Source organism: Rissa tridactyla, chromosome 2, assembly GCF_028500815.1.
Source record: "Rissa tridactyla isolate bRisTri1 chromosome 2, bRisTri1.patW.cur.20221130, whole genome shotgun sequence".
Lineage (NCBI taxonomy): Eukaryota > Metazoa > Chordata > Aves > Charadriiformes > Laridae > Rissa > Rissa tridactyla.
In genome coordinates, this window is record NC_071467.1 from 132,355,321 (window position 1) to 132,427,409 (window position 72,089).

Here is a 72,089-nt window from a genome sequence, read left to right on the forward strand (position 1 = left end):
TCAGACATCCTACCTACTGAAAGGGTAAATCTTGAGGCTTAACTCCCCAGGGGACCGGCGGTGGAGCCGTGGCAATGAAATTGTACCTCCCTCCACGCCCGCTCTGCCAGGGAGACCCTCTTACTCCCCTGCCCAGGGCCACCTTCTGAGCAACTTTTCTGAAGTGAATTTATTCTGTTTTCTTTCTGTGCCTGAGCCACATGCCACAGAAAACAGCTCACCAATGCCACGGGATCACGCCGGCCTTTCCAGTAGCCGTCCTGACCCAAGGGAACCACTGGTAAATCTGGGACATGGCAACTTCTCCCAGCAACAAAAGACTACAGGGACCGATCCGGCCAAGGTGCCAGATTTACGTGTCTCCCTGAACTTGTCCAGCCATAGAGCCAGTGGGGAGAGTTGGGCACCCTGACAGTGGTCTGATCCCTCCTACAACAGAGGTCTGAGATACGCAGAGCAGGCATATCCTTTCAGCAACATATCCTTTTCCACTGCAGCCTAGGCGACTAAACTAGACTAGACGCCTGGCTACCAGGGTGCCTGACGTTGGGTAAGATGAATCCAACCCAAACAAAGTTTCAGAATTTGTGAGGAGTTTGGTACGTTTGGAAATTATTCATACATATTAGTAAAATTAAGTCAATTCCTTAGAAACAGGTAATTTCATCAGCATCTTGATGACCAGTGACTAATTCCAGTTGGAATGACAAATCATGACTCTGATTGTATCTTATTTTTACTTTCATTTGAAGGTAAAATAACAATCACCCAAGTAAGAACATTAGACATTCTGACAGAAAGCTTTAAGACATATTCTAAAATTATATCATACATATACTACTGTAAATGTAGTTATTAATTTCTATAGTTACTATCATATGCAGTTACTGGCTTAATAATAATCCAGCAGATTCTCAAAAACAATATTCTGTTTGCAAGAGCAAAGCCAGAAATCGTTTTCATCACTCCAGAAACAGAATCTCAACATTATCTAAAAAAAACCCTAGCAAATAAATGGCTCTTGCAGTGTGCGAGGAAGGTCACCGGACTATGTCCATTTCAAGCCATGGAAGCAAAGAAAATTCCAGAGTTCTTAACGTCAAGAGATATTTTGAAATGTTCGTGACTCCATAGTGGCCACAAACCTTACAGCAAGATTACAGGCTGCCTTTTATCACATACTGAGTCAAGAATTTTAATGTGTGTGAATAATTTTCCATGCCACGGCCAGCAACGCTAGCTCCTAATTTCAGCAGAGCTGTGCATAGGGGGACATCACATCTTACAAAGTGGCCTCACCGCATCCCCGCGCTCTCTGTCCTCCCACCAGCAGCACTCCTGCACATGTAGTGTTCACGTTGTCCTCACGTTGGCCCAACAGAGGCAGCTGATGTGACTATCTGATATCGGTGACACTGCAAACGCCCTAGAGAGCAACCGTGCTCTGGCTCCGTCACTTTCCCTTTGCCACACTGAATCCAATAAACTGCCTAATCCAAAGCTTGCATTGATCCAGTTTATCAGCTTTTATGGGGTGTAGGGGACAAGCAGTGACAGCGCCAGAGACTGAAGCACCGGGGAAGGTGTGCCACAACGACAGCTCTCACCAGCTTCAGCCTGATTCTGCCACAACCGCCTCCCACCAGCTCACAGGGCTGGGGGTGACTTTCTCACCCTTAAACTCTCTCACCACTTACAACTGAGAGTGCGTCTCTCCCACCAGCACCACTATTTTTACACGATCAATCTTCAAGGCAGTTCAAAGAAAGAGGAGTAAGCTAACAGGCTACAAGCAAAGCAAGATAAATGTGAAGTCCGGCATGTACATGCCTACTTGGGCTACAAGGAGGCAACAACATTCCCCCATCACGGGTATGTCGGTATTACTTGACGCAGCAGTCTATCACGCTGCCGTGTCTTGGGACACATCACCACCCAGGCAGTCAGCTGTCAACATCTCCAGAAACCCTGGACGAATCCCTGCTCTTTTCCTAGCATGAGGTACAAGCAGTAAGTTGCTCCCTCCAAGAAAACGATTAACAAATCGTATTTGCTAAGCCCATTTACAAAATACTGGGTCTGGAGCAACAGCTCCCCACAAAAATAAGGTACAGACCACACTAACAGTCAGTTTGCTTCACAGCGTGAGGAGGAGTGAGGGAAATCCTCTCTCTTGTGCAGGAGGAGGAATCAAATTCACCTCCCATATGAGGCAGCACTTCCTGCAACTGCAGGCTGCTGGGCAGGGTCCGGGGAGAGGTTTTCTTCCCTGCGGCACCATGACCACAGTCAACCCATTCGTTGTGGCTTACCTTTGGATGAAGGAGCGTTTCCCAGCTTGTCCTGAGTTTGGACTCACGCCCCACTCTGAGCGGCTTAAAGGTTCGTGAGGTGTCAAACCCTATCACTCTCGCTGCACCTCCAGAATGACACTTCTTTCCGTACAGTTCCAGCATTTAATTTGGGAAATCCAAAATTTTAATCACCCTTCTTTCCACAGTGCCTGTTTCTGTAACAGTCTTGAGGCACTGCCCAGCTCCAGGTGTGTGCTTATGCCCCATTTCATCATTTAAGACGAAGCACACATCTTAGAGCTTTCTTGAGTCCAGAAACTTTTATGCTCAGAGCCATTCTGTAAGGTCTTACAAAAATTTCGTCTCTCTTCTTCTGTTTTGAAACACTGAAAATCTATACAGACTCATCCAGTTCCTACCATAAAACATATATTAAGCTTAAATAACATAGGTAAAACCTACTTTGGATACATACCATAATCATCAGTATAATCTCAATGCAACAAATACTGGCATTTTTAAATCAGTGAAACAAACCCTACACCTAAAGTTACAGACATAGGTAGGTTCCAGTGTATCAGTGAGACTGAGCGTTCCTAGGTCTCAGTGATCTCAGTGGGCGTTTTACAAGTGATTTCCAGAGTCAAAGTCTCCTGCACCTTTGATGAGGCCTGTTGCTGATTGCTCCACATGGATGCTTGCCCAGCATTGCCGTCCTCGCGCTAAGCAGGCAGGCATTGTATCCTGGCAAATGGCAGAGCTGCACTTTCCACAGGCAGCTTTAGAATGGGCTATAAAGGCGAAGGAGAAGGAGGTGAGGGTAGCTGGAAAGAAATGAGTAAGACTCAGAAGAGCTGCTGAAGAAAGTTGGGAAGAACGGAAAGGAGTTAATGAATGCAGCCTGGGAGAGAGAGCAGAAAGACACAGGCATAGCTCAGGACTGGCAGCACTTAGATATCCATACTTTTTTTTTGCCAAATATTATGGCCTTGCAGATGTGCAACTCCTAGATACACTATAGCTAAGCAATCCAGAGCTTGAAGAGTATTTAACTACATACAGAGAGAAACCCAAGAGTTTCAAAGCTCTGAGCAGGTATCAATGCCAGGTCCAGCACCGACGGGGAAAAAAGTGAAAAGGAACCTGACAGACAAATCTTGCCATCTTTTTAGTATCATGACATTTAAAGATTCAATAGACAGCTGTTTAACCTCAATTTTCAGACTACACCAAGAAGACTTCCAAGATACCAACATATTAAAAGTAAGATGATATTGTTCTACAAGCAGCATAAATGTGAAAGAAAATTCAAGTCATTTATTAATGGTAATATATATGATTGCACCAAACAGGGGCATGATATTGCTTCAATTAAAACAAAATTTAGTGTGACTAACTTTGTACAGAATATGATTTATAGCATGCTTTCTGTGGTAGGCACTGAATTAAAGCTGTTCTTTATTATTACAAATACACATTATGTCAGTTTCTCAAGGAAACAAAGTAAGGTTGTGTGCATCAATGATCCTAAACTAACATTCTGTAATAGTCCATTAATACTCCTTTTTTTAAATACAAGAACAAGATCAATCTCCTAGCAGAGGGAAAGTGTTAAAAATTGGAGCCCCAGGAAGAAAAGTTTTATATGGTACTAGAGACCTGGAAATGGCAGATTTTATCAGCTGATGTTGCCTAAGCTCTTGCAGTTAAAATGTCTCACTAAAGGTTTCCATAGCTGAGCAAACCATCCAGAAATGCTGAATCTTTAGGACTGGAAGTTCAGTCAGATAAGCAGTGTATAATTATTCAGTAGTCACATGAATTTATCTCAACCTATTTGAACAGAAAATGGGGCTGTTAATCTCACGAAATCAGGCTCTCACACACTTTACAGTACTGCTAATTTCAGTCTGCTTAGCAATACTTTCAGAAAAGCTTCTCGTCGTGCTTTGATACATCACACCAATACCCACATTTCCTAACTTTTATGTGAGCCTTTCAGCACTTTTATTCGCTTCCCCCTGTACACAGCGGTAAGAGTTGAACAGAACACCCTCTAATCCTAAAGCCACTGCCCCTTTCTGCCTGCTCAGCAGTAGTACTGTTTTCAAGAGGCATCCTTGGGAGTCCAGCAGGCGTTAAGCATGTTTGTAATACTCCATCAAAAACAAGGGCTCTGGCTAAGCACAAACAACATGAAAATATAAGAGAAAAGGAAAAACTATTGGATCAAACCAAAGGGCTCTCTATCTTGCCCTCAATGGCATCTCAAAGCAGATTCCTAAAACTGTCAGAATACATTACTCTATTTTCCCACTATACTTTTCCCAACCTCTAGAAAGTTGTGGCTTAGGGACTTCCTAACTAGCAGTTGAGGTTTTGTATATTCCAGTAAATTTTGAGCGTCACCAGCCTCCTGTGGCAGAGTCCCACAGTGTTCCTGCTGTGGATCACAGGACAGGAGTGGAAGCCACCAGCTGGCACCTGTCCCTCTGTTATGGCTTTGACATGACTACCTGCTCCTGCATGTCCCCCCGCCCCACAGCGCCGGGTCAGTCCAACACTGGTACCCCGGAGATGGGTGTTATTCATACACCAAGGTGGTGAGTGCCTTCACATGGCAGCGTGACACTGCTGTCACCAAGATGCCACGCTGAGCCACAGAGCCGTCTGCATGGCACCTCCAGCCCTCTGGCAGGGAAAGGGAAAGGCAACTCTCCGTGACATGAACTACTCCTGGTGATGCGCCAATGATACAACCACTTGACAGTGAACTGCGGACCCAAGATGTAATACAAATAAATGCTTTGCTATTTAAAGCAACGTTGTTTGCAGCTTCACATCAAAGGCCCTGCAAGCATTTGACTCACAGTCACAGCAACATATGACTGGAAACCAAAAAAACAAAGCCTGGTTTCAGTGGAATCTTCTAACAAAAGCTGTTGGGTTTCTTTTTTTGAAAACACAGCCAGAGAGTCTTCTGAAACGCTGCAGCAAGGTCAGAGGAGCATCAGCAACTGTCCTGAGGACACACAGTGCAATGCACAGTTTTGACAGGAACACAACAATACTCAAAGAAGCAACAGAACCAAACCCAGTATTTGCAACTGTAATGACGTTTGTTTTGCTATACCTTCTTCCCTTTCCCACTCCCCCAGGATAGCAGAAAAACAAAGACATATCAGCAGGGTGGAAATCAAAACACTACCTCTGGCAACACGTCTACTGCTGAGACCAAAGTCAGTAAGGAGCAGCTTACAAGAAGATAGTGGTTTAAAGAAAACAAATCGAATGTTTATATCCGAAACAAAAATTTCTCTACGCTGAAAGAAAGTGTTTTTTCGTGCATATAAGATGAGGAAGTTGGCCAAGCTGTCATGACTTAAAGACAACCAGAAGTATTAGAATTAACCATTCTCTGCTTCAGTGTGCATCTTGACTTCAACCCTGTTAAAGAGGCAAATGGGAGAAAAAACTGAAAGAAGTCCAGACAGGCTACACTGTCAGGTTGTGCTGAGTGACTCTGCCTGAAAATGAAACAACAAAGGCTTGCCTGAAATGTAAGAGGTATCAGTCGTTGATGGGATTGTGCCAAGGACGGAAGAAATCCAATCACACTTACATGGAGAACTGTCACACATCTTACCTGCAGGGAGTAAATCAGAGAGGCAGGTTTAAGAAAAACATCTGCAAATGCTTCTGAAAAACCCTGCTATGTATGTTCATTCGCAGAATATTACCACTTACTGATATGTGTACAGAAGTGAATTCAGCTGCATCCAAGGCACTGGAGCTGAAAAACATTCTTATGCTTAAAATGTGGATATTATACACAAAAAAACCCAGCCGTCTTCTCTCCTAGCAGATTCGCAGTCCAAGCAGAGTCAGAATCATTTTTGCGTCCTGTCCTGCAACACTGATACAGCTGAGAGTTAACTTTACCCCAGGTGGTGTCATAATTTTGTCTGTGTTGAATGCTTTATTACTTGTCATGGCACACAGCACAGGAAACTCTAAGTGCCAAAGTTACAGCGCTTTTTAAAAGCAGATCGAAACCTGGAGACAAGGGTGATAGATTGATTAATTCCATGGTAATACAGGAGGGGATTTGCCTCTGCTAGCTTTGGCTATCCAAAAAGTAGGCTCCTGCTTTAAGAATTGGTCCTTGTGGTCAAAAAAAAAAAAAACCCAAAAGGCAGGTGGCTGCAGAGCAATTCACCTAAGATAAATGTCCATCACAACTGGGACCCGACCAGGAGATGCTCTTCTCTCTTCTCTCCCCATCATCATAAAACATACAGATCACAGGCTACCTGATCGTGCACAGTTAAAGAAACCGAAGAACAGACCACACACTGGTGACAGGGAACCCTTCACCATCACAAGGGCTTGGATACCACAGGGGACCACAGCAGTTGTCCATACTAGAGATCATTCTTCATTTAACAGGCCTAGGATTTAGGAAAGGGTCATACCCTTAAGATGGCGTCATACCGACTGTACTGGTCTCACAGAGAAGGGACACATGGAAATGACTTGATATGCTCTTAAAAAAATGTCCAAAGGGTCTTGGTTGTGCACCGGCCTTCTGCAGTTTGACTGTATCTTAGCTAACAGCTTTTCATTCCTGCTAAATGGATCACTGCTATCAAATAAATTCCATGTTCAGCCATTAATTCAATAATTCTAACATTGGGAAAGAAATGTTTATCCATTATTCTGGCTTTTTTTCCTCACAAACCAGTGCGATTTGGAGCAAAAGAGCATGACAGCTGTAACGGTAAGGGCATGCTTATTTTGTGTGTGACAAGCACAAGAAGAACACGGATTATATTGTTTGTTTCACAGCAGACTTGATAGATGTTTGTAAAACCAGCCAAAATTTCCCCAGTTATAATAATTGACATGATCACTAGATATATTCCAAAGATTTTCCCGCATTTTCTTGGATATCTCTTCTGTGCATTTCCTATGCTCTTAATAGTTCAAAGAATAATAGTCGTTCCTCATTTTTCAGAAGTTTCTGGATGATATTTTTTTTTTTTTGCCAAGCAGAAGATTAAAAAGAAGATTCATTATTTAAAGGTGTTAGATCAAACCAATCCCTACAGTAACTTTCTCAATCCAGCAGTGCTATTGGATTGTGGTGGATTCACCATTGTGATGAATTACCACATCTGCTTTTAATGTGCTGACCTTGCAGTGCAAAATTAATACGACGCAACTTTTGCATTGTCATGATGGTATTACTGTTGAGTTTATATTCCCAGGTTTTAGATGGGATTTTTTTAGGTATTTTTTTTTTTTAGTACAGGTAACGGCAATACATGGGCAAAACTAAAAAAAAAAATCTCCCCTAGATCCAACCATATAGAAACACACAGGAAAACCTTTGGTAAACGTTGGGTTAACTTGGAGTTATAGCTGCTTTCATTACTGTAAAAGACCATACTAATTCATCTGCCACCCAGGATATATAAATACTATTGGAAATATTTTTTAATATGGCGCACCAGGACATGGTAGCCTGTTTAGAGTGTGCCCACCTGCTCAGCTCCTATCAGGGGCAGGACACTTATCAGCTATGTTTAAAAAACAGCCTCAGACATATTTTCAGGTGAAGCTTTAATCTGGATGTTTACTGTGTTTGAAACCAGTGTTTTCAGCATACTTCTGCTTCCAGAAGATCTTAACATGCCCACCTAGTCATGAGATGGATGATAAAAGTACAGTATAGGAAATAAACAAAAAGGAGACTCTTGGAGGTTGGTTGCCCAGTTCTACGTATTTTCTTAAAGTCATAAATTTATAGAATTGGTCCTGCCCTTCTAGGGAGCTTGAGGAAGGGTAAAATAACCCATGTCCAGTTAAGTACTGAAGAGGATCCATCGAAAGGGGCAGTTTCATTACAGTGTGGCATCACCATACAACTGGGGAACCTTTTTTGTCCTGTGCAGCTTTTAGGGGCAAATTATTCCTATGATGGAGTCCCAAAGTCTCATTTATCAGCAGCTTTGATTGCTGATGTGATATAACAGTGGCAGTACAGGTCAGGCTCACTCTGGGTGTATTTCATAGAAACTGTATTTATCTGTTAGCTTGTCTGTGCTGTGTGTAACCCAAGTATCCAAGCATCTCATAAATGCCAGTGAATTCAGTTTAATTTGCCAGGGAAAAATACAGCCCCACTCTCCACTAAAAGCAAATGTCCTAACAAAGTCAATGAGCAGTGCCTCTTGAGCAAAAAAAAAAATAAAAATTGCAATATCTTCTGCAGGAGTTCCGTTGGCATCCCTTGGTATACCACATTCTCCATGGACTAGAAACTCAGTGCACAGTCCCCGAAGCTGTAATTACAGGAGCAAGTGGTCCCCCAGGACCCGCACACCCTCTAAAGAAACCGCTTGTTCCTGAAGAGAATTGTCCTGGGGTGGAATGTAGTAAAATTCCTTGGTTGGCATTGATATACTGCAAGATAGTGGGTAGTATCGAAGGATCAGAACATTTCATTTCTTGTCAAGGAAAGCAGGATGAACATGCATTCCCAGGGAGGAGGAAATTCCTACACGTGTGAAGAGTTCTAGATCCTGACCCTTGCTTCAGGGATGGTGCATACTCTGTGTACCAAAAAATATATGTTCCTCTTGTATTTTAAAGAAACACTGTGAGCAAAGGCCAGCAGACAGGGTTGCCCCTCTCCCTAGAGAATTCCTCTCTTGCGGGGTGGAAGAGTGAAATTCTTCAATTTTCTCTTCCATGCTGTTTTGAGCACTGGCCCAGACCTAGAAATTTTATCATTATTGTCAACACGTACATGAACATGTTCAGCACGCTCCCACCATGCCTCTTCTGCAAGACTCAGGAGGAGTTTAATCACCTCCCTAACCAAATTGCAACTGCTCCAAATTGCAGGGGAGCTTGATGGGCACTAACAAGCCTGTTGCTTTCAAAATGGAGCCACCAGTTGACTTTGAGTGCTTTCAGCCCTGCGGCTAAAGTGCCACATTCCAAATCTCACCCAGTGACTTACACACCCATATCCCACCTCGATTCCAGTTTAGGTGGAACTGAGACAGCATGACTTCTGCTTTTTTTTTTAAGTTTGATAAATTAAAGCTACTTCTGAGATCAGCGTGGGCACCAGGATCAGATTGTGCTGCATGTCTCCACGGGCGTGATCACTAAACAAACTAAATCTAAGCTAAGATCACACAAACGAGGAGCTGCCACTTCCTTGTAGCTCTGAGCGGCATTCTGCAATTTCCCTGTAATTTTAGAATTCTCAGGGACCAGGTTCGCATTCTGGGAGGGCTCGTGTAAGAGTTGTACCTGTCGGTGATTCCAGAATTCCTCTCAGCTGGACTCAGCGCTGCTGAAAAAGGTGTGCTAACTCTTATCAAAAGTACATTTACACATGGAGGAAGTTATGTCCCTAAATGCAAAAAAACAGTGCTACTGCAGAGCAGGCTGTAAAAGAAATTATCCTCCTTTGGAAAGTGCCTGGATGTCAGTCATACCACTTCATGTGAATTACCTATTTTGCAAGTTTTTTTAAAAAGCGTAACACATGCAGTTTGCAATGCTTTAAAATATTCTCATCGAATAGAGTTGAAAAAATATCTATGTGATAATAAGGATGAAGATAATTTTCCTCTCATTGTGTTCAGAGTCCCACAGTATTGAGCTGCAACATGCCAGACAGCATCCCAAGGCACCCTTCCCCCAGCCATGGTGTCTGCGCAATCCATCACTAGCAACCGGTCCAGCTTTCCTTGTTTTCTGTTTGGATTCTCTCGTCACTTTTGACTCTGTTTGAAATCCCAAGCTCTTTCAGTCATTCTAACACAATTCAATGGGTTTGGGTTTCATTCTTAAAATTAACACAGTTATTGCATCATTTATGCCGGCAAAAGCCTGTGCTTGGGCCTGATTAGCAAGTCCTCAGGAAGGTGCTGTCTTCACTGGGGTTTGACTTGGTCCCATTTAACATTTATTAAAGTATACCATCACCTACACACACTGATGAACCTGATCCAGGAAAGTGGCGAGGGCAGAGGAAAGCAAACCTCCGTGTTGCTTTTTGTCTATTCTTTTACATTGATAGCATAAATGGTGTGAGACGTTACCAAGAAAGACCCTTCCGACAGAGAAACAGTATCAGATTAAACCTCAAGGCTAAACTCATTTTACAAACAGGTAGAGAGAAAAAACACAGTAAGCTTAAAAAAAACCAGCCCTGCTATCTGAAGTTACACACTCATTTCTAGGGATGAATTCTGTCTGTGCACTGGAACAGAAAGGACACGGTCACCACAGATTGTCTCCTCAGAGTTTAGATAGCTTGGAGGTGTCCCTGTGAATAAGCCAGGCCTCTTGAGATCCACTGAGCTCATCTTAGAGAGCTGCCTGCCCACGATTCGTGGAGGTGGAAACATGCAGGGAAATGACATACAGCCCTGTAGGAGAAGTGGCCACATCTGTGTTAGCAACTGCAGTGATCCAGGGCAGTTCTCTGGCCACAAAGGTAATGTGACAGCACAGCTTTTGTCCACACAGCTAAACTGTTTTCTCATCCCTAAAACAGGGCAGTCTTGTCCAAACAGCCTCTCTCTGTTCTGGTCATCTCTGACAAATGCCACCTCTTGGAAGCTTACCATTTACAGAAGCCTTGGCTTTAATTTCATTTATTGTTTCGATAATTCATCAGGATTACTTTTTAAGGAGGTTGCTAGACCTCATGAGTCCAAATCACTGGGGGTAAAAAGACCAACGGGCCAAATGTGAATAAGCATTTGGAGATGTTCAAGACCACACCAGCTACAAAACAATTTTTGATTATTAAAAAAGTGAAGGTCAAAATAAATTAAAAAAAAAAAAAAAAAAGAAAGAAAATGGATGATTATGTAGATTTGAATTATAAGCTGGGAATTTTAAAACAACAAAAAAATGGTAAGTGAAGAAAAAGGATGCAAATCCATGGTAAACAGGGCTAACAATAGTCAGAAGGATACTGTGAACATAAAGGGTGCAAAAGGAATCCTAACAGTGGAACTGGAAATTATAAAATTGCCAAAAATAGCCCAGAAAAGGCAGAAGTGTTCAATAAATAGCTGTTGTATAGTTGGCCAAGGATCAGATGATGTGATCACTTCATAAGAAAATCATGAAACAATTTTCACTCCAACAGTGCATCTGAAGGACATCAAATAAGAGCTACTGATTTTAGACGTATTTATAGAGTTAAGTTGCAGAACTAGCACATGAGAGTTTAAAAGGAGCTATGTGAAAACCCCTCCAGACCATTAGCGTTGATTGTTCAGTAACTCTTGTAATACCAGAGAAGTTGCAGAAGAGGAGAAAAAGTGACACACCACCAGTATTTAAAAAAAAAAAAAAAAAAAATTAAGCGGGAATAAATGATACAACTCAAGTAATTACAAGATTGTCAGACTGACTAACATCAATCCCAGGCAAAATAAAGGAATGGCTGATACAGGACCCAATTAATAAGGAATAAAAGAAAGGCAGTATAATTATCGTCACTCAGCAGGGGTTTCTGGAAAATAGATCCTGTCAAACTAACTTGATATCTTTCTCTGATGAGATTACAAATTGGCTGATAGAGGTAATGGTATCGCTATATTTGGACTTCTACAAGACATTTTATGCAGTCAGTACCATATATTGCAAAAAACGTTGATTGAGAATGTTATGAATCAACACTGCACACATTAAACGGATTAAAACTGGCAAGCAGTTACATACCAGAACGTCGCTGTAAAGATGTATGTTTTTAGTGAGGTTCGGTGGGGATCCAGTCTCGGTCCTACATCAGTTAACATTTTTGCCTGAGATGCGGAAGGAAGCATAAAGTCATCGTTGATGAGAACTGTAGATAACACAAAGACTGGGTGAGAAGTATATAATTAAGATGATAAATGACTGATATGGAGGGATTTATGGTGCTTTATGATGCGTCAGAGGTGATGTATGATGTTACTGCACATCAGAAAATACACACACGCTTTCGCCCACATATACATAGACCAGCAGGAAGACTCATGAAATGGGGAACATAAAAGCAAACATTAAACGCTTAGCCAAATTTTACCACATGGCAAGGTGGACAGAAGAAAAAAACATAGTATCAGGACCAGCTGGTGGTCATATGTTTAGAAACAAAGGAAGGAGGGCATCTCTGGGGACTCAATTTGGAGAAACAGTGTCCCTTATGAATATGAGATCTCATGCAAGCAGGAACATAACTCCCAGGAAGGAACATGTGTTCTCAGTTCAGTTCTGTGGCCAAAAAAGGAGCTCCAGATCTCCTAAAAAGATGAGGAGCTGGTCCTGCTTTTGCACTGAACATTGATGTAATCACGACTGGAATATCGTGTCCTGGAAAGGACTTTGATAACTGAGAGGAATCGAGGCAGCATTGAGAAAGATTAAAGAACAAGAGGAAGCAACTGTTAGTAACACTGCAGGAACTCAATCTATTTAGTTAACGAAGTAAAAGGTTAAACGGTAATTTGATGAGTTTGTAAGTACGTACGAGGGAATACAACTTTGCTAATGGGTTATTCAGCTCAGCAGACAAAGAAAAGCAAGTAGATGAAAGTTAAGGCTGGAGATATTTACAATGGAAATGAGATGCAAAATCTGGCTTTGGTAGAAAACAGTCTATGAAGCACATTTTCTGGAAATGGCAATTTTTAAACAAACACTGAATGTTGTTCAAAAGCCAGTACTCTAGATGTAACACAAATCAACTTAGGAGAGGCCTACAACCTGTGATACACAAGAGGTCAGCCCACAGGACCTGCTTCTGCCCTTACTACCTATTTATGGGGTAAAACGGTATTAATTGGCATAGCGATGACTCCCTGAGTCTGCAGAGAGCCTGAAATACGAAATTAAAGAGGTCAGCACTGCCACCAGGCTCAGTAATGTTAGCACCAAGGCTTGCTGAGCTGGAGTGCCCGGTGCAACATCAGCAGAGGGTTGTAAATCTGATGGTAGGAAAGCGAGAAGCAGTCAACCGTGCTCCTGCAGGTGTACTGCGGATGGCTGTTAAAGCAGCGAGCTGCTGGAGACCAGTGACCTACTGACCTACCACCCCAACAAGGTCATGTAGTATACTGGGAAAGGAATAAAGCTATAGAATGGGATTCAATGATTCCTAAGACACCAGGATGGTTTAGCCCTCCCTGGAAAGTGATGCTACAATGGGGAACTCACGCTTACAAATTCCCTTGCAAGAACTGTGAATTCTGGATGCTAAATCCTATGTCCTTACTACCAACATTACCCTCACGGCACAGGCATAGAAGGAACGGAAAATACTATTAGCCCTGTGAGAATAACATGCAGCAGATAAACAAAGAGGAAGAAACCAAAACTGGTCTATAAATCACAAAAACATTTTTTGTATTTATTATCAAAAGGTACACGCACTGAGACATATAGAAGGATGTTTGTAGAAAGGTTGTGGACACAGGAATCATAGGAAGAGAAATGAAAAGAAGCAGTAAGAGCAGTAATTTTTAATAGAAGCAGTTTGTAATAAAAGGGAAAGCTATATCTAAGACTGTGTTGTGTGGTATATAATTCAAGATCTAATCTAAACGTACCAATTTCCTTCACAAAACAATAGGTGATATTCTAAACTGTCAAATTAAATGGAGGGAAAATATAATCTGCCACCCACTGCTTCCTGCATTTTGATAGTTAAAAACCTTCACTTAACTTGCAGAGTGCTTTAATTTCAGCCTTATGTTTTCAATTTCTCTCAGATCAAGCTCTTCATCTCCCTGAATTCTCCATAGATTTGAGGCTGGCGTGAGAATAACAGAGGCAATCACTCATTGTTAACAATGGCAAATACAAAATAAGCAGGAAAGAGACACACTCCTTGCCAGGCCTTGTAATTACAAATTTGGCTTGGTTCACGCAAGTTCAACTCAATCCAGATTTTTCTGTAAATATTGAGGGTCCGAATCCAACAGAGAAACGCTGTTGGAATTGCACAAAGGATGAATTTAACCCAGACGGCTTAATGCCTGTGTGTTTCTCATGTGCATGTCCCCGTTTGGTTTTGTCATGCAGGAAGTGAATGCACACATTATAAACCATCCACAAAAGCATTTTATGAGGAACAGCTGGAAAACTTTGCCAGTTCCAAACACACTGCAGGTATGGGTCTTTTCAGTCAACACACAGACTTTTTTAGCTTTTGTGCTGAAGACTCCAGTGCGTGGGCACAGTCGAGTTGCACTTTTAACTTCTTTCCTTTGGTTCTGCTTGAACCCCTTTGGTTCTTGCAGCCATGCCACAGGGAAAGCCCCCCCTCCCCTTGCCACTCAGTGGGATGGCTGATGTGAGCAAAATCATCACTCAACTGGTGTTCACCAAGAAGAATTTGCTTCAAAAGTAGGTGGTGGATACCCCACAAACAGCGACATTTCCAGAGCAGTACCAGACTCCAGAAACAGAGGATGAGGTTGATCAGAGGAGTCCTCCAGCCCAGAAGTGTATGTCACCATGGCAGATGACCTTTTCCAGCATATTTGGTGTTGCAAATGCTTAGGTGCAATCAAAAATACAGCCGAGATACAAAGTGAATACAGGGTAAAATCAACTAGTCTTTATCAATCATATAAAGGCAAAGCCAACTTCAGTTATGTTAAATTTGCCTACATCTTTTCTAGACTTGCACTTTGCGTTAGTGAGGGCTTATATATGTGCTCTTTAGCACAAACAGTGTAAGATCATAGAACCATAGAATCATAGAATGTGTGGGTTGGAAGGGACCTTTAAAGGTCATCTAGTCCATCCCCCCTACAGTGAATGGGGACATCTTTGACTAGATCAGATTGCCTAGAGCCTCATCAAGCCTGGCCTTGAATGTCTCCAGGGATGGCGCCTCCACCACCTCTCTGGGCAACCTGTTCCAGTGTCTCAACACCCTCATTGTCAAGAACTTCTTCCTAATGTCTAATCTAAACCTACCCTGCTCTAGTTTAAAACCAGTGCCCCTCGTCCTATAGCTACATGCCCCTGCAAACAGCCCCTCCCCAGCTTTCCTGTAGGCCCCCTTCAGGTACTGGAAGGCTGCTATGAGGTCTCTCCAGAGCCTTCTCTTCTCCAGGCTGAAAAACCCCAACTCTCTCAGCCTGTCTTTGTAGGAGAGGTGCTCCAGCCCTCGGATCCAGAACTGGACACAGTATCCCAGGTGGGGTCTCACGAGAGCAGAGTAGAGGGGGAGAATCGCTTCTCTGGATCTGCTGGCCACGGTTCTTTAGATGCAGCACAGGATGCGATTGGCCTTCTGGGCTGCAAGCACACACTGTTGGCTCATGTCCAGCTTTTCATCCACGAGTACCCCCAAGTCCTTTTCCGCAGGGCTGCTCTCTATCACAAGAAATAGAGATCACACTTCTGCTGGATGCATGAAAGGACCATGACTGCCTCCCTTGCACAAGTTAGTTCTTCAGGCTTTTTCAGATCCCTTTTGACATCTTTACTCTTTATCTTTGACCAAGAAGAAAAAGAAATTAGTTCAACTTTTTTTTTCTTTCTAAGCACTTATGCATTTAGTAGAAAGAAACTGCACTTTTTTCTAGCCCAATCAAGGATATAAATTACCTCTTGGATGAGAATTTTACAAAATCAATTAACGAATAATTATTTTTTGACTAATAGTACTGTCTCTTAAGTGCTTAAGGCAGAGGTAAGAAAGGCTATGATACTTAAGGAAGTGATCAATTTCCACAGTATTAACTGGTAATTCAAAGGTGTGGTTCAGCACCTTCACAATCTGGACAAGTTTGTTAATGCTCTGAGAGTCTGAGGACTGACGCAGCTCCGCATACTAGTCTTTTCTTAGAACATATGTGGTCCTCGATCGCAATTCTATTCCATTCAAACTTTGGAAAATTTCTTTATCAGTCCTTTTTTAGGCTAAAAGTGTCTATAGACCTCTCTGGTCTATTAAGTCTTAGAAAATATGAATGTGAAACAAGGAGGAAACTTTCTTTTTTCTGTTTTTGCGGCATGCGAATCTCCTCCTTTTAGTTCAACATGGGTTAGTCAAACTTTTTTTGGTTTGACTCACTCATTTTTTCAGAAGAGTGTGATTTTGAGTAAGTTGCATCCTTCAGGTTGCTTGCTAAACCAAAGGCTGGGGAGCTGTAGGTAAAGCTATAGTCTCTCCATAGGAGAAGTATCACTGCTCCTATAACTCTGCTGAGCTCCCCCCTGCAGTGATGCCACCTTAGGACCTCATTATCCACCCGTGGCTGAAAGCAGCCCTGTACTGAGGCAGATGACAAGCCAACATTACAGATTTCAGAGGCCACAATCTCAAAAAACAGGGTGGTGAGCGCACGGGCAGCTCCATCAATAGTCATTACGACGAGGGTACCTAACTGATTCTGGGAAATATTCAAATATTTAAACAAGACTCTTACCATCCATAATGACCGTAAAAACCCCTACAATGAAGCGCTACCCACTTGTAATTGCTGATTATAGGCTGGGGTTTTCAACTGAGGCTTTTTCCTTATTTGCCTTATTATCACAAAATTGGGCAGAGACAGTTAATATAATGCATACAAAAAAAATTAGACCTCGCACAGAGCAATCTGTACTTTCCTTCTTCATTTCTAGGTTTATTAGAGATAACACTAAGCAATTTCATGTTAAGGCAGAGTGAGGCATAATTGAATACGTTTTCTCTCATGTTGTGCATTGTTTTATATAGCAAAAATACAAGGAACGGGTTTTCATTGAACAAAAACAAGGGTCAATTAATTAACATCTTAAAGCCATTGCCAAGCACAGAGGCATATGTGCACCTGCTCAAATTCTCTGATTATTTTTTTTTTCCTCCTCATAGCTCGGACACCCACATAGTTCAGAAATAGGTTGGAAAACAGCTATGCTTGCAAAACATCTCCCCTTCCAGGACAGAGAGCTGTTTACATTACAGCAATGTTTACCCAGACAAAGTTCTGTGACACTTCATTAAGACATACAGTGCATGAGCAGTGGTATCCTGCCATCTACCTGTGAGATGAATGAAGTCAAAGATGTGGTCCTGGTACTGCAGGGACCCACTTTCACTCTTGCCTTTACACACTCAGTGTGCCCCTCAACGGATCCTCAGTGGCTGACCTTCAAAGGCAGTCTGCAAGAACAGGGACAAGGTGTGTTAAGGATTTTTATATCTGTTTGCTCCCAGTTCCGGCCTAAACGGTCTCCATGTTCTGTCTGAGAGACATGTGGAGTGGGAGGCTATGGTAGACATCACAGGCTCCCCATGTGCTTTCTTCCCTGGACTGAATGTCAGCCTCTTAATCAACTTCTTAACGACAATAGTGGGTTTCCAGGGTTGAAACTGGCAGCCTGCAGGCTCTTTCTGTTGCACAAGAGTATCTGCAGGACAGATGTGTTTGGATCATATTTTTAGCCAGTGTTCATGAGCTGTTTGCTGGATGGTAGCCCAGCGTGCCTCCAGGTTCAGCTCAAATAAAGGAGAGAAATGGGGTGCTTCAGCAACAACTGCAGAAAAATGCATGAATGGCCAAATCCGCAGCATGAGAAAGAAAACGCAGGCGTTTGGTCTTAATCAACACGTTTCCATCGGGAGATCTCTGCATCATTGTTTTAGCTGTCCCCTATCTACTTTGACCCCAACCAAGTGGCTGGAGAGCAGAAACCTTCAACCAAAACAAGGTCTCTGAGAAGCGTGGTCCAAGCCTGACAGCAAGTGCAGACCCCGCTCTCTGGGTAGACCTTTCTGAGAGCCAGCAAAGCGGTGAAGGCAGAAATGAGGGACATATAGGTGCCGTTTCCCTCCAGTGACTAGTCATGAGTTCATGAGTAGAAGAGGAAAGGAAAGTTCAGCCTCAAAAGGGCTGAAATAACTTGTTTGTCCTTCTTCCTGACTTGAAAAAGGAGGACTTGTGCCCGAAAGGAAAGGCTGAGTCGAAACGGGCAATGTTTGTATGTGGATGAATGGTAAACAGATACCTTCCTTCTTTAGGACAGGCAGTTGTTTTGCTGGCTTGTACTGAGTGTCTTCGCTGGACAAAGCAATTATTCGAAAGGGATCCTCAAACACCATAACCAGATGTGCGCTGAGTGTGCATCTTCCTGAGCTACCTCGGCTGGTTTCCAGATTCTTGTCTACCTGTTCTTCTTGATCTCTCTCACCTTTAGCTGCATAAACAAACATGCTTTGCCAAACACTAACCATAATTTCACTTCAGGGAGATATTTCTCATGTGCTTCCTATTGATTCTGTGGAGAAAAAGAAAAGACTTTATATTATTTAGTATCCATGCATTGAAAGAGTAACTGAATTCTTCTTACAAGTATAATTTTAGAAGAACAAGTATTCTGAAAGCTGGATAAAATTCTACTATTTAAATTATTTAAAGACAAATGCATTAGCATACTAGTATGTCTGCATTAACAACATATAAGGCAAAAATAGTACATTCGGCAGTAAAATGTTTTAGTAAGCTGCTAATAAAAAATAAATTAGCATAATGTAGTCATTCTAATTTAATGATCTTCAGTTTTTTATGATATACAGAAGAATAAGCAAGCCTCTTGTTGCTTACACATACACATTTTATACATATAAATATATTTGACATCAGTTTATATGCGCAGCTATGTTCTTTCTTAAGGATTAATACATCAAATGATAGTTAAATTATATCTGGCTGCAAAAAAAAAACCCTGCTGGGATATTCAACAACTAAATGAGTTCATCCAGAACTATTAGTGATCATTTTCAAACAGGAGATACAGAAATAAGGGAATATGCATATTTTGTGTGATTAATCGGGACATTTTATCTGCCAATGCTTCTTAGAATAGCTAATTGGTTTTCCAGCGTCTGTGCATGGTAGGTGTTGGTTAGCTGTGCATTAACAAAGGGCAACTCACTGACCCTGCATAGTCAGACATCATTATTTTCCATCAGACCAGTCAGCTCCTAGGGTAAATTACAAATCCATCGAATATTTCTGTTTGTTGTGCCAGTCAGGGAGCTCATACATTTGACCCAAATGGAGCTTCGCTCGCTTTCTGGCATTAAGAGATAAAAACTGAATGGAATTTCTTGTTTGTTTGATGGTGTCTTTCAGAAAAATTGCCAGCTGACATTTTGTTTGGAAAGTCTTTTTTTGGCTTAAAGTGAGGCGAAAATACACCTCTGATAATACCTGTGAGTATCGCCCTACCTCTCAAAAAGATACCACTAGAAAGGACAAACTTAGCCTTGACTAGCTGATATATGTTAAAAGCAGTGTTGCGCTGATCTTCTCTTTAAAACTTGGTATTGAGTGAAGTAGGTCAGGAATAGATTCTGGTATGGAGCAGGCACGTCTGCCTGTAAATGTGTGTGAAGTCACTCCTCCCTCTTTCAGGTACAATTATCCTGGTATTTTGGCACAAGTAGGCAGAATTAAGTGGGACCGTTTATGCTTGATCTCTTCCCAGGAACTAAGAAGCAGAGGAAATGAAAACATCCTTTAAAATAGTTCAAGTCAACAGCAAACCTCCTCTTTCCCTCCCTTTTCCCACTTTCCCCTCATTTCCTCTCTCAAAGAATAAGCAGAGAAGAAATGATGATGAAGGCAGTTATTTGTTACGCAAGAAATGACCGAAATCTTCTGTTTATAACGCTAACCTTGAAAAAAAAATAATAGCAATCATGTGTTAAGAGTCAGCTATTTTTCCTCAAGCACCTGCTATGTTTTTTACAACACTTGGTTTAAAGTATTTATGGATTTTCTTTGAGCATATCAAGGAACCCTTGGAAAGAAAATGCTACAGTATGAGGAAGATGTTGTTGGTCAGTAATCAGAAGTCTGGGAACACCCAAGAGAAGGTTTTTGTCTGTCAGCTCAGGCATGTGCCAGGCGTTCCCTTTCACGATCAGTGTGAAGCAGGCATTTGTGGGAAGGTGCAATGTCTCTGTTCCCAGGAGCCAGGACACCAGCACGCTTGATATTTACAGACGCCTGAGGACAGGAGGATCAGAAATCTGAAGTTTGAGTTCTCAGACGAAAAAGAGACATGAACGTATTTTGACTGTGGATGCCTCATCCATGAGGTTACGTGCAGCCGCGTGCTGCTGCCATCTCTTCCATTAGCATCCCAGAGAGAGCTACGTAACAGGCCAGGGAAAGGAAGGACATACCACCATCATCGTAACCTGTGTAGACACCACTGAGATGTCTGTGCTGCAGAAGCCTTGTCCCAGCCATGCGGTGAACAACAAAGGCCACAGAGTTCCTACACACCACATGGAGAAAGGTAGAGACACCTCTGCACACAGTCAGGACCATCCAAGTTAAAGATTCACCTCTCTCCACTGACTTTATAGAGAAGTTAGCCTTGAGGTTGTCATCTTCCAGCTTAAGGCAGAATTCAAGTAAACTGGATCACCCGGCTTATTGTTCTAATAAACCAACACTTACCTCTCCTTCACCCTCTTCATTGAGGTATGTTGAGGATTAGCCACCTATGAGCAGGACGCAAGGCTTCATATGCCAGGGCAACCTCTTCCAGGGCTTTTAAAATGTTTGTTTCTTCAGAGCCTGTCTTCTCAGTGTAGGCCAGGAGAAGCTGCTGCCTTAGTGATGGATATTATTGCCTGTAATACGATTGAATTAGAGCCAAAGATCCAGATCCAACAGTTTCCCAGGGAGGCACAATGGCCCAGTTACCTGGGCATTAGCCTGGGGTTTAGGACAGCCAGTCTTCCCTCCCTCCCCATTTCATCACAAACCTCCTCTGTGCCCTTAAGCGAGCTGCTTGACCCAAATCAAAGGAGTTTAGCTTCCCTGTTTTCAGATTCCCATTGGTAAAATGAGAGTCATGGCTCTTTTCCGCTTCAGAGGGATGTTGCAAGGATATTACATGAAAAATTGTGAAGCACTACAAAAGTGAGTATTTAGGAGAACATCAGAAGGTATAAAACTCTCCCTGCTCCCAAACCAGCCTGCTCTTTCATCTTTTTGTTGCTGATGAGTTGAAGCAGAATTTGTAGCAGACATACATTTCCCTTATCAAGGTGTTAAAGCCAGAGAATGGTAAGTCATCACAAAACCCATTTCCAAGCTTCCAGATCCAGATCCAGGTGCAAGTCCTATTTTTGTGACTGAATTTCTTTTGGGCTTGCAAAGACACTTGGGACTCACAAAGAGCTATAACTCTGCAAAACTACTCTGTCCTGTTCCTTCCAGGGAAGGAAGCCTTGTTTAATTGCAAAGATTTATTTCCAATAGCAGTTAAAACATTGTGATACTAACACAATACCACGAAACTCACAAAGTGGCATTGTTTTGCAAGCAAAAAGTTAGGCTGGGCAATAAATTTGAGTTTTTAAATTACCTCCCTCAAAATCTAAGTCATTGTTAATAAAAGATTAATCCATTTCATAAATATATAATTTTTAACGTTTTCCTCCCCTTCTATCAATATTTAAAGTTGTCTTTACGTCTCAATCCAGTTTTTTTCGGTCCAAACGTGTCCTCCCCCAACACTTGTAGGACTTGGCTCTTCTGGAGGGTCTTACTCATCTTTGCCGGCGCTGTGTTTCCCTCCAGTGACAGAGAAGGCAGCCCACTCCTTCATACTGTTGTATAGATGCATTAATTGAAATCAGACTGCTTTTATGACCTATTTTTAAAGCATTCAGAGTTATTTACTGTTGTGTTTATAAAATTGTGAGTAACAGGGCACATATTTTGAAAGAAGATGAAGAATAAACAGGCTTGTTAGTGTATAATTATTGTGTATGAGTTTCTGGTTAGTTGTTTCTATTTCACAGGCAAATAGGACGCACTTGAAAGCTTCAGCATCAATTCAGCTCCAATATTGGTACAGCAGATGAATATTTTCAAGGAGGGATAGAAATGTCAAGTCCACTAACGAATTTACAGTACAATACCGTGAAAGAGGAAAACAGTGTTTATGGACTGCTTTCTCCAACATGGTACTTTTTTATCCTGCAGAATAACACTTTAAAAGCATATTGACAAAATGTTTCTCTTCTCACTGAACAGTCTTTATTTTTAGACTGGATGCTTATTCTATACGCGTATTTAGATTGATCTAGCAAAACTAGGTAGCCGATTACTTTGGGAAAGTGACAAAAGTGAGGGTACACTGAAGAAAATAAAACAGAGTCTCATCCTCTGAAACCGGTTTGTCCAAACCAAGGATACCAGCTTGAGACCTCTCTTAGCTGTCTGGTCACCCAGCTGTGTGCAGTTTTCCACACTGGCTGCTGCTCTCCAGAGCAAGAGCTGTCTGCTCCAACCTGGTAGGACATGAAGCAACTCCAGACCGAGAGATGCACTATATGCAGATATGCACTATATGTATCTCAGACCCACAGAGTACAGCTCCTCCAACACCCAGCCAAGGTGGAGAATGGGCCATGTTCAAACAGGCTAAAGCCCGAGCCCAGGGACGTGCCCTGTGATCACACTGTGTGTGCCTCTTGCCACAAGGCTTCTGCTCTTGATCCAAGTTCCTACGGCGATGGTAAAATACTGAAGCTGCAGCAAGTACAAAAACCAGAGGGGGGATGTACTCGGAAGAGGCTTGAGCATCAGAAAGCCCCTTGTCAGGAATGACAGAAAGCATCAGACAGGTCTCTCCCTGCTCCACAGGGTCAGCTCCTGCATCTACCCGCCCAGTCATCACCTCAGCACCAGCACAGGTCACAGAATCACAGAATGGTAGGGGATGGAAGGGACTGTCAGGGATCACCTAGTCCAACCCCCCTGCCAGAGCAGGGTCACCCAGAGCAGGTTGCACAGGAACGCGTCCAGGCGGGTTTTGAGTATCTCCAGAGATGGAGACTCCACCACCTCCCTGGGCAGCCTGTGCCAGTGCTCTGCCACCCTCAAAGTAAAGAAGTTTTGAGATTCACACCCCACAAAGACACTCAGAATCCCGAACAAGTTTGTCCTTGCAGGCAGCTGATGCAAAAACTTGTTGTTCTTTCAACGCACAGCCTACATTATCCTGCAGAAACTTGAGATTTGGACAAACATTTAGCAAACCAGTCATGTAGGTTTTGAACATGAAAGTGTGCCGGAGAAACAGTGCAAAGAAATTTAATCTTTTGAAGTCCTCATCACATTGGATTAATCTAGCAGACCATGCTTCTGTTCTGTTTGCATTATCACAAAGTGTTTGATTGACTTTGACATTAGAGTGAAATAGATGGATATTAGCAAAAGGAGACAGCTAAAGAGTTAGAGAGACAGATAGTGGGATCAGATTGTTCGTGCTTTTACACTCACACTTTATACACATGTCTATATATAAAAAATTGCTTTTGCAAACATCAGAATGTTCATTACACTATTCAGAAACGGAGGTTTACTGTGACAATCTGCTGAAAACTGCCTCTGAGATGATAACAGGAAATCAGTCACTTGTTTTGCTGGATTGTTCATAAAACTGACAGGCAGGCTCCGACTGAATCCGAGAAGCCTGCACCTGGTCAGAAAACTGTGAGATCTGACAACAGCCTTTCTGTTGCTAATAATTATGCTCCAGTTTAATCACCAACCTCATGCTTAGCAAAATGAAAGCACAAAACTGGGTAAATGATGAAGCTATAGGTATTTAAATCATACAGCATTTTGTGTGCAATTGGCATGGTGATGAGTTGCTCCTTTTTTTTTTTCAAATTCTAGATGATGCTGACAGTATTTAAAACTGAGGTTAGAAATTACAGCAGAAGAATGTGACTTGTGACACATGTCATTGAACATGTCATTTTTCTCCCAACCAAATATAGACTGTTGATCGCTTAAATCAATAGCTAAAAACACCTGCAATGCAAATAAGATTAAAACTGTATTTGTTCTTTCCTACGCACAACGGTCACTTCTTTCATTCCTATTTTGCATTCAAATTAGTTCAGCTGAGAAACACAGAGCATGGATGCAAGTTGGATTGTATCATTAGTGAAGCTGTCCTGGATCAATTTAAATCTGTTACTCTTCAGAAAGAGTTGAGAGATATCTCTGTGGGAAGGGAAAAGGCATTTCCAGGCACAAATCTCATCTATTGTCATACGGGTGTGTGTGTTTTGGTTTGGGGTTTTTTGTTTGTTTGTTTGCTTTGTTTTCCCCTACAAGGAAGATGCACTATTATTTCTTTTTAAACTTTATGTTCTTTTAATCGTGTTACTCTGTCACAGCAAACTGTCTTCACAAGCGTCATGCCTCATATTTGACTGGCTTTTGGCACTGGCAAATAGTCATAAAAGTGAAAACTTCAGTTAAGTACACTGAGAAAGAAAGTTAAAGGAAGAAAAATGGAAGAACACGAGGCTCTTCTAGGAGCAATAAGGACACTGATCTAACTTCAGTCTCAGTGTTGAAGCAACACTAGCAAGTGTCCAAGCACCACTTGTCAGCAGCTGATGGAGATACCGGATGGCTTTGGCGCACGGTACGTAATGCGCTGTGAACTGCTCATGCTATTCCTTTTGCTGTAAAATGCAGAGCTCTGCTAACACAGGCTGGCCTGCACTGGACTTGCAACTTCCTTTGACTGCCATGTACACGGTATTTCATTAATTCTGTGTGGGGCTCCATATTTTACTCTCCTTGCATCCTTGAAGGGCCAGGTGAACCTCAGCCCAGCAGCTCCCAGGAAGGAAGGGGATGAGGAAGGGAAGATGGGAGACCTCCCGCAACGTCCACTGTTCCTGGAAAGGATCAGGGGAGAGCTGTGCAGAGCCATTCCTGCACCAGAAAAGAGAGAAATAAGGAATAGCAGGCAAAGTCTGCTGGTGGGACAGGTTGCCTCCAGCAACAGTCCCACCTCACCCGCTCCACCACACGTACACACAACTTCAAACAGCAGCAGCAAGCCAGGCTCTGCTCTGGGCTATGACAAGCTGGACAACGTGTTCAGCTGTCCTAGCAGCAGTTTAAAATAATCCATCAAGTTGCTTAGCTTTATTCTCTCTCCTACTATAAGCCTGTCACATAAACAGAACTGGGTCTATTTAACACATGTACAGAACTGGGGCTATTTGACATTTGACAGCTATACATTTTGACGTTTTGATCAGCTAAAATATGCATGCCAAAACGAGACTTCATTTATTTACCTTAGGCCTTCAGAATACACAAAAAAAAATTTAAATGAAATTAAAAGACATCTGTATCATACGATAAATGCCTACGTTTGCCTGAAGGCAGCCTACTGACCTGCCTTCCAGGTGACTACCCAGCTCAGAAAAGCTACTGGACACAAAATGACTTTTTCTAAGAGCAGCTGAGATCCATCAATTACTTTAAATTACCCTCATTCTTCTCCAGTAGTTTTTTTTTTGCCTGTGAAAAAGAGGTAGGAAATGGTTGGAGCTTTCCAGAGCATCATGTAAGAGAGGTGGAGACCTGTTTACATCTAAGGGTCCGACCTCAACTAGAAGGGCACACCACTGCCACGTGTCAGAAGGACATAGAGGTGAGATGCTGCCCAGGCACTCAGGAAATGAGGGATAATACTAGACAGCCTCCCATCTCTTGTTGTTTTCAAAGATGTGTAATTCTCAATTCTTCAAGCTTAATGCTTTTGTGGTACAGAGATATATTTAATTGCATCCTTTCCGTTCTGTTATGTCATTACCAGCCAGGTTAAACGAGCAGCACAGAGACTCCCCAGCCTAGAAAATTCCCCAGGTAGGTGCCTGGAGTGATGGACCTGTAGGCTTTGGGGGCAGGATGCACTGGGACATCTTTGATGAGGAACAAGTCCATGGTGGATGAGTGTCTCCTGGTCTTAAGATGCCAAATAAATACTTCGAGATTGAGAGCAGATCCTGCAGTCTCAGTGTGAGAAACAGATTAAGAAGATTTCTCTGTTTTGGAAACATGTGAAACCTAGAAACCAGTCACATCAAGAGATGACTATTCAGAAGGGTAATGGACCATTTTTTACCCCACATCTGCAGTGAAGAGCAAGGTTGCAGTGTTGCACTTAACTGCTAATGACTAACTGTTATCTGGTTCATCCTTGTTAACGACATCATCTGCCACATTGCTAAATGTATCAGAACAAAAGAGCACTAAGAGTGGTCTAACCCCATTTTAGTACATACACATTTTTAGAACATGGGCAAGACCCAGTGAATTTTGCAGTATTCATTATATTTCATATTATTAAAACCTTCATTGTTTGGGGGAAAATATAGTCAGATCTGGGAAAATCATAAGAGTTCACACAGTACATAGTACATTTTTAACAAACATTGTCACATCAGGTTCAGAATGAGACTTTATAGATTTATAACGATTTACTTAAGACCAAATTAATTACTTCTATCCATAATTATAACTGTTTAGGATCTGTTTTAAAAGGAATGCTTTTGGTTTATAATCAGGCTGCCCTCAGTCCTCTGCACTTCTATTTGAAAGTTATCATTAAATGGCCAAATAAAGTACAACAGTTAACTTTAAAGACTTGCTGTTCTATTAATTATATTGCAGTATAGAACACTTCTGCACAGGGACCGTCTTCTAATATCTCCTAACCCACTACCTCATGAATGTTAATTACGTGTAGCAAAGAAAAGCCCACATCATCAAGACCATAAAAGATGTATTATATTAGCACTGCTTGCAATTGCCACCACAAACCAGGACCTTAGAAAAGCAACAAAAAAACCCCACCCTCGAATTAATTAAACAATCAGTATCTCCAGAATTATTCTGTTATCATCTGGTGACAGATGATAACAAGCAGAGACAACAGAACAGCTGGGTAAGCATGTGAGAGATGTCACAGGCGGCACTGCCCTTCATTATGTTGTTTTCAAATGATTTATGGACACCTTATTTGAAAAAAAAAAATGAGAAGGTGTTTACTAGAAACTTAAATAAGAGAAAATCTGGTATATACACTCTGAAATGGAAATGGCATAACGATCCAATGAGATGATTCCTTCAGCTTTGTAAAACCCTCTCAAAAAGGCCACACGGGCATCATCAAAAAAAAGAAGCCATTTTCTCCTTTAGGATGTTTACAGAGACTGCAGCATAGAACAGAAAAAACTAACACGAATGAAGAGTCCTTTCACTTTTCATCTGTAACAGTATTCTCTTATGTATTTTAATGTAAATTATTTTATAATTTTAATAACCTTGCCCTCTTATACATTGGTATTTATGGATGTCTGAATTATATATCTCTCTCAAAATTTCTGTGAATGAACTAACAACAGGCAAATAGCCAAGGAAAACCATATGGGGTTCTTTTAAAACAGCAATACCACCTACAAGCTTTGTCCTAACTCTTCCAATGGATATCTATAACTATATTTTTACATATTACCCACAAAGCGTTACTGCCTTCCCTCCTGGGAATACCGCAGAGTAACAGCCGTGTGAGCTAGTTAAGATGAGCCCATACTTCCAGGATCTGTTCTCCCCATTTTTATTCCAGTCATATAAGCACAAATGTGCATAACACCAAGAGGACAGCAGCTTAAGCACGACCAACAGTGTCATATGCAACTGCAAAACGCTGCACCATTTCATGGACGGAAGTTTAAAAAAGGCTCTTAAAATTAACATGGATTTATTTATACACACACACACACACATAAGCACTTTGGGTTTTTTGCGCTAATGTACCTGCTGCCCGGTGTATTAGCGCAGAGATGTCTTTTGGCCTCTTACCACTGACTTCTGCTGGTGTTGAGGAAGCGCCTCCAGAAACAGCAGCCAACAGAAAGGTAATTCAGTTCTGCCTTGCAGCCTTCACTCATCCATCATCTGCTTAGCAGTCTGCTGCTTCATATGATGCTTATCAGATTTTTGCCTCTTGGCCTGAAAAAGGAAGCAGAGTTTGTGAAAAGCACTGAGAAGAACAGACTAACTCATATGTAGATATGCTGACAGACAGATAGGCAACACAGCGCATGTAAATCACTGTTATCAGAATAGTTGACGCAAGCTTGTCTTTACAAGCACAAACGTCTCACAGAAGATGCTGTGTAGGCAAGGTACGTCGGGAGATAGCTAAAAGGTTTTTAAAGCTTAAAAAGCTATTGCTTTTCTTCTCATAATGGAGGTGTAATGTTTTCTACTAATAGTTCCATTTTGCAATTCACCGGAATTAAGTGTATTCAACTAATTAATTGTATGGCATATTATAACCTCTTCAAAAGAGATAGGTAGTAGATTTACTGTCCGGGTGTTTAATGGATAACTACTTTGCCACTTTACTAACCTTGGCATGCTTAAAGTTCATTGATTTAGTGTTTAATGAAATGAATGAGAAAGGGGCGATATGGAGCTCAACTGGGAAGAATCGTACAGAGATAATATACAAAATTGCAAAAAACGAGATGGTACCCTACAATTATTACAATTACTAAAAACGGTAGAGAGTAAAAGTGAGATATACTTTCACTCAAGCAGATGCGGGAAACTGGCAGTTTAAAATGTAGACAAAATGAACGTTCATTATTTGAATTCATCTTTCAAAAGGTCTAAAAACATTGCCTTTCTGAAAACAAAGGGGTGTAAAGACAAATCTAAAATTCAGCTTTTTTTTACTTATCTGGAATTACAAAGCTTTGAATAAAATCTTATCTATCTGAAGCATCAATACTATTTGCTATGCAATTACACAGTGCTGCACAGAGACAGTGAGAAGAAGCCCTCCCAAGATGTTTCTGCTCCAAAGCTGGGTAACAGGAACCCTAATCAGAGTCAGCCCAGGGGTTAAATGACTGCCCCGTAAGTGATAGCTGTTATTTACAGCCCACCGTAAGATCTGAAAATAAGGTCTTAATGTTCTTATAAGGCTAAGAAATAAATGCCATCCCAACAGTTCAGAATCAAAAAGACAAAATATTTACCATCTCCGGTTTTTAAATTAAGCCATGACTAAATGAGGCTATGGCAGATCAAACTGGACTTTGAATCCCCCCAGCCCAAGCTCGATGCCTTAGCAGCACATCCATCCTTCCACAGGAATGAAAAAGGCGCCCAGCTGGAGAAATACAGGGGATGTGCAGAGATTTAGCTCCAATCTGGCAGCAATTTTCAGAGCATGATTAACATTAAGAGGTTTGCTTGATGGGGAATACAGTGCTCAGCACTTTGTAGGTTCCACTCTGTAACTACTACTTTGAAGAAACAAAAAACTAAGGAAGGAAAAAGATTAACGAGCTGTAGGGCTTCACAATTTACAATCTGAGTTAATGGATGAAACTTGCCATGAAAACATCAGGAAAATTTTGGTAACGTCCTGAGAAAATCATCTTCTTGTCTGTGGTTACAGCTCCAAAGCAAACAACCTCCCTCGGTGTGCTCAGCCCAGGTCACTGTGTAAAAGTCCCATGGTTGAACAACTCAGTTAAGCTACTAAATCCATGTTTTGTGACTGTGAGCATCCTTAAGTGCACCTTGAGCTTCTATGGAATACAGTAGGCTTTCTAGAGAAAAGTTCATTAAATGCCATTTTATGCAACTAATTACAAGATAGAGAGGCAAGCTTGCAAATGATTAGCTTCAGAAGCTTAAGCATGGTCAAGGCAGTGAAACGCATAAGCCTTGGCATGTGTGTCAAGACAGGTTGCAGTCAAGGGGCTCATTATAAGTGCGTTGCAGGAGAATCGAGAAAGAACAAGGGCTTAAGTCAATCAAAACTGAACAAATACCTGAACCATAAATTTTAAAGAAAAATCTGCATTAGCAGGATAAAGATGGCACCGAAGAGTTGCATGATTTCTCCTGACTGAATAAAAAAGACCTAAATATTACACAACATTATTTATTTCAGTTCATTGCTCTAATTAAAAATACCATAAAATATTGGGGAAAAAAATCTAAATATTTCACAATAATTATCCCTACATAAGAGCGTTTACATCCAAGGATTGGTATCCTGGCTTCTCTCTTTAAATGCTAAGTAAGTCATATGTGAGAACAGTGCTTACTGTCAACACAGAAGGAACCAGTAGCTCTTAGGTTAAACATTGAGATTAAGCATTTTCTTATTTTGTCTGGTGCTTAAACTTGGCACACATGAAATTTCCAAGAGGCTACAAACTCAGCAATGTACCAACAGGTTACAGGGTTGGAACAGCCGCGTGATTAATTTTGCAGAGTACGTATTGCGCAGGCAGAACCATGCCAGGTGACAAATAGGAAACGCTTTACATATTTCCTTTCCTACAAACTACATTTCAGGTCCCATTTGCCAGCCCTTCCTCATGACAAATTCCCTGAGAATTCACTATTTTACTTGCAGACTGCACAACTGGAGTTACTAATAGCAGCAATAAAAATAAAAATGCTATAAACCTCACTATTTTCCTTTTCCGTTGTCTTCCCAAACAGCAATTAATTTCCACAAAAAGAAACTATGCTTTCTCCACGTTGTTAGGCTCCAGGAAGACTTACCGTGGCAGAACTAACCTTGGGCACAGCAATGCTGTTTCCCTTACAGATTTCTGTCGTGGTCAGGCTAAAAAAACACGAGCTTTGTTCCAGTGGCCCAGAAAAAAAAGCTTTTCAAATCTCCCATGGCAGATAACTGCAATATGATCATAACACAAAATAACCGCTGGATCGTAGAGCACACCTTGCCCCATGTGCGAAACACAGCACACGCAAGTATATAGACTTAACTTTAAAAAAATGCTGTCTTTAGTAGAGAGGACTGCAAAAACAAACATTCTTAAATTTGAGGCAAATTGGGTTGTCAAGAAATTATCTCTAAATGTTCACACTACCACCGAATCTATCAGTGAAGCAACAAGAAACTTGCATTTTTTTTAAAATGCAGATGCCAGCGAAAATAGAAAGGATAATTTTTAAACATTTTCCAGACTCTGTAAGCATTGGGTTTTATTTCAGTGAAATAACCTGGCTTCTTTGACTGTTTGAGTGTTAAATTGGATCAATAAAAATCTTGCTAGACATGAAACAAAAAAAAAGCCCTAAAAGCTGTGTTAGTGTTTGCTATTGGCATATATTCATGCTGCTGAGTTCTGATATAACTGCAACCATTCAAGAAAAATAAAAATGGTTCTCTCCGTATATTCATTTTGTAAAGTTTTGTTGTATTTCCCGATGCAAGAGAAGAGATGGCTACGGTCATTCAAGATAATCAAAGTCTGAATGAGGTTTCAAATTCACCAGGTCAGAAGGGTTTGACGTCACGTCATTTTGCACAAGGAATGACACCTGATTTCGAAGGGAAATGTAATTTTTTTGGAAGTACCTCACTTAATGACTGATAAAAGAGTCTGAATGTGTCTTTTGAAACATGCCTTCCCTATCGGATGGAATACAGACATCATCTTATAAGGGTGAAATTATGATACTTTCTCATTTTAGCAGTATTTGCAGATATCTATATAAACTCTCTCCTGCATTACAGGGAGAAAACGACTCATGCTCGCTGCATGGAGGTGGTGACATTGGTTCACATGAGCAGTCCCAGCTCCTGCAGAGGTAACATCTGACTTCTCCCAGAAATCCCTCAATGCTGCCATGCGATGAATAATCGTGTCTGAAGGTAGAGATAAGTTACCTACAAGTTCTCCCTGGGGCAAAATAAGGCGGAACATTTCATTTCTGTCAGGCTGCAACTCCCAAGTCCCACTACACATAAAGATCTCACTTAAGGTTTATGAAGCAACGATGAGACGGTAGGAGAGACAGAAACCTCCCAGGATACAATCATTCACTTCCACGTGGACTGTTAATGAAGGGTCAGTCAAAGCAAGTATCTGTAGAAATGAGGCAGGACAGAAATTCTTTCCAAACCTGCATGATCAATGCAGTAGCAGCTTCAATTTAATCTCTCATCAAAGTAAATTGAATGTAGAAAATTAGTTCAGACTCCCTGTCTTGAGATCTCTAGCAGCATGTGCATCATGTATCTGTCAGGAGGCTTCAAAAACAAAGATCCTGTGTTGCTCTTTAAGTGATGTATTCAGGTTTAATTTAACAGATTATGAGGAGGTCTTATTAAAATATCAGGATCATTATTGCAGCCCGTAGGAGCTGAGCTGTAGAAGTTAAGCAAAAGCAAAATATTATCGCTTGCGTAACCCCAGCACGCAGAGGCCCCAAGTCAAGGGAGTCCCATGGTGCCAGGCACATCCAATCTTTGCGTGCACAGCCTGAGCCACGCGCTAAAAAGCAATTTATGAAGGAACCTGCCAGCAGTGCCAGAGGGATTTTGGAGCACAGTGTCCTAAATTTTACGTTTTTGTGAAACCCCCTTTCTACAGAGCAAAGCCAAAAGGGTGGGAGAAAACGACCCCTTTTTACGTCTCTCCCCACCCGCAGAGCAGTTTGTGTGAAGAGAAAATTGGATCGGCTTCCGCCTGGGGTGTGAGCCCACCACCACGCACCACCCAAGGGAACAGCAGTCACAACACCACAGCTAAGCACTGCCCGTCAAAGGCAGAGTCAATACCTCACCCAGGTCTCCCCAGTACCTGTAAAGAAAACCGGAGTACGGCAGCGGAGAACAGTCCAGCTGAGCTGCTCCTTGCTCCCTTGATAGCAGATGCCACAATGGCCCAAAACTCAACCTCACTTGGAGAGGACACACCCCTAAGCGACTTTAGGAACCTCAAAGGATGCCTGCGACAGGAATTCAGCACAGCCTTCAGCCCAGTGAGCAAATGGGACTTGGGATGTTAAACATGGCTGCCAGTTGTGCCTGTCTTTAAAGAGCAAATTTCCATTGATTAGATTTTTATTTACCACTTTAATTCCTAGGGAACTTAGAGGCCAATTTTTCCAGCCAATTCCTTATTCAACTTTAAGATTAGCTGCTATTACATGACTGCTGTTTCTATTGAATTTCTGTCCACAGTTTGATGATTATTTTTTTTTTTTGGTGAGTGGTTACCATTAATTTAGATCACTATTGTTCACATGGGTAATTCAGATCATAGTTTTGTCCTGTCTTTATCCAAAATAAATCTTCATCTACCATAAACTTTAACTGTCTCTGTGATGACCAAGTCACTCAGTCCTGCTTAGGTCTCTAGAATTCCTCATATTCTTCTGTAAATTCTACCTAAATAATATGATATCCTCTTCAAAATAATGGTACATCATCATTTATCCTCTCCTAAATTACAAGAATATGAGGCACCAGTTTTAGTGCAGACTATTGCAGCTTTGTTCTGTCTCACTTGTTGGAAAGCTGAACACTTTTTGTACGTAGTCCTGTTCTTTCATTATTGCTTTGCACGCTCCAGTTGAGATCCCATGACCATCTAGTGTGGCCATGTCCAACAACACCAGGTTCCGGAGGGTGCACTGCCTGCTGCACACCGGAGCTCCGTCGTGAGCTTCCTGCATGCTGGCAATACACGTCCTCTTCTGGGATAACTGTTAAACCAGCTGAACAACTGAATACTGGTCATCTGGCTGTGAGGAGCAGCGCTTGATTGCATAAGTACCCAGATGTGCTACGTGGTCTTAAAAAACATGCCTTCCTTTCGTGCTCTGTTCAGAAGTCAGCTCTAACTTGTCTTCTCTGGCTAAAGTTTTGCAAGTCTCTGACTTCATTCGCAGGAATGGCTGGGATTTATTTTAGCTCTAGAAAGAAAAATGTGGGGTTTTTTTCCTGATTTTACACCCACTAGCACTTAGTGCTGGACTAAAAGGCACTCCAAACACTCCACTTTATTGTAGAGCTCCTCTCATTTCAAGAGAGCACTCTATGAGTTAGTTAGTTATCAATTACCAGCCTGAGCCCAAAAAGTTCCTTTGCAAACCCCTCGCATTGCCCAGCTCTTCGAGTAACTTCTTCCCTCTCCGTTTTTAACAGTACTATTTCCTGTAGAAGCATAAAAGAAATGGGCACTGATAAAGAACTAAGGCAAAAAATGTACCAAGATCTTAAGATCTTTGTGGTCAAAGAGTTGTTCACAGAACAGTATTTTAATGTTTATTGAAAATAGTTTGAGATAAGTTGTATATACTCAAGCATACTGTTGTGGGGGAGTCCAATGACGATGGCATTCCTGCCCCAGTTAATAGGGCCACTAAAGAAGCCACTGATACTCCTAGTCTCACAAAAGTATTTTAGTTCCTTTAGGGCTCAGTTATTCTTGTATGAAGAGAAGTTGCTTCTCTCTTTTCCCCCACTCTGTTCGGTGAAAGCTGAATTTAAAAGAAAGTTTACTGTATGTTTCCGAGAACACTTGGTTTTGAATGTTGGAGGTTCCTTTGTTTTTAGCACCAACAAAAGTCAGTCATTCCACGCTGTCATCGACAGACTCCTGTTCCATTTGGCTAACACATTCCACTTAGCATCACACACAACAATCAGACATATTCTTAATAGTAGGAAGTTGCGGAAGAACAAAAGGCATGTGTGTACTAGCTAAGATTTCCTTGGAGTGAATTACGCTGGATGAATTATTCGGAATTATTCAGAAAAAAAGAAATAGTTTACTATTCTATCATAACAGATGCTCCAGACAAAGAAAAGAGGAAGCTGTTGCAGCCTCTGACTGAGCCATAGCTTTTCACAGCTGAACATGGTTGTGCAAATGAGCTGGTAAACTTTATGGAAGAACCCAGAAAGAAGCAATTAGAATTACAGTGCCGGTTAGAGAATCTGTAGTTTGTAATCAACCAAAATTGTGCCGTTTTCCATATTCTCTGCTGATAATGCAAATGTAACCTTTGAAGGAAACTGCTCTGTACGTAGCACATCCTGAAAGCAAAAAAAACCCACTGAAGTCCAGGCAAATAGCTTCAAGGATGGTAAGTTGTACGTGTCTTGGTCAAGTCATATATAGGCATTACACAGATTGTGAACAAACTCTACAAAGTATGTGTTTTGGTCATTAGCACGAGTAACAGGGCACAACATGGACTGGCTTCAGACCGGGGACTAGAGAGCCGTTGAGGAAAAAAGACTACAATCTGCATTTTTCCGTTTAAAGAAGACTCAAGGGAGACATGACAACAGCTTTCAAAGATGTGAAAGACTGCAGTAAAAAAGGAATAAAACAAGCAACACCTCAGGACTCTGGAGACAAGACAGAGAGCCATGAGGTTGAAAAAATTAAAGAGGGCTTATAAGAAAGATGGGGACAAACTTTTTAGCAGGGCCTGTTGCAATGAAACAAGGAGTAATGGTTTTAAACTAAAAGAGGGAGGATTTAGGCTAGGTAGAAGAAAGAAATTTTTTACAAGGGTGGTGAAACACTGGAACAGGTTGCCCAGAGAGGTGGTAGATGCCCCATCCCTGGAAACATTCAAAGTCAGGTTAGACAGGGCTCTGAGCAACCTCATCTGATTGAAAATTTCCCTGCTCATTGCAGGGGGGTTGGACTAGATGACCTTTAAAGGTCCCTTCCAACCCAAACTGTTCTATGATTCTATGATTATGATTCTATGATTCTGTGATTCTATGACATGCAAGCAGAGACAGCATGTTAATATTAGGGAAAATCTTCTAATAGGAAGAATAGGTAAGTATCAGAATGGACTGCCTAGGAATATTGTAAAATTTCAGGCAATGTGATCACACAGTGGATGATATTTGCTAGCTCACAGTTACGTAGAGCAGGTCCTCTATGCCACCAAAGAGCCATGGAGTAAGGGGACGTGTGAATATCTTACAGATCTCTTACAGATTCACCTGTTCTATTTTCTTATGTTGCACCGGATAAAATGAAAATAAATCACCTGAATTTTGGTTTTGTGCAACATCTTTGTTCAAATTCAAGATGGAAAAATTGACACATGCTTAGGCCCTGCCTTGAAGACAAAGATAATATTTAAGGATAATTTTCACTATTTTCTAATAATTAGGCTGTGCTTCCTTTTACATGTACTGAAGACCAGTTGTTGATCTGATGTTACACTGATTGAAAGCAATTGGCTTCCCATCACAAGAAGCATTCCCACTCTTCAACCTCTTACCCTTGGCTGCATGCTTCTGGCACATTTCTTGTGTAAAATCAGCTGATTACAAGATCCAGTCCAAGACAAAGAGATGGAATTGATGGTTCTGTGGTGATCTGGTTAGTGGAACCAACCCTTTTGGTATCATCTCAGCATTACATGTAACATGACACTGCATCTCAATATTAACTGGTACTACTGCAAGATTACTCATCGAAAAGCTGTCCAAGGCTACTGAAGTTCACAATCTTGTCCATTCAAACATACTGCAGAATCTGGAGACTGGAAGTTCTTAAAAGTGCAACGTGAGTCGTGCAGTATTGCTGCAAACTGGTTGGGATTTCCGAATAGCTGCAATGGAGAAACCACATGGAGACCTTGAACTGAGTCAGAGCAGCGCATGGCTGCCCTGTGTCATTTTAGCCACATAAAAAGTTTTGACCTCTGCTACCTCCAGGGCCTATTCTGGAGCAATCAACATTTGACTGCTACTACTTACCTCACAGGGATGAGGGCAGATTTAATTAGTGATGTCACCTGCTTTGAAGCCCATTGCTCACTACAATGTATAATGACTCCATAAGTAATTATTATACAAAAGTAGATTATTTGTCCGTACTAAATAGCTTTCCAGTTCATTAAATTAATTGTTGGATTTTTTCAAGACTCCCCCTTACATCATTTAGGGGTTCACTTTTCTTTATTGTAAGTTAGTGGAATCCAAATTCCTATCCTTCTTAAACCGGGGACAGAAACGACTCTAATATTCCTCTGTCCTCCTAAGGTTTAGGGTTTGTTTGGTTCTTTTTTCTTTTTATACTATTGTTCAAAATTCCATTCCTGGGTTTGGTTTAGGTCCTATTTATTAATTTTTACAAGGTTTGTTCAGTTGCCCGGCGTACCAGTTAAAAACCTATAAAATGAAGTGAACATTCAGCTACATTATATGGCACAGAGATACAAGGTTCATTGATGCCTGAAGCAAATTAAATACAAATAATTGCTTTCTTTTTCATTGCCTCTGTTGCTAGCTTTTTCCCCTCCATGTCTTGATGTGTGTTATTGGATGCAACAGTTTCTCAAGATGAGGAAGGATAAATGTCAAACATACAATGACGAAAACACATAAAGATGTTCCACAGTATTAGTATGTGTCATTGCTTTGGCAAGGAAAGAATACTTGCTATTAAAATACATTGCCAATATTCTGAAGTACTAGCTATTCACTAAAACTATATTATTTTTGAGATATCTTCATTAATACCGTATACGGATAAGTTGTAATAGGTGGCATATAAACACAATTCCAGCTCTATGGTATTGATCAGAGAAATATTCATAAAGAAAAATTTTCTGTAGTCTGGGCCTTCAAAGATTAGAGACAGGTCAGCGTAAACAGCAAAGGCTAAGCTGGCAAGCGGCAAATGCTTTTTGTTCACATCTAATTTTCTTTACTATACCCTACTACATATAGACCCGTCATTCTCCTAGAAACACAGGTATTTTGTTTATTGTGATAGGTTTCAGACAATTCTCTAGGGCTTTCTCTCCTTGCACCGGCTACAAAAGTCAAAACCATAGAACATTTCCAACAATTAAGATGGGTCAGTAGTTCCACCACTTTCAGAGGCAGGCCACTACTGCTTCCCACACCTTACCCCGGGACTGGTGTGCTCTTGGGGGAAGCCTTTCTGTAACATCTTTCTTGTTCCTGTTATTAAAACAGCTACCTCCTATTAAAACTGCACCTGTGGGGCGGTGTATGAAGCTAATAGCGCTGAGTACCTCTTCTACAAATCTCTCCCATTTCCTTGCTCACCCACATTTCAGAAAAGCCTGCCCCTATTTTACAGTAACTGGGCATTAAGATATCAAATGCCAGCAAGGGGAATAAACAGTTCCTTCCCCAAGCCCTTTAAGCTCTCTTAATTAACATGTCTGTTGTGCTCCTTATTCTGCACATCTCCTCCTCCCTGCCTGGCTTCTCCTGTTACACCCTGCAAAACGTAGCATTTAAAAACATCATAAATCATGCATCTTGGGGAACAATAATTTTGTAATCACCTTACTGCACTCATAACATTAATTTTCCTGAGAGCTTAATTTAAAAGCTAAACATGACACAACAGATGTCGAAATTGGATTTAGAAGCTTAAATTGAATAAACACAACCTAATGCCCCCACCATGTTTTGCTCATAAACACTGGTTGCTTTAGGGTGGCCCAATCACACTGATGGCACAGAGATAAGATCTTTGAACTGTCTTCTGCACCACCCGATACTTCGCATTAAGGAACAGAAATGGAAATTAGAGTTTTGGGAACTTTACATCTGATTTAAGGTAACTAGCACAGTATTATCAATAAACACTCTAAAAAAGCATGTAAAAATCAAGGTTTTCTAAGAATTCTTGGATCACAATGTCCATTATCTTGTTTGTTCTGAGTTGTAAAGTAGAAAGCTTTAAAAATGTGCTATTAATCAATACAAACACATCTTCTAGCTCAGTTCCACAAGATCCGGAGGAAATATCTTGAGAGACACAGGGAGTCTGCCATGGCAGTGGCTGAAGCTAAACTGGGATACAGGAAACTTGGACACGAGTTTTGGCCAGGATCGTGGTTTGACCTTTTCCTCCCTTGTTCTACGCCAGGAGGTCCCAAGCAAGGAGGTGAATCCATGTCCCACGAGGTACCCAAGGAGTAATCAGCGGTGCCAGTGACACAGAAGGAAGGCAGACTTTTGGGATGGACCGCACCACACAGCTCTGACTCCATCCTCCCTTGGCTGGGAGAGGAATCATGCTGCCCTGGGAGGTGCACAGGGCCCCAGGAGCCCCTTAGGCTCCTCATCCCCAGACACCCTACAAATCATTAGCACCAGGCACATACTGATGGGGGCCTGCCCACTCCCCCTCATTAGCACGATGCGCGCTGGCACATCTCCCATACAAGAGTGTGTGATTCCCATGACAGACTCATGATTATCTTTGCCCCAGCTGTCGGGGGGTGAACCCACCCATACACACAGTTGTACGGTCATGCCACTGCAGAGGTTGTCTCACAGGTAGCCATATCCAACCCATGTTTTCTCATGAACTGCCCTTGTGGTTTTATGCACATAATTTAATGGAAAAATCTTAAATCCTAGCCAGAAATTTCCCTGCAGTCAGTCAATACCCCAGCACAGAAGTATTTCATAAGTCCGCTGCAGCACTCCACAGCAGTTGTGCTGTTGAACAATCTCGGCATGTAGCCACATACTTTACAACCTCCCATCCTGGGCTGGGCCCCGTGGGGACATCATCTATACTGAAGAGAAGCATGTCAGCACTTGTTGCAAGCAATGCAGACAGCGCTGTCACTTCTGTGGCTCCTATGACCAAACGCTTTTCCCATATCCAATTATCGCCTTGCACAACCAGCAACCATATAAAAGCTGCTGTCTCTTCTGGCTGCTTCCTTCAGCTCACCAACACCACCATTGACGTTTTGTCCAGATTATACTGCACCTAATGAGCTCAATGCAAGCCGTGAGGTGCCGGTTCCTCCCCAGCCCTGTTAGTCCCACACCTGTGGCACCACCGTTCTCCTCAGTTTGTGGAGACTCATCTCTCTTGACAAACTTTCTATTTGGTCTCACATAACACCCAATGAATAAAGGAATAAGAATAGAGAACCTCTCAATGGCTTGTAAGGCAGACTCACTGCTTACATCAACTGTCTTTACACCATGAGAAGAGGAGCAACCACCGCCACCTGCACTCGACAGGGCAACGCAGCTCATTGCTTATGGTACCCCAAGTCCAGACGTATGAGCAGGGTCTAGGAAACCTAAGGACTTAAAAAAAAAGGTGCTAATGTCCAGGTAGCCAGATTGCCAGCGTCAAACACTGCTGGCCCAATTACTGCTCTCATCTCAGAAACCATTGGCACTGGTTCCCTTCCCTCCCATATGGAAAAGAAGGTAATCTTAAATCATAATGAGTGTACTAGCAAAAAATCTGAGGCTATAGGTCACCTATCATTATGTCTTCCCATCACGTAACCGCAGCCTCACTGAGAAATGGGCATCGCATAGGTAGACTACATTCAAGTCACCCCTATAAGTCCATGGGGCTATTTCCACAAGAGGCAGCAGCTTACTGAGGGGAGACCTTATCACTCTCTACAACTACCTGGAAGGAGGCTGTAGCGAGGTGGGGGTTGGACTCTTCTCCCAAGTAACAGGCGATAGGACAAGAGGAAATGGCCTCAAGTTGCACCAGGGAAGGTTTAGGATGGATATTAGAAAAAAATTTACACTGAAAGGGTTATTAAGCATTGGAACCAGCTGCCCAGGGAAGTGGTTGAGGCACCATCCCTGGAGGTATTTAAAAGACGGGTAGATGTAGTGCTTAGAGACATGGTTTAGTGGTGGGTTTTGTCAGTGTTAGGTTGATGGTTGGACTTAATGATCTGAAAGGTCCCTTCCAACCTAGGCAATTCTATGATTCTATCAGCAAAGCAACGTGAACTTCCTTCACCATGAAGAAACCTGCATTCTGGAAGTGAGCAGAAACAGCTGGAGGTACCAGACCTTCAACACCTGAAACTGTTCTGCTCTGACAGAAACTATGACAGAGACTACGACATCTTTTATAACGTGGAATCCACAAAAAATATATGCACTTAAGAAGCAGTTGGTCTAAGCAAGAAGCTTTTTTCTGTGGCTTTCTCTCTGCCTCCCTTTCTCATCTTCTCTGCTGTAGATCATGTGCAAATTGCCGTGACCTGTGAAACAGATCAATGAAGAGGAAATTTAGGGGCCAGCATAAGGATAAAAGAGGACACAAAATTATGATGATGCCCTGGCTAAACCATCCAGAGAGGTCACAGTGAGAAGAACAACTTTATCCTTTGAGGCTGCTTGTAACCACAGGAAGCTCCATTAACTCCTGACAGCACATCATAAAACATTTGCCCTTGCGCTGTGGGATGGATGTAGAGCAGGATCCCACCAGGAGCGACAGCGGCCGTTCTGTGACAACAGCCACTGTGCAACAACCTCAGCACTGCCACTGGGGCACAAAGATGCTCAAATTTATCAGCAGAATTTACAGTCACCTGGGACCGTATCGGTTGCAGAGGCAGGCACAAAAGCCAGAGTTAATATCAAAGAACTGTCACAGGCAGCAAAACCCCCTGTCCCTCACAAGCATTAATCTCAGACTCTTCACACATGCTGAATTTGGCATCATAACTTATCCTGGGTTTGGAGCTCAGAACTGCTGGGACTGGCTGTTAAGGTCTTCATAACTAACTCACCAAGACCCCTCAGTACAAACCCTTTGGTTTAAATCGAAGGCATAAAAGAGACTTTAACAACATCTTTTAGGAAAGGCATCACACAGCCTTCAGCCTGTGGCTGTGACGGTTCACGACGTAATTAAATAAGTTCTCATTCTGGGAGAACTGATTATCACAAACTGAACCATAACTAAAAATTCACCGGGACAAACACATCCTTGGGTGCCTCTAGGTTTCCATAAAATTCCTCCAGGGATTTTTTGAACCTAAGATTTTCTAATATTTCTGCTTAAAAACTGAACACATGAAAAATATTTTGGAACAAACTGCACAAACAGGATACATCTAAATTACATCAATTTGTTTTGATGTTGAGTAACAACAGTTTCACAGAAATCTGTGTTACTGAATGTCTGGCAAGCTCTGTAGGAGTTGCAGGAATATTCAGATAAATTTCTTTGCAACCAGTTCCTTCGAACACATCATCTGCTGAGTCCAAGAGAACACTGAGGCAACTGTGGTAAAAAACCTCATTAAACATATCACAAATGCCTCAAGATTTTTATCTTGATCACAATTTAATCACCCCTCTGGTATCTTTCCCTCATAACGTAGCTCTAAAATCATGCCAACTGTCTTGTTAGTAGGCCACAAAAAGCAAGACATGCTGCTTTTTTATTGGTGAAGTTTAACTGCAAATTCCACATAGGCCGGCCCAGTCTGTCTTCACAGCGGGGTATTTGTCATGTGCCTCCTTTCAAACATTTCCTATTGACAATCATCTTTTCCATATACGGGCTCAAGAACTAAAACAGCACTTCAGAAATTAAAAATTGATTTCAGCTCCAAAAATCTGACTGTGCATTAAAAAAAAAAAAAAAAAAAAAAAAAAAAAAGAGGAGTGAAAGAAAACATCCTTATCTCCAAAGGCTGCTTTAAACATGAAAAGCGTTTGGGGTTGTTTTCACATCGCTTACGTCTCTTCGCGTTTCTCAGGATGACGACAGTCACTTTTTGAGGTATGATTTGTCTCACACCGACTGTTGGGACTGGCCGCTAAGGTCTTCGTAACTAACTCCCTAAGAGCTCTCATTAGACAACCTTGGGTTTAAATGTAAGACATGAAAGGAAGTTAGTTAAGCAGATGCAAGATAGATGTTAGCAACAGCTAACATTTTTCTTTTAACATTTAAAATTTTTCATTTTCTAATGAAAAATATTATTTTAGTAGTCTTCCTAGGAATAAAGTTCATTATCTTCTAACCCACAGATGGAATTGGCACAAAGCATAAAGGGTTATAACAGGGTTACAACAGGCTTAGTTTCCTGTTTTTAACTGGATTCAGTAAGTGTTTTGTAGGGGGGAGGGTGTTAGAGAAAGATTCAAGTGAGGTCTAACTTGTGTATACATACTGCCTTTATGTTCCCATTATGACAATTAGCAAAATGGATTGGCTGGGCTACGGAAGTTGCTTAAATTACATTTTATGATATAGCATTAATGAAAAATACACACCAGAAATAGGTGTGTTTTTTGTTTTATAAGTTTTTTGTTTTATAAATCAAACAGCATTAGAAACAGGATTTAATGAGCTCTTTTTCATTTTTGATTCAAAAGGTGTGAGGTTACCAACCAATCCTGCCTTACCCAACCCCAGTTTAGGAGTCCCCGTCATCCTGCAGCGAGGACTCCCCACACAGCGAGGTTGTCCCAGTCGCGCACAACGCAGACCGCCAGTCCTTCCGTGCTCTCTTTGACAGACAGCCACCAACCTCTATGAAAACAGCGATGACAAAAATTTTCAAACACCCGGTAATTCCCGGAGTCCGTGTTTTCTGGGTGCCAGCGAGGTGTTTCAGATTGAGCAACTATAACTGGAGGCACTCAAAATTACTGGATGGCATCCAGAATGATGGTCTTATATATCTGGATCTGAGTCCTGAAAAACTTTTGAGTCCTCCGCTTTCCCTTCATGTCCTGAGCCCTCTCCAAAGCCTCCACAGGGTTTTACCAAACCAGGTGCTTTCCAGGTGTCTTCCCAGCAGCCACGGGAAGAGGTGTGCTGCCTTGGCTGCTGCAGGGCACTACCGGCTGCGCGATCGGAGAGGTGATGCTGAGATAGAAACACATGGGCATTGCCTCATACCAGTAACCAAAGACCCATTTACTCTTGTAAAATCTGACCTACACCTGCAACAGATCCTTACCCACGAATGTTAATTTCCTCTAACAGCTTCTTTCAAGTTACCTATGGCTTTGCCTTAGAACATTTGTTTTCCTTTTCTTTCCAAAGAAAATGCCTCAGGAACTATGATGTCAGTTGAGGATTTATGGGTTACATATGCTCCAGCCTATGGCATTGGGACAATTATTTTTTCCTTACAGGCATTTCTTGGAAGGTACCTTTCTCCCTGAGGACTGTATGAAATCTTGTTAATACTAATGAGGCAGATGCCCTAATGGCAAAAGGGAATAAACAATACTACGTTAGATTAAGGGCACCGTTCTTTCTTTTCACTGAGCCTCTTTGAAGTCCTATTGTTCAAAAAGCCTGCAAGAAATTCATATATCTCTCCCACGAGAATTAGTCAACAATTATTCCGCTTCCAAGAGAAATTTATTTTGAGTCAATGTTTTTAAAATCTATCTGTTCATCAGGCTTACTCATGCATTAAGGATGATTTTCAGTGTTCAATAGAAACTCCTGAAACAAGGAGCAATTAGAAACATCTGATTTCATGATGCATTTTCCCTCCAGCAAACCAAGCAACTGTTTCCACAAGGAAAATGTAAAGACTTTCCGTCTTCCAAGCAGTTATTAAGTGTACAGCAGAAACAGCTAATTTCAAAAGCTGAACTACAACAATAACTTGGCTGGCAATGAAAGTCGTCGAATGACTGAATTTAGTTGTACGACAGTATAATAAACATAAACATTAACTCAGCTCAACTCAACAAAAAAAAAAATCAGGCTAACAATACAAGCAACAGCGCCCAGCCAAGAACACGGGTCAGAAAGTCCTGGCTTTGCCCTGGGTTTCTTGCCTAAATTCAGGCAAGCTCTGCCATTGCTTTGCTTCTGTCCTGAAAACTGGTGATGGAGCCCATCCCACAGATACCGCCTGCAAACGTACTAGCTCCGCTCTGGGTAGCCTGAAACGATGCAAAGGGCTGCTGAGTGCTATTTAAGAATGAACATTAAGAAGTTCATGGTACCTTTTACAGGTGCTAAAAATTAAGCACGTATTTAAGTGTTAACACTGATGCAGGGACATAGAGCTGCTAGAGTCAACGGGCTGCTGCCAGGAGTCCATCTTCTGCCTCCAAGCTTCCTCCCAAAAACTGTGGCCTGAGAGCGCAGCGGGAAAGGGAGAAACATGCAGGTGCATGAGAGTTCGAATAGCACCCTCTGATAGGGATCTAAACATAGGAAATGCCCGGTCTCGGTGACAGAAAAGCAGTTTGTTTGGCCTTTTTCTTCCGCAGACAACAATCAGTTCACCAGCTTGCTACAGTTTATTAAAGATCAGAGATTAAAGGCAGTTTATAATCAGCTTCTATCCCTAGCAAGAAAATAAAAGAAGTGTTAAATAGTACTTTAACAGTACTGTCACTAACAGTAATAGTACAGCGGTGTTTCAGTTGGTAATAGTTAAAAAATAAGCAAAACAGGTCTCAGCAACATCCAGTCTTTTCTAGAGACTGGTTAGTGGTTTCTGACACTATATAATTTCTTAGGCACAGCCTGTAACTAATAGTTATAAAAACACGGCTTTTCTTAGTCAAATTACACAGCACAGGTGAAAGGGAGCTAATCCACAAGGCTACACAGATACTACATTGCACTTTTCATTGAGACCATGAAAGACGGCCTGGCTAGGAAAAGTGAAAAGTTAAACACCGTGGCTTGATTACCTGTTCTTTCTTCTTGCCACAACAAGGAAAAAGACTCACATGGGGCAAAGGAAGCAATCTCTAGTAGGGGTTTTAGAAAAGCAGTTATTAAAACTTCCCCTCTTTGGCTCTGCCACACAAAGAGGCTGAGAAATGTTATGCCACAAAATATATCTGCTTCTTCTATTTTTTCCTCCTTGCTTTCTTTTGTGATTTCTTTTCATTTTTTTCTTCGGATGCACAAATCTGGCCCTGTGGACACGTCAAGCTGGGTAATGGTCACAGGTGAACAGTTCGTCTTGCAGTAGCGTGGACAAGTTTTCTCAACCGGGAAGTGTCAGCATAATTCACCAGCAAGTAAACAAACAGGACTAACGGGCAAGGACTAAATACAATATGTACTTCCTTCTCACCATCACTAGGAAAAAGAGCCAAAGGAAGGTAAAATCGGAACAGGCAGCAGCCTAAGGTGCTAAAATAAATATACTTTAAAATAAAAGGAGAAAGAAAGAAGGAAAGAAAGGAAAAAAGAGAGAGAGAGAAAAAGTTATTTCAAAAACTAAATTGGAAATAGGATTATCTTTACAGAGAATCCTGAACTGGGATGTGCTCCACCTGAGCACAGGAGTGGAGTACTAAGTTTCTTAAATTTATTCTGGAAATGTCATACAGCTCCACCAACAGGGTGTAATCATAGAATCATAGAATCTTCACGGTTGGAAAGGACCTTTGAGATCACCGAGTCCAACCATACACACACCAAAAAAAACCCCAAACCCCTACAACCTCTGCCACTAGAGCATGCCCTGAAGTGCCAAATCTAGACGTAATTCTGCAACAGCTACTGCAGTGGGAGCTGTGGGGGCAAACATCCTCATCGACTGGTAGGTGGAAAATGAGACACCTCTCAAAGCCTCCTGTGATATGGCTACTGAGAGCATCCATGCACTGGACTTGAGAATCCTGGAGAGCTTTTCCATTTCTGCATCCTGGGAGGGCCCAGGGCTCGACTACTCTGCCTGTGCAGTGCCGTGGTTATGTGTGTTTGGCACAGCAGCATCCAAAAGGAACCCCAGCTTTCCTTACAGGACCAAGAGGAAGGGAGAGACCTCCCAGAGAGTTCACGATCTATATGTGTGAGCCGTGCTATGACTTCCCAGCATCAGCAAGGGAAGAGTCATTCAACACTCCACAGTGGGCACCATCTGACTTTCCAGCTGACACCCGTTCTACAACTAAAACACATTAGTATCACTTAGAGTCCTTCCCACTGGCTTGTACTGCCTCGTGCATCACTCATCAGCTTAGTACTGGGGCATTTCACAATAATTTAATAACTTTGCCATTGAGGTAGGGAACCAGAAACACCTCCAAAGAGAACTGGGACACAGAAGTATTAAATGACTAGTTTTCAGATGCATGGGAGTATGTGGCAGAAGCCTGTCTCCGGAGTTATAGCTTCATGTGGTCACAGCACTACCGCCATGGGACAGCAACGCAGTGATGACATCAGCAGTGAGATCCTACCATGATCTTCTAGGGAATGTTTTCCATCTCCCACACACGGAGGCCCTTCCCTACTCTAGCCTTCAGCTGCTGTACCTACCCCCGACAACAACTCACTCTTCTGACAAGTTCCACAGACAGGGAGTAAACAGCATTGTGAATCATTGCAAAAAAATAAATATATGCAATAATTTATTTTCACAGTATCACTCTGTTGCTGTCTCGCTTAGACTGTAGGCTCTTTGGGACTGAAGCAAGCAACATTTTCTATCTTATTCAGCACACTGTGGGCACCAGTAGAGATGTTTAAAGCCTGTTGCAAGTGTTCATCCAGATAGCAGCCACAGAAATTAAGGGGAGTTATGCAGCTGAATCCCTTAGTCATCCATTTATGCTTCTCCATCCTCATACATCAAAGGACAGGAAGGCAATTTAATCAGGAATAAACACAGAATTAGCAGTACAATTCAGCTCCTTGCGCTCTTTCCTCATTGCCTTTGATAAGTAGAGTCAGCAAACAACCAAACAGCAAAAGAAAAAATAATGAAAAATTAAAATCCCCACTAGTATCACTGTGCTGCAGATTTCATGAAGTCCCATTCCAGTCTGAAATTCAATATTCTTCTACTTCAGTGCAGTCTGGTCAAATAACTGGATTTTCAATTCCTTAATAAGGATCTGATACTAGTCGTATTATTGCAAAGCTCTGAAATTGCAGACTAGACTTAAATATTTGTTTTATAGAACCATGTGGTCCAACCACAATGATGGGGCTGGATCTCCTGTACTCAGCATTCTGTTCTGATGTGATACATAAATATGTTTGAAAAAGGACATGGCCAGGAGGTCACTGCGATAGCTTAGTAAAAATATAATAGAAACAGGCAATGGCAACAAACGGGAAAAAAGCAAGCCAAATATAAAGAATATAGTAATTAACAGATAAAGCGCTGCTGAAAAGGTTAAAGACACCGTTGCCTTAGAAAACAGTGCTTCTCTATGGCCCGCCCATCTCACAAAAAATGCAGTGAAAACAGAATTCATCCCATAAGGGCAAATAAAACATTTAGGAGCACAGAAAGCCTGTAACAAAGGATTGGAAAGATTAAAAATATTCAAAGAATTATTAATGAGAGGATAGACAAGAGAGGGGTGAAAACAACAAATGCCATGAAATTAGCCCTTTACCCTCACTGGAAACATAAACAACAGGATAAATAAACTAACTAATAAAAAGTAATGTATTTGATAGGGGTGGCAGAAAGTTTCCCATGGGATTATCTTGGAGAAGGTGCTGTCAGAAGATACCATATAAGCTAAATATCTTTAAAGGATTCCCAAATGACACCCTTTTTACAGAAAACCAGAAGCTTTTACGTAATATTGGGCATGCTAAAATACAGATGAGAGACTAAAAACTCTTTTTTTAAAAAGTGTTTCACTGAATAAGCCAAATAGAAATTGCTGTGGATTAGGAGGCAGCTTCCCCTCTATGAAGATTATTCCATAGTGTCTATCAGTGGGACAAAGTTTCCCCTTCAGCATCTGCCAACGGCCTCGGCCAAAGAAAGAGCACCGGGCTGGTCTGAACCCCACTTATTTTATAGCATGTCTTACTAACTGCCTTTGGCAATTGTACTCTTGGGTATGAAAAAAATTATGAACCCATGTCAGAGTTTACACCAATGGGATGTAAACAACAGGCAAATTAATATATACTTCACAAGAGGCTTGGGAAGAAGTGCTGTGCTTTCAGCTGCCAACAGCCATAAGGGCTGGCTCCAGTGCACACAGTGCAAAAATCACAGCAAAAATCATTAAGAGCGTTGGTCACTCCTAGAGCAGCTCTTTACTGTCCCCACACTCCTGGATGCTGCTCCACACACCCTGAGAGTTGGTATCCATCACGCTCGACTCCGCGGAGCCCTCTTCTAAAATTATCCCATTACACCTAACACAATTAAAAATTAATTAATGCTCCTCTGTAGTAAAATGCCATAATTCAACTCTCTCTCTCTTCATTTAAGACTTAATTTAAGTGAGGGCTTGATGGCACTGCAGTACAGTAACATTCACAAAGGCAACGCTGACCTGAGACCTTTGTGATGGGTTTTGTCCACATAATTGCCAAGGGCTTCCTACAACATCAAGATTTTGGCCTTCAGCAATATGCATCTATAACCACCCCAGCTTTTGGCAATATCAGCTGGAACGCTTGCACGGGTGATGATAGAGATCTCCTCAAGGAGACAGAAGAAGTTTTCAGAATTTTTTTCCCCCAAACTGAGCCTGTCTATCTCTCTCTCACACACGCCGAGGAGTAACCCAGCCTTTACGACTGACAATGGAGAATAAGAAGATGACATTTCCTGACCTTTAAGAAGCGTTCGCTGATCAGCACTAACTGCACTATTTCACTCGTCTTGTTACTTATTAGCTTAGATATAAAGCAAAAAAAGAAAGCTGAAATTCAGTGTATTTTGCTCTTTACGGAATACTACAAGCGCTGTCCTGTTCTTAGTGCTGTGACTACGTGTCCGCAAAAGAAAGGGGAAGCCCTGGTCTGCTGTTTGCATTCAGCTCCCACTGGAGACAGGAGGGCTGAAAGTACCTGACATCAGACAGGACACTAATGTACGTACACCAGAGAAGTGCATTTATTAGCTAGATTTAAAGAAAAAAGATCAGGTCCTGGTCAGAATGGACAGTACACGTTTTTATTTTAATCAAAGCCTGAATAAAACAGTAGTTAAAAGCAGATAATCCAAGAGTAAAAAGGGTTCCGTTTGACTCCATACGTGCAGTGTAAACATATCCGTAGCGTACACATAGAAAGTATGTCTTCAGCACAGTCAGAGCACGGGACTGCAGTTCACATGCAGGCATAAAGATAACTCTGAACGGCCTAGCGTAGGTCCTGATCACACTGTGGCCAGAGCAAGGTGGACATCAGTAGTGACTGGCTCTCCAGGTATTCAGCCAGGACCCTACACAAGCTTTGTAACCTGCATTACTTGCAGTTCATCATCTCTACACCTAAATCGACAGTTCTGGGCCACTCGGTGCATACACTGATTCACCTGGACGTAAAGGACCATCTTGAATCGAGCATCCATGAGAGCTCTACCACACTGAATCTCATTCGGGGCACTAGTATGAATTCAACTCACTGCAAAGGAGGTTTTTGGCAATTTAAGCACAGAAAAAAAAAGCCTCGGAGAAAGTAAATGACTAATTTCTTTCTCACGGAGACTAACTTCATCTGAAGATGGTGCTGACTGGAGATTACTCCCAGGGAACGTCTGTTCTCTTAACACTGCCCTTGGGCAAGTGACGTCTTGTGATGGGTCTTTTAAGGTCACCATGGCACTCACCATGCTCCAGGCGTCCTCTCAGCACTTCTTGATACAAACAAATGAGAAGGGGTTTGTACAAAACACCAAGCTTTAAGCCAAAGCTTACCTGCACCCCTCTTGCCTGCCAGTATGGTTTGACAATTAAGAGCCCTGGGAATGGACTCACCCCAAAGATAGCAAGGCTTTCAGCCTGCAGGCCAGAGGTGGAAGGAGTTAGGGAGAAAAAAGGTCCAGATGAGCAGGATGGAAGAGCATGACCTCATTTTTTGATGGGAGATACTTGGGGGTGGGAAAAGGAAGCAGGAAGGTCCTCCAGTCTCCTTGTCTGGGCAGCCATGGGGGTGCTTAAGGGATGGCAACTTGTCTTCCATCCCCAGCTCTTCTCTCTCACCTGTATATCTGGATTCTGACAAGAATAATTAGGGGTTTGTAAGAGTTTGGTTTGACCAGAATATTCAGCTTCTTTCCCTTTCTGCTGACCACTACTACCAGTTTTCTGTTATAAGACGCTCCCCCAGGCAGTGTCATTCACCTGCACGGCTCTCACAGGGATGCTGCAAATGGTTTGAAGAGAAAAAAATTTATACTGGCCAGAAATAGGGGTTTCTGTTATCCCTGTCAGCATACACTAGTGATGCATCCCTATTATCGGTTATGATACCGGGATCATTAATTCTAATTTTTCCATATTTTTAGGCCTTAATTACCCCGCATCACACAGTTCCTTCAGTATAGACAGGTTCCTGTCTTTTGCTGAAGTCATAAATTTTACAAATATATACACCTATACACATGCACACATATATTTTTTAACATGTTACACATTGATATATTTTATATAGCTACTGTCGTATTTTAACCAAGCAGCACGCCAGGAAAACCAACATTGGTAGACGACTTAAAGTATAGAAGCAATGTTTTGGAAAACTGAGAAACAAGATTCAACTCCCAAGCAGTGGGCTGGAATACTTGGGAGTGGTATTAACAAGTACCTCATGAGCTCTCACAATGGGATTATCACCTTGCAGTTAAAGATATGTTAGACACTCATACTAGATTTGCAACAGGAAATCTAAACCAATAGAAATATCTGGGGATTTACAGTTACTTTTCAGCAGTTCTGTCCTCTTTTAAAATTTCTGCAGCTCATTCTTGTAAGTCTCTATTGCCATTCCTAAGAATGTCCCCTTTGTTTGCATTCTTAATGAAAACAAATTCTAACAGGATGTATAACCTGGACAAGGGTGCAAAGTCATTAACCTCAAGGAGCCAAAACCTTCCCTGACTGTAGCCCTGTCAGAACAGTCTTACGCGTTCTGACTGCCTTCCTAAGCAGACACCTGGAGAGATGTACACGTGGGGCTACGCTAAATCTTCCAAACCACCGGCCTCCCCGCTGAAGCTGTCAACACAATACCAACGAATAAGCAACATTTCTGAGGGCCGTTTCGGTGACTATTCACCGGTTCATTAGGCAACAGACTGATCCAGTGAGGATTTCTCTTCCAGGTCTGTGAGAAAATCACATCTTATGGATTCATCCTCTTCTCTCAGCGTCATTCCCTTTCTGTTTTCTTCTTTCCTCTAAAAACGTATCAAATATCTTTCTCCATCTTCACCCCTTCATCCCATTAAATTCAGATTACCAAAGATTATTCTTACACTTCTCAGATCCACCTAGCAATAATTCGTTCACAATATTCCCATTACCTTGTATCTTAACAAAACGGTTCACATATACAAAACTGGTTTTAATCAAGTGAACAGAGGAAATAATATTTGGAAAAAATCAAGACTTTGCACTACTCCTTCAGCGAATGACTACTGCATTTATGGCTTCATATTTATGTTCACCTATGCTGTGCAGGTTTATTGCCTCTCACATGTCCTATTACTGATGAAACAGGAATGCAAGACTTTTGTTACTTCTTACACAAATTAACAGAAACTTGGAGCCTAAATCAATACGAAACTAAGGGAGAAATTATATTCTTACTTTGTGGTGACATGGACTGTAAGGAAACAAAAAACGGGATTAACAGCCTTAAAAACAAGAAGCAGGGGGTGCCGTGAGTACACAGGTTTTAGATGGACTCTCAGTACGACACCTCTCATAGTGCAGCGCTCTAGAAACAAAACTGATGGGAGGGAACCAGAGGAGTGCCCTAGAAACATAACGAGGGAAAATTAAATGAGAAGGCAACAAGGAACACAGATACATACCCTGTGGAAAGGAAGAGAAATTGAAAATTTATTCCTACCACTGAGACAATTACAAACCATGGCCAAGGAACAAACCAAGGCAACATAACTTCATAGTGTCACTAGCCTACCAAAAGCACAAACGCCTAGATAACACATCGTACCTCGCATTAGTGAATGACCACTACTGCTTGGGCAGCTGCCACAACCCATCGGACATCACAGCACCATGGCAAGCTTGAATGAAGTTTCTGAGAAGTTATGGAATTTCACCAGCAGAATTAAAGTTCCTATTTCTCCGTTCCTTGATTTCTCGTGAAGACAAAGCACTCCAATTTAATTCTGCATTTATTTCCACCCTGTTTGGGGGCTTGCTTTTGTTTTTAGATAGCAACAAAGCAATTGTAACCACCAATATCCTGAAATGAAATTTTTGCATCACACCTCTCTCCTTGATCTCCTGGCTTAGCTCAGACTGATGGCTTTTCTCCAGCATTACCTATTTTTCCCTCATTTTTTCTCATTTCCTTCATGACCTCTGCGCATAAAACTGTAAATTACTATTTTGAAATAGATTGCATTACTTTTGCAATACAGCTTCATCCCACAAGTCCCCTTGAAATCACTAGGTGTACTCACTAAACAATGCACTTCTCTGCCAGAGCAAGCGTACCATAATCTGCTTCATTTGACGAGTCTAATTAAAGTTTTCCAAGTGAGATATGCAAAATGAGTATCTGCTCTACAAACAGAGTTTCAGCAGAAGGCATTTAAATCTCCTGAAATTAGACTTATTTGATTGAATGTCCAAATATTGCTTCAAGTATCTTTAATTTCCCTTTTTTAAAAAATAAAAACCACATGGCTGCTATTTTTTTTTTTTACAAGTTGGCAATATTATTTTTCAACCATCTGTTCTACATAACTATTTTAACAGGCTTCTTTATCTTATTCCCCTAAAAACAACCCAAAAACAACAAACCCCAAAACAACGCCCCCCAAAAAAACCATTAAAAGATGGCATAGCCCCTGTGCACCAAGTTATTTCCTACATTTGCTGTCAAGGGAACTTGCCTTGTCATACTATTTTTCAGCACATCCCTTTTCTTCCGAATTTTCAAGACCTGAATAAAAATGAGAAGCTATTATACAGTACAGAATAAAAAGAGATTGCTCTGTAAATTTTCTTAGAAATGACAATGCTTCGTAGAAATCAGCACATTTTAACAAACAGATTTGTTCTTCAGCTTCAGCGTGTATAATTTGATTCCACATCAGTTTGCGGACATTTTTCAGATTAATCTTCTGTAATCTTTTGGCGACATCATTTCAGTGTACAATAAAGATCACAGTAAAGCTTCAGTGGAGTCTAAGGAGTCCCACAAGGTCGTGGCTCTCCCTGAAGAGCATAATCCAGATCTAATTTCAGAAGGAACAAGGTAGGATTTACATTTCTGAATGTACATATGACAAATCTATGGCCATTCAAGAAAAATCCTGCAGACTCTTCCAGCAGTGTTTTGTCACAGTTGTGCTAAAGCATCTTTGTTGCCAAGATATATAAGCAATCAAAGGGAAAATTTAGGGTTTGGAATTTTTCTTTGTTTCTTTTTTAAACACATAGTATGTATTCAACCCATTGCACACTTCTAAAGCCTTAGGGGGAGAAGAAGTTTTCTCTCTTCTCTTTGTCTTCTGTACCTTTTCTCCTGGGGTTTCTCAACGAGAAACATTTCCTCTGCTGGAGTAAGGACAGATGCAGTTACTGTCTCAAGAGTGCTCCCTGTTTGCATGCATTACTGTAAAAGATGGCATCCCTTAAGAGAGATAAGACTCCAAGCTATGAATCTGATGCTCTTTAAAGCAGAGGGTATCGTGCCTCTGATGATACACAGCTTGATTGCAGCTACTTTTCCCTAGATCATAGATTAAAAGAAAAACACGGCAAGCCACTAGCCTATCAATGAATAATACGTCAGTGCCCATAAAACACTTACCCACCACTGCCTTTCTCAACTGCTACATCTCAGAGTATTCGTACCGCACATATTCCTCCCCCCAGGCTCAGACGTATCCCCCGCTACCTCCAGCCCCACACCACAGCTGCTTTTGTTTGCTTTTCAGAGGAAAGCACCAGGCGAGGCAGAGTCAAACGTTTGTCCTTGTTTGATTGTAAAGGTCTGAAACCTTTGAGCTTTCCGTTTCCTTAACTATATACTGATGAAATATTTTGACAAGGCTGCATTGAACTGCAGTTCATAGGCTATGGTAAATTTGATCTTGATTCCATCACTGAACACTCAAAAATTAATTTTCTTATCTCTAAACCACAGAAATATGAATTAACCAGATTGTGGAGCATTTATCTTCACGCCAAGATGAACTATCGGTCTGGGCGACAACCTTTCTTCTTTTGCTACTAACACTCACAAAGAAATCTGTTGACCTGGTGTTCAGAGCATTCTTCATTTTCTACCCGCCAGTCACAGCATTCCTCAGAGACACTGTCTGTCATTACCAGTGAAAAGTGATTTTAAAAATCTCTGGAAAAATTGCCTGCACAAAATCCTCATCGATGTAATGATTCAATACACATATGTTTATCACACAAAAGTAAAAATTTTACTTATCTGCCACTATTCAGTTTTAATCAAGACTTTTTCAGGAGGCTAAATGAAGCCATTTTCTGTAAAACTGGTTTTGCACCTCCTCTTTAACAACAGTTTTACATGACAATACATTAAAATACAGCTGAAAATGCTGTATTTTACTGGGACTAGGTGCTCAAAGTTATCATTAAGCATAGGCTTCCAGGGATTAGTAGGAGAGGGATGTTAGGCCCCTTCATTAACACCTTCCAGTACAACACGTCATGTTGTGTGTTGTGTATGACAGTGTAGCTGTGCCCGCACGTCACCTGGCAGGCATAGATTAATTACTCCAGCTAAAAAGGCAGAACTCCAGGCACTTAGCCAGACTATACATGCAATACCCACCCTCTCCATATTTGCATGTATGGACGCATCTGCATATAATGCATTTTAACCAAACCTTTCCCCTAAAGCTTTGCATTAGATTTGCTGCCAGAGAGCGGCAACATCACTGCGCTGCAGCCAGCTGCTCACACACACACCATCACTCCAACACTGATGGCTTAATCACAGAATCTCTAAGGGAGGAAGGCACCTCCTGATCATCTAGAGCAAACTCCCGCTCAAAGCAGGGTCAGCTACAACAGGATACTCAGGACTGTCCAGTCAGGTCTTGAGTATCTCCAAGGATCTCCTCAGCCTCTCTGGGAGACTGAATAAAAAAGGTTTTTCTTATGTTTCAGTGGAAACTTGGTGAATTTTCCATATTTCAATTTGTGCCTATTGTTTCTTGTCCTGTCACAAGACAAGAATGAGAAGAGCCTGGCTCCATCTTCTTTGCACCTTCCCTTCAGGTATTTATACACGTTGATGAGATCCACCCTTGAACCTTCTCTTCTCCAGGCTGAACAGTCCAAGCTCTCTCAGCCTCTCCTCACATGTCAAATGCTCCAATGCCCTCATCATCTTTGTGGCCCTTTGCAGGACCCCAGGATCTTTTCTACAAGCTGCTTGTTCATTCATGTAGGTCTCCTGCCACCTTTGTTGGATTTCCTGCTTGTCAGGATGGACTGCTCTTAAGCTTGGAGGTGATCCTTGAAAAATCAACCAGGTCTCTTGGACTGTATTCCACAGGTTCCACTAGTCCAGATACACTTACTCCCCTGACCAAATCACCTAACACACACTGGTAGCAAAGACTGGCCTGCTATAAATGCTGTCTCAGGAGGAGGTATCAAACTCAAGGTCCAACCCTCCGAGGTCATCAGCACACTGCTAGAACAGTCATTAGCCCTCAGGTGTCCTGAGTTATACTGAGAAAGCTGATAGTAAAGCTGATATGAAACTTATCCCACAGACACCATGAAATTCACACAACAGGATATATTCAAAGCCTGGATAATCTGAAGTGAATCATGTATGATGGAAGGCTATCTTTTATTGCCATAGAAACCATAATTCCTGCATTGCTTGACCCATCCCTGCACCTGAACTGTTAATTTTCACATTGGACACAGCGCTAGCTGGATTGGTGGTTAGACTTGATATAGAGACAGCTACACTGAATCAGACAAGAAGCCTATTTAGCCCTGTATCTTCTTTTTGGCAGTCAGCAGTAGATATTGAAAGAACGTGAGAATATTCTGCACGTGTCCTTGTTCTACCTGAAGATGTTCTTCCCACTTCCTGCAGTCAGTACCTCAGGACCTTCCTATAACCATGCTCTTGAGAAACAGTGAAATATCACTTGCCTTCTCCATCCCTTCAATATTCCATAGATTTTTCTCATTTATTCCTTAGTTTCTTTACAAGCTGAAGTCCTAATCCAGTTAGTCTTCCCTCAAGAAGCTACTCCATGCCCTAGGTCATTCTTGTTTCCCTTTTCTGCACCCTCCTCTAGCTCATTTTAAATAAAGCAATATTGAAGATATGAGGGTAGCCTGTGCTTATGCAGTGGCAAAAAGATGTTTCCCCTTCAGTTCTCAACTTCTTTCTTAATTTCTAATAGTTTATTTGCCTTTCTGAACACTGGAAAGCACTAGATTGGTGTTTTAAGAAAGCTGTTTAGTATAATTGCTAGTAATTAGAGCCCATAATTGTCTAGGTACAGCTTAGATGTTTTTTCTTCACATGTATTACTTGACATTCAGTGACCTGGAGCTTCATCAGTCAGCCAGCACTTCTCAACTTTGCTCATGATCCTGGCAATCCCGACTGACTATATTCAGCTGTTGTTATAAAAATAATACCTCTTGAGGTGTTTTGAAGTTCTCATCGTAGCTGTATGCTTGATGACCACTAGCACTGGGGAACTAACTACCCATTCTCATCAGTCTCCAGATAACAACTGCCTCTTTTGTATAGCCTCTGGTAGTTGGGGGGAGACCACCACAGGGTTCAGGATGCTCTGGTTCACCATGGAAATCACTCAATACCCACAGCTGAACTGGAAGTACAGGGAGCACGACTTAGCAAAAATCAGTCTGACGCGGCCTGTCCCCATCATGATGTGGGTTGTTCCTCAGCCAGCTCTAAGGACCCTGACTGTGTGCTCGGTTATATCCTTTCACAGACTCCGAGCCACTGGAAAGCTAGAGCTGAATTAAATGGAAGAACGTAAATATTATTCCTCTGGTACGGCAGCAACAATTTATTTCCCAAATGTTTTTGTATGTCTTGTGCACAGTTTAAATATATATCTTTGCCTTTTCTTTTTTCTAGAGTATTCAATATTTTGTAGAGCTCAACAGACCTTCATTAATCTCATGCCGCCTCATCTTGCCCTACAGATTCCCCAAGCGCCTACCCTGTTTAATCACGGATTTTCACAAAAAGGCTCTGGGAATACAAGTTCAGCTTCTTTACAGGCAGACATTTCCAAACCAGGGATACACCTGCACCCTCACAGACATACATGCACATCCACACATGCACACAGCCATCACTATATAACTCCGGTACTATATATACGTAACTATATAGCAAGTGCTAAAAACTTCAGCATTTAAAAATACCTTCTTGTCTGCACAGTTTTTCTGAGAGTGCCTTACGGAATGCAATTCTAACGGAATGCAATTCTAAATGATCTGAACATGAAGAGAGTATCTCCAAGATTTCTTACACTTTCTCCTCTTCTCCAATTAAGAAAATTCCATTGATGAAGATATTTTTTTCATGGTCCTTCAGCAAAACAAGGTTGCACAGACTGCTGTTTATTTGAAAATCTGCTAAGGAAACCAGCAAGAAATTTCCCCTCTAAAGCTATCCCAAAAAAGAATCATCTCCATATGGGGAATTTCATGGTTTTATGAGCTCATAAAAAAGTACAACATTTACTCTTGTTCTCCATGACGTTTACTCTTGCTTTAATTTTTTGCCCAAGTTTAAAATACTGGGTTTACCATTTTACCTGAAAGAAGCATTGCTTAGTCTGCCAAAAGGGAACCAGCATGAGCTCAGGCTTTATTGGGGAGGTGAAATTTATGGTGCTTCTCCCACCTTTAAAAAATTCTGGGTTGTAAAATCTGGCATTGAACACATTATTGTATATTCCAAATTCCATATGTACCCAGCAAGCTTATCTAAGACAATGCAGACCAGGTAGGCTTTTAAGCAAAAACCACGCCTGGAGCAAAATCAGACAGATCTGCACAGCTGGAATAAATTTAAGACCTGTCTCTAAAATATTTTGGAGACCTTTTTTTCTCTCCATATGGACTCTAAGAACAGAAATTCTCTGGAGTTGATGTAAACTTCCAAGACTTGATCCCTGAAATTTCAACAAAGAGGATGAGAACTAATAGCAAAAATTGTGATCCACAATGGAAAGAGTTCTGTGGGACTCCTTTGGGATACATATATATACATATATATATATATGCATCTCCCCAAATCCATGAGTATGTGAAAGGTATATTCAGAAATGAATTTGTGGCCATTGCTTGTGGTTTGTATCATGGAATTGGTCGTCTACAGCCAGAGCCCTAAAATCTATGCCTGTACCTTACCAGCTTTCTTCAGACAAATGTCTCTCATCGTTTACTCTATATCCCTGAGCATTCTGCATCACTTACTGTCTTTTGTAACGTATTTGTTTACTATTCAGTAAACCTCTTACACTGCTTTGCTGCAAAAACAACTAGAGCCTTCCTGATTGTTTTGTGGCTAATGTAGTAAAAACAGCTCTTTCGAAGCTTAGGAGATTTCACAATGCGACTGTGCAACCTGTATTAACGCTGCTGTGAGTCTCTTGGTTTTGCCCAAGGTAAAAATCCACCCCTTCATTAATATACATTATATAGTCTCTGAACACATCCCACTATAAAATATAGAACTGTGGAGATCTGGAATCTGTACAACTGCAGACCCATACTGCTCTCTTCTTTTGCATGCATTCACTTGGCCTTCCCAGCGTGCCCTCTTTTGTGCTAACTCTTCAAGCTGTCCAGGAGAAAATATAGGGTGGAAAGTCTGCTGCGTTTCACTGTTGCCCCAGGTAACACATTAGCTCCTTAGAAAAACAGCACCTTAAATGAATGTGTTTCTTCAGAGCGCCTTGCAAAAATAGACAGTAGTGTCGGGGTTTATCTGTGCAATCAGCGTGTAACCTGGGCCAGAACTGGCAGTTTAAATGGTGGGTCTCCTTTTCTCCCATGAAAAATGATGGCCTTGCATTCAAGAGTTAAGACATTTCAGATCTAAAGGGAAACTGCAAACACTTCTCAAGAATTTCAGTGTGGGTGCCAGTGCTTCTTTTCTCCTATACCAACAGCATCCTCTGGTCAAATTAACACTCCAGACAGACACGAACCTCCCATGAGGACCCCATGGCCAAGGCGCTCCATGGGAAATAAAGTCCTGTTGGGCACTTCCACCTCCAGAGGAGACCCCAGAGTGCTATAACCAACAGGAAGTTGTCATGGTTTAACCCCAGACAGCAACTAAGTGCCACGCAGCCACTCGCTCACTCCCCTCTGGTGGGATGGGGACAGAATCAGAAGAGTAAAAGTGAGAAAACCCATGGGTTGAAGTAAAGACAATTTGATAAGTAAAGCAAAAGTCGTGCACGCAAGCAAAGCAAAACAAGGAATCAATCCACTGCTTCCCATCAGCAGGCAGGTGTTCAGCCATCTCCAGGAAAGCAGGGCTCCATCACGCGTAACGGCTACTTAGGAAGACAAAACACCGTGACTCTGAATGTCTTCCCCTTCCTTCTTCTTCCCCCAGCTTTACATGCTGAGAATGATGTCATATGGTATGGAATATCCCTTTGGTTAGTTGGGGTCAGCTGTCCCAGCTGTGTCCCCTCCCAACTTCTTGTTCCTCCCCAGCCTACTTGCTGGCGGGGTGGTGTGAAGAGCAGAAAAGGCCTTGACTGCTTAGCAACAACCAAAACCACCAGTGTGCTATCAACACCACTCTCATCCCCAATCCAAAACACAGCACTAGACTAGCTGCTAGTAAGAAAGTCAACTCTACCCCAGTTGAAACCTGGGATATCACAGCTTTCAGCCAATGCTGGTTTTCACAGAGTGTTTTTAACCCATCCTACGGGGAGACTTGAGCCTTGCTGAGGTAAGTAACTTGGTTGACTCACCCTAAGCAGCAAATACATGCGAAAAACCTTCCTGAGTGTTAAATCTAGAGCCTGTAGCTGGGCAGTACCCGATGTGGAACATCTGGAAGAGCTGTGCTAAGGCAAACTCTAGGAACAGAAAACATCCAAGTCAGCTTGCAACGCAAGGGCACTCACGGTGCCAGCCCTCCAACAGCACAGAGTTAATGGAAAGCCGTTATATGCCGCCTCTGTCTCTTTTTTGGCAGTCCCCCAAATTCATAATTGAGAACGATGCCAAGTGTGATTAGAATACTCAGTAAAATCTGAATAGTTTATGGTTTCTACTAAGTTATTTCCCATGAATCCAAAGAGCTCATAAGATCACTCTGAATAATAAAATAAGTTATTCTTATAGGGACAAGGTATCATTATCTAATATTCATCATGACAGAATGTAGTCATCTTACAATTTATGCCGCAGTATCCAAGATATTATCTAACATTCATTATCAGCTATGTCTTCAACTGCCTATATTACATTTATTTAAAGAAATTCAGACAGGTGAGATGTTCTACAAAGACGCCATTTTCAAACAAGCAAATGGGAAAAAAGGCACTGACTGCTATAAATGTAATAAACACCTACTGACGTCTCAAACGTGTTACAGTTCACTAACAAGTATAAAGGCTGATTACTATGATAAAAGAAATAGGGAGAAATAGCTTCCTTTATAGGAAAGGAAGTACAGTATCTACTCTTCATTGCGCTGATCCACCTGATTGTTACTCTTGGCATCTGCCCAACATGCTTCCCATACTTTTTGTTAATGCTACATTCATGAAATAACACTTCCCCCCCACCCCGCACCATTTTCCAATGGCAGGCTTTGAACATGATTTAAGATATAAGAGATGCAATTTGCAGAGCTATATTTACTATTTCTAGGGAAGTAATTTAACTGATTATTTCTTTTTCAAGTCCAAAAAGTTGAAGAAATGATACAGCACAGCTGATGTGCCAGTTCCTTCCTCTGGCTTACTGATAATAAGATGCCAACAAGATGAAACTTAGCATCATGCAACTAGGCAACTGGGTGCCAAACAGTTTTTAAAAGATTTAATCCTGATGAAAACCGTGCATAGAAATATAAAACCCACCAGGTACATAAATCAGCGGTAGAACAGCTAAATTCTTCTATTGAATCATCCTCTCAACACAAACTAGAATTAGCCAAAAACACAGGGCTTGTTCCCCCTGTGGAAATAAGCTTTTTGAGAACAATAACAGCAAATATGTCAGATAAAGAGATAGGATGCTGATGTCAAAATACGTATCTAGAAACGATTTTTTTTTGTGGTGACTTTTCCCACGTTTTGTCCCATGCATATCATCAGGATTTTAATCTTGCCTGAAATTTTCATAGGCACATTCTTACCGATGATGTTAAAAAGATGAAGTCAAACTTGGTAGCACGCAAGACAGGGTGAGGTTTCCCCGGAGCCTGCAAGGAGCTGGGGCAATTCCCCTCCGGAGTCGGGTGTAGGTGAGTTTCAGCATCCCTACTGGGGCAGGCAAAGCAGGCAGAGAGGCTGAGCCCTTCCTCCCTTCTCTCCTCTCTACCCAAAAATCCCTCTGATGCCACTATAAACCTCAATTTGCCAGCGATGCCAAAATGCCTGAAGAGCAAACAGGGCAGATGTCCCATGCTGAGTGCATTTGTTCAGATGAAGCCTCTCTGTTTTTGTTTTTTCAATTATTGAACAGCAGAGAGGAGTAAGTGAAAACGGGACCTTGACACACCGCTGATGTCAGCCGTCATTTAATGCTTGTTTTCCTCAAGGCCAAATATACATCTTAATAACACATAATGCCGATATAAATCAATTAATAATTTGATACAAAAATGACCATTTGCTCATTTAAAGATTAGTTTTCCTTCCTTTGATCCCAGTTTGGTGGTGAGACACCTGCAGCAAGTCCTTCCTAATCTCTAGCCGTTGCCACATAAGAAAAATATTTTCTAGACAGAGAAGACTTTTTTCAAGGTTTTTTTCTAAGCCAGAGCAAATGGAGTCAAGGACCCAATACACAGGTGACAACGCATCTCCGAGTGGCCTCATCTGAAACATTAGCCTTTTAGCTTTCTCCACTGAGTCTAAGAAAAGAATAATGAATAATAAAAAATAAAATATAAAAATAATATTTTTTAAAAAATCACAAAAGCAAGAGTATTGGGATCATTTGAAGCACTTTATCCCCTTAAATTTATCACAATTAAATACATCCACATGGTTTTATTGATGCATCCCAAATTTGGCAATAAATGGTCCAGAGGAAACATAGGACTGAATTCTTGAAGCAGGTGTGAAAATCTTCTCTCGTCTGTATTTTCCCCTATGAAAAACTAGTGTAGCAAAGAAAAGAAAGGGTCTTGTGCAACTGCCCTTTTCTATTTTCAAATACAACGTACATGGCACACGCAGTCAGTTTACCCACCCATGTGACACTGTCCAGTGTCAGCTTGGTGGCCAATAGCCTGACGGCCCCACTGGTGGCCTGGCAGCTCACACCAGCCCATGGGAGGTCTCTGCCAGCTCCGGTCCCATCTGTGGCAGGTGCCTTAGGAGGGGACCCAGCTGCTGTGGGCTCAGGGATGATGAAGGCTTGGGAGGTCAAAGACAGACCTCCATGGCGCCTGCCCTGCCTACAGCCTTCTCGCATGGTTTCCCGAACAGCCCCACTAACTGCTGCCAGTCCCATGCAGAAAGACACAACTGCTTCAAAAAACACTCATTCCAAAAGGCTCTTGGCAACACCCCAAAACCAGCAGCTGACCCAATGCCCTGTAAAGGCCACAGGGCTGCTGGGCTGCCAGCATCACCAGCGGAGATGGTCCATCACCACTTCTAAGAGCCATCAGCAAGTGTGGGGAGCAACAAAAACAATGGTTCTGCTCAGCTATGGGGTGAGGCTTCACATATCTCACTGAACCGAAGAGAAAAAACGCTATGGGGGGCACAAAGGAGGATACCAGCCCTACAGCCCTTTGCATGGTGGAGGTCCTCTGTGCCCACAGCACAACTTAAAGGGCTGAGGTCAAAAAACATTTAAAGAATTCCTTTCCCCATTAATTCAAGCCTTTTTGGTGCTGTTTGCAATTAAGGGATAATGCATTTAATTGCTAATTGCACCAATCAGTCTTGACTTCCAAAAAGCCAAGGGAAAGTTACTTTCCCTGAATTCCACTGACGCAATTGGCAAGCACAAGCCAATGTGAGGACTGAAATAGTAGAAGCAGTGGGTTTAGCTGTTGGAGTCTATATCCCTCTTCAACTCCAGGCTCCTTTGATGACAACAATTCTGGCTGGATTTCTGGTCTCTTGCTGCACAGTAGTTCTATACTGCAAAAAAAAAATAAAAACAGAGAAAACTTTGCAAAACAAGCTTTTCTTTTATGAAGATATCATCATATCTTCAAAAAAAAAAGAAGAAGAAAAGAAAAGCGAAAGGTAAACATGCAAAAGAAAAGGAGAAACTGTTCGATCTTTTAAATACAAGAACAAATACCCACATTCTAGGTCTGTAAATTGGCTTGAAAATACGCGATGTGGTTCATGTCTGGCTATAGCACAGGAAGCTAGTCACTCTTGAGGAGAGATGCCAATGACTTTGCAGTGAGCAATGTCATTCAAGTCGTCTGTATGAGTTGCAAGCCTGACAAAAAAGCCTCACGGTGGTTTTGAGCTGTTGTTATTATTAGGCAACAGCATATGTAAGCATCCTTGACACATTCAGCTTGTCAACACATTTCAATCTCAGGAGGAGTCTACATAAAATCTTTGCCTAGCATGTCCAATAATGTTCTCAAGAGGCAAGAGGGAAAGGGGAGGGCAAGATTATGGCATACAAGCTGCGGAGATCTTGGGTTTTGAGTCACCCAAAGCAATGAGAATCAGCAGTGGCTCGCTTAATCTTTTATTTCCTTTCCATAATGAGCCTGCCTCTATGAATACAGTTCTCTTGCCTCTCAGCTGTTATCTGCCACTTCATAAAGCAAACACAGTTTCTAATTTGACAGTTTTCTTGTTAGTCTTTGTTCTGAAACCAACCCTCCTGTTGATCTAAAAAGCCAATGGCTCCCAGCTCAGTTCTGTCCTGATTATGGTCTCGTCTCTCTAGTGCAAAAATCTTCTTCAACTTGCTACTTTTTTTTTAAATACTTTGTCTCCCACCCCACAAACCAGAGCATCTCCACTAAACCCTACCACATTTGCAGTTCTCCCGTATCCTTAATAAGGGAAACCTAAGCTAGAAATACTGCAGGACAGTAACAACTGCATCCTATAAATGGTCTGGTCTAGAGCTGATCAGGAATTTTTCTGACAAAACCAGTCACAGCAGCATTACAAACACCCACAGAAAAATTGCTCGCTGCTTCTATCAAACAGCTTCTGGGGGAAGACACATTCTGGGAGTTGTCACTTCTTAAAGTCTGCAGCATATGAGCAACGTTCACTAGGTTTGGAACATCTTGTTGGAACAGCTATATTTAATAAGAACAACCACTCTGGATCTGACAGAGGAGCCGTCAACCCCACATCCAGGCTCCCACAGCAACGAGAAGCAGATACCTCTGATACAGAACAAGAAATGGGCAAGTATGCCATGATACCTCCCCCAGTGCAACTCCCCTGCTTCAAACTGCCTGAAGTTTGGGCAGATCCTCAAATAAAAATATGATCTACTGCTTAGCAGCCAAAGGATTTTTTCTTCTTTTATTTTTTCTGTGTTTCTGGGCACAAATAAACCTTTGGGAATAAAGGCTTCTGTAACAGTGATTTTGTGCAAGGAAGGACCTCTTCTGGTTCATTTGAAGCCCTCACAAACTACTAATTCTTGTAGTATTTTCAGATTCATACTGCTAAGGGTCCTAGATTTTCCTAACAACGGCAAAACAAGACACGCAGTCAGTTTCCAACTCTATCAAATTCATTAATAGTTTCATTTTACTCAATTGTCTCGCTTTGGGGGGGAGGGGGGGATGGAGTTGGGGTGGGGGAGGAGGTGGATATATAGGAGGAAGATATAAATAAAGATGAAGATGTTTGTAACACTTACTGGAAAAAAAATCATATCTTCTTTTAAAAACTTTTTACTGAAAGAAACTAAGAAACTTAAAAACTTCAGGATTCCAGATGAGGATTCAGGTATTCAAGAAGGACCTAAATATAAATATTTAAGCATTGGTGGCTGGCCACCTACTTTCATGCAGATCTGCTCGGGCGGATGTTGTTGTGGCCCATCAGCTCTTCCACACACCATCTCTTCTACAGAACCTCAGACTGCAGCGCTGGGCCTGCTCCAGACACAGTCACACATGTTGAAATGAAGGGAAAGTAAGAACATATAGAAAAATCACATTTAAATGCAGCAGAGTAGTCAAAGATGCATTTTAGACATTTAAGAGACCCGGTAAGTTTGTTTAGGGCACTAGCATATTATGTAAAAACCCAGAAAACGTTCTCTGAAGGCTCCAGACTATCCAAGAGCATAGACTGAAGAAAGCAGATGCAAACAGATCAAGCCAACAGCCTTAAATACCTGAAAGGCTACAATCTAAGGAATTTCCTTTATCACCTGTTGCTCTTTGCCTGAAGTGAAAACAGAAAGGTGTTCGTTAGATTAAATTAACTGAAAAATACCTGGCTATTCAATGCATGGCACCTCACCCTTCTCCACTCAACACTAAATACTCCAGGAGACAGCCTTTGCTATCACTGTCCTTGTCCAAAACCTGGAGATCCCAGTTAAGTATCCTAAAATATCTGTCTAAGTACTGTTATACTTTGTTGCGGACTCCAGCAGTTGCAGTGAGAAACCTTGGGTGAACCCAGCAATGCAGCAAATCCCAAGTGCAGATGAAATAAGCCACAATGGCACAAACACAAGACATGGAGCAAGCTTAACATGCAGGTTTACTCTTCTACACGAGGGATTTGCTCTTTACCTTAGGGTAAAGTCCTGGCAAAGGCAGAGCCAGCGTCACTCTTCCCTTACTCCCGTTCCCAGGTTGCTTAGCACAGGCATCGCGGTATGCTGGAGTCGAACATCCTTACTCCCTAGCACGCTTGTCTATATGGTTGCTTCCAGCTCCAAGCAGCTGTCCCTAAAGCAAGGTCAATAATGCACGTAGCCCATCTGGGAATGTAGACTCTGCAAAACTCTTCAAATACAGCATCGCTTGTTCACTTTTAGTGAAGTAAGCAGAGCCATGCCAACCGCCATTTGGTCACGCGAGCACACATGAAGAGACAGCAAAAAGGTGTTAAGAAAATGCTCGTAATTCCAGGGTCTGATGATGAGATATTTCCCAGCAAATAGCATTTGGACTTCAAAACACTATTTTATGCTATTTTTGTATTATTTTATGCTTGTCTAAGCATAAAAAAGCCCCGACTTTAACAGCATTAATTTCAGTAAGCTTTGGTTAAGGTGCGTGGCAAAAAACACTGGAGACGTTCCAGTATTTGCAGACGCAACATTCTCCCTTTAAATTAGCAAGTCAAAAAGAAAGCTAAAACACAAAGTGCAAAACCTTATTAAAAATATCACACAACGAGACTGATCAAAACTTAATCATGACTCAGTTAAATTCACTCAGGAGTTAACAATGTAAAGCTTGTTACTAGAGTGGCCCAGGCCTGGGATTCCCCTCCTGAGGACAGTACCATCAGAAACGGTTAAAAAGCACTCAATGGCAAAGCTAATTGAAAGAAAAAAAAGCTTTCCAGTAGGATAGGAGGGGTGCTCAGAGGGGGAAAATTACTGCTTACAGTCTTAATACGTAAGGGGCTATTTTGAGTGGCACTATTTGTTCCCTCTCTTTCTCCCACACCAAGCAATTGTGCTCACGATGAGTGGCGCTGCCGAAGTTAACAAGGCACATCCAAACAAACTTGTTGTTCGTTACCTGACAAGCCCCTCAGTCCAGCAGATCGGTCTGTCCCCTCCTGGTGCACTTTCACAGTTGGGTGAAGATGATCTAAACCCATGTTTTCACCAGAAGGGGCAGAGCTGCCCCCAGCCACATGTTCCTGCCCGATGCCAGCGGTCCTGCTCACACAAAGTCTGGCCAGCCAGATCCACGAGCTGACATGCAGTTGAAAATTAACCCTGAAAAATAAGGTTGCTGGCTAACTGAAAACAGATTAAACTCATTGCACAGCTGCCCAGAAGTCAATGCTGGCCCAGGGAAAGCGGCAGAAACAAGTAGGCAGGCAAAGGGCAGAACTGGCCATTTCAGAGGAGGCACAGACTTAGATGAACTTAACCTGTCACCAAACTACACCCTGAAATCAATCCCTGCATTGCTTGTGGGGCCCAATCTCCCAGGCACGTCAATTTGTGACATGTCTCGCAACAAAACACATGTTTCTGGAACACCCAGGGGCTCCTACTCAGCAAAGTGGGGTACAGAGCTCCGCCTTCCACCTGACTATCCCTTCAAGAAGTCCTATTCAATCTCCTCTGCCCTATGCCCCATCCATACGTTGCAATGATACTTAAAATGACCTGGATCCCTATAGATTAGTACTTGAAATAAATCACTGTAAAACTTCTCAGGCTACACAAAAGCATGAATCCTCCTTTTCTTTTGGTGCAGCTTTTCTTGAAAATGTTTCTCTTAGGACCGCACTCAGTGGGAAGAGTCAAAAGTTTTCCTTGCTCTTTCACAGCCTACCTTCTCTGATATACCTGGTTTGATGTAACAGGGACATTCAGCAGAAGCTACACAAATACAGGTATGTAAGATCAATGTCAGGAGACACTAAATGAAATGTGAAAAATTATTATCTGGGCTGCATTTATTATCAAAAGACTATCAGTTGGTCATCAACTCATTAACTAATGATTACTGTCTTCCACCCTGAAATTTCTTGAGGTTCTGCCTGAAGACCAGGGTTCCCTTCTAGTTAGCAGAAAGCTGGAAGAAAACTGTAATTTGATTCACAGGCACTTTAACCACCTGGCTTCATCACAGTATGTAGCAGGTTGATCACGGAGAACTCCCACAGAACGTCACACCAGAGGTGCAATTACACATATATAAAATGAGGGACAGACGCTGTGGGACATCTAAACCATAGATCTACAAAACTGTTTCCTTCAAAGGTCTTTCTCAGTGCTCTGGGAACAACCCTGGAAGTGTGTCACATGGGATGAAGTTCACTCCAAGGAAGGGAAGGTCCAAGAACTATACACTACAGGAATACAGGCACTCTTTACGCTATTTAAGTCCCACGTAAGCATTGCTTTGAGGCATTGAGTTGGTCCTTATGTGAATGCAACAGATAGAGAAGATGCAAATTAAGTTTAAGATTATATTGTTATCATACTTCAGGGCTGTAAGATTTCCACATAGTGAAGTAAGTCCACTGGATACGCATAGCAGACAATTCAAACAAAAAGCCAGAGAAATATTATACTTTCCAATTACTGACAACAAAAATAATCAGAGAAGACTTATCAAAGTTTGAGCTATTCTTTTCCCCTTTGAAAATAGAACAAAGCAAGAGTTGATAAGTGAGCTGTAAAAATGAATGATTCAGGCTATAACATGCCTCAGAGGTGGTAAACCTGAATTTAAAACAGTTTTACAAAAAAAAAAAAAAAAAGCCATGAAGTTGCCAGCCAACCAGTAAGGGAGGTTTTGCCTCTTATTTGATTATACTGGCATGAAAGTCACTAAATCCCAACTCTCCCGATGAATCACTGAGAGTGGGTTAACATAAGCTACCACTCTACATTTTTTGTTTCTTCAAAGTTATGTATTATGGTCCAATAAACAAAATTTTCCTTGAGTCATCAAGTAGTCAGCCACCAGCACTAGATTTATTCTCACTTGCTGAAAAGCATTAAGGAAGAGTCACTGTCACTTAAGCCAACCAACTGAGTTCATTTTTCCTAAAGTAGACAAGAAGTCTAACTTGTTCTAACAACTGAAAAGGGCTTTTTTTCCAAGAGATCATACAACATGGCTTGTGGTAAAATAAAAAGGTCAATAACTCAAGATCCTTTTCGAGCACCTCATTCTCACTGTTTCCAGGAAAGCCGTAAGTTATCAACACATCTGAATATCAGAGTCTGACTCTGAAGGGGTCCGTTTCCTTGATGATATGATTTATAGCCATTTATTACCACAGCTTGTAATCTATACCTATTTGTCTATGTCATCCATAGCGGCACACGGTGGACCAATAGCATCTATACAGATTTAGCTCTACAGGGCATTTTTGATAGCTGTCAATATCCTATATGGTAATAGCATTTTCAAATAACTAAATGCTAGACAGAAGCTATCACTTGGCCCTTGCTGGGAGGGAGAGATAGCTATTAAACATACATCAAACCAGCTGCCATGCAAGCCTAGAATATAAGAAAAAAAACTATAAATATATTTATGGAAAATGTCAGTGGAGAAAAAAACCCCAAACAATGGCTCAAGGCTAATGCTGACCACAGATTTTCAAACTACATTCACATGCAATAAAACAACAGCCTTCACAACTGACAGCATATGCTGCCTGGTCTCTCACAGTTTAAAAGGAAAGTAGGTCCTTCAGAGTGAATCAAGGCAAAGGGAGCAGAAATGTCTCATAAAGGGAACAAAAGAGTCGGTAGCTAACACTGTTAATTGCTACTACACTTGAGTAGGAAAGGTGAAAACATAGACCTTTTGATCCTGATCAACTAACTACACTGGGGACATTTTTACCAGAACACAGAGAACATACAATTTGACATGAGAATTATAAAACCAACCTGGGACCCAGTTCTCAAGGGTGAAGACGTGCCTTCATCTTCATGCAAGATGCATGTCACAGGAATCAGATGTGTTCAACACCTTTCAGGATCGGGAACCCAACTGGAGTCAGACAAGAAGTGTTTCTCTCTCCCATTTATCCTTTTGTCCAACTTAATCAGTGGGTGCTTTGTCAGAACTCAGCCTTCGTAAGAAGCATGTTCTTTCTCACAGATGATCAGCTCTTTGCAGGTATTACCATTTTTGCATTAGTCTATTCCACCACTGTTCATGGGAAGAAAGGGCTCTTTTCAGAAAAGCAGTAAGTGAGGGAGGTTGTAGAGTTTCCCTCCTTGGAGATATTTGAAAGCTGTTTGGACATGGTCCTGGGCAACTAGCTCCAGGTGGCCCTGCCTGAGCCAAGGGGTTGGACTACATGTTCTCCAGAGGTCCCTTCCAACTTCAACTACCTTATGATTCTGTGATGTGCAACCTCCTCTCATGCACCTGGAGAGGGATCTGTAGTTCTGAGTTAGAGAGAAAGGCTCCCTGTATGGGGTTAACTTCAGTACAGCAGTCAGCACTGTTAAGGGACCCATCTAAGGTACACAGCAAAGACATCCTGTCTTCAGTCCCAGTCTTTCCCAGGGCTTAAATAGGTGTATCAGTTGGGGATTCACAGCCATTTCTAGAGGTTTTCTAGATCACACCAGGTCAGATTATTTCCAAAGCAGAGCAGGAGCCATTTCAGACCTTGCCTGTGAGCAGCAGCAACCCCCCACCTTGTGGTGGTGTGCTCTCCCCTTTTCCCCTTCCCCACCCGCCCCCCCCCCCCGGCTCCTGCTCAAGCCATGGCCATCAGCGGGAGTTGTTATGAGTTGCACTTCAACTGTGGGAGATGGCCGGCAACATAACCAAAACACTGTCTGGAGTGGGAACCGAGGTATCTTGTTCCCATGAGAATATGACTATAGGTCAATTATCTTACTCCACAAATAGTGGACAGCCCAAGAGCCCTTTGATTTCTCCTGCATGGCAGCAGGCTGCACGACAGGACTTCCCCTTGAGTGGGGACGCTCGTTTAAGGTTCTTCCCCTCGAGGTTGAGAGATTCCTTGCCGCAACAGATTCTTGGTAAGTGACTAATAGCATGCTAAACTTTGAAATCTTAGCTAAGTGATATAAGGATTGATTGCGCGTATATAATCCTTTAGACATAAACCATTGACCAAGTCTGAGACTAGGACTGGATCCAGCCACACCTAGACTCCTCTCTGAGAAGGAGTTTAGAAAGCAAGGGGGTCCTTTCTGAACCTCGTGACTCAATGGGAGGGTCTCCCTGACAGCTTGTCTGACCCTGGCCTCTATGCAGTAAATAATCAAGTGTACCCTGGCATCGAATCTCGTAAAACACTGTCGCATTCACTACTAACTTTGTTAAATCACTGTTTTATGTTAACAAACATTTCACTACTCTCTTACAAGTGAAGTTATTCACTCCGCCCGCGACACACCTTTGTACAGAAGCGTCCCTGTCCGAGCACCCCAGCCACACTGCAGACCAGACTTCCACACACTCGGCAGCCAGAGAGGATTCAAATCCACACACCAGTAGTTCCCAAAACC